Source organism: Prionailurus bengalensis, chromosome A1, assembly GCF_016509475.1.
Source record: "Prionailurus bengalensis isolate Pbe53 chromosome A1, Fcat_Pben_1.1_paternal_pri, whole genome shotgun sequence".
Taxonomy (NCBI): domain Eukaryota; kingdom Metazoa; phylum Chordata; class Mammalia; order Carnivora; family Felidae; genus Prionailurus; species Prionailurus bengalensis.
In genome coordinates this window covers 191,753,706-191,825,794 of record NC_057343.1, presented here as the reverse complement: position 1 = coordinate 191,825,794, position 72,089 = coordinate 191,753,706, and the positions used below count along the sequence as shown (strand labels likewise).

Below are 72,089 nucleotides of genomic sequence, written 5' to 3'. Positions count from 1 at the left end.
ACATAGAGAATTCCTTACAAGATGAAAGGTAGCCTTTATAAGCAATGGGACAATGTGGATTGTTCAATTAATGGTGATGGGACAACTGGTCAGAACATGAGAGAAAAAATACAGATGTCTCACTACTTACACCAAATCAGATCCCAGTGTATCAAAAGGTAAGAAAATAAAATTGTAAAAGTCACAAAAAGAACATTGCAATTCAAAAAATAGTAATATTGGAGTGGAGAAAGCTAAAGCAAGGTATGTAAACCAAAAGCCTCAAAACACAAGATTAATAACGATTACTACATTAAAATTTCAAAATCATAAAACAGCAAGAAGACAAATATGGTGGGAAAATGCAACATGATGCAATAGGTAAATGCCTCCATCCATAAAAAGTTCTGACAAATCAATAGTAAAGATACAAATTATCTCTTACTCCCCCCAAAGTACAAAATGTGGATAGACACGTGGCAGGAAGAAAAATGTAAATGGCTTTTAAACAAATGTGCAGGGGCGCCTGGGTGGCCCTGTCTGTTAAGCATCTGCCTTCACTCAGGTCATGATCTCACAGTTTGGTTCGTGAGTTGGAATCCCGCATCAGACTCTCTGCTGGCAGTGCAGAGCCCTCTTCAGATCCTCTGTCCCCCTCTCTCTCTCTGCTCCTCCCCCACTCACATTCTCTCTCTCTCTCTCTCTCCCTCCCCTCAAAAAAAAAAGTATTTGTGAATGCACATTCAAAATGAAATTAAATTTAAAACCATTAAATAACTTTGTATCATATATCATATTTAGTACCAAAATGTTTGAAAGCAAAGTGTTGGTGAGGGTGTAAGAAATAGCCCCTCCTATGTGATTTGGTAGAAGTGGAAACTGGTATGACCTTTTTAGTGGACAATTTGTCTACACCCCTGATGATTTAAAATACACATGCCCTTTAGCCATTATACTTCAAGAAATGTATCCTAATAAATGTTTCCATATGCATGTAAAAAGAAATATCTGAGGGTGCAGTACAATTTGTAACAGTAAAAATTTGGAAACAATCTAAACATCCACTGATGAGGAATGGGCTAAATAAAAGACAGCACAATCATGTTTTGTAATACTGTGCCACCATTAAAAAGATTGAGGCCGACTTACTTGGCTGATAAGAAAGGACTTTCAAGATGTAATGGTAAGTAATAAAAGCAGGACAAAGGTATTATAGATATTATATGTACATACCCGCACATATAAGAAAAATGTACTAGTAAGGACTCACCCTGGAAAATATCTATCATACCCAGTGTGGCCAGAGTTCATTGGCTTTATTAGCCCATGATCATACTGCTAGTGAATACCAACGCAAGAACTCAAACCCAGATCTGTCAGACTCCAAAGCTCATGCTGTTCATCATGATGCTATACACCATTTGATGATGCTTAAAGGACAAAAGTAGCAAGAAAACAAATGGCAAGATATTTCCTACTTTCTGCTTCCCAAACAACCAGGTGTAAAAATAAACAGACCCATAATGGAGGAAAATAATGGAATTTTACACAAGAAAGGCATATTCATCTTTAAGTCCTTCAAGGGAAAAGGCTGGTACGGTAGGAGAATATTTAGCTCTGTCTCCCCTTCCCATGGATAATCCAAAAAGACACCAGAATTCGTCAACATTGAGAACAATTTGTCACTTACGTGAGTTTTGGGTACAAAGCCCACTTGGCTAGAATTCTTACCTTCTGGCCATCCAGGAGACCTGGTGTTTTCCTTACTGGCTTCCACCAAATTCCACCCAGTTTAAACATTAAATAAATCCCCAGTTTGTTTGACAGCACTGAGTGTCAAATAAACCTACGTATCTACAGCCAGATATATAAACATCCTTTCAACATGCTGCCTACTCATTGGGAAGCAATGAAAAGTCCCAGATGAGTTCTGAAATCTGCAGTCTTAGAATCTGCAAAACTGCATCCCAGTCCTTGTGTTAATGTTTTCTATGCCAAGACCAATCATAATAGCTGCCTCACTCTCAAGAATTGCCTTTCCTTTGGGAACAAATTCTAATACACAGGGGTAGGCCAGAGCCCAAATGCTGTCCCTATGCCCCATGATCCTATCACCCACATGATGCACAGGGAGACAGGGAGACCAGAATCCTTAGCTGATCCAATCAAATGCTCTATCCCAAGTATCTGAAGTTTAGAACAAAGTCACCAGGAGCCTGTTTCACTACTGAGTCAGTTAAATGGCAGCACCCTGGAGAGCAAGTTCATGATTCCTTGCTGCTGAAGTTTCCAGAGCTCCCCTGGCATCTGCCTTCTTCAGGCTTCAACCGTATTCCTTCCATTCTCTGAGCAAGGTCAGTGTCCTTTTTCTCAGGTTGCCCAGAGTCAGTCTCCATTGTTTTCAAGAACAACAAAACAATATGAACCATATGCCTCCGCTTGATGCCTGCCCTATATCCATCTCCCATTTCCTTTACTGACATAATCCTGATTTTGTTTGGCATAACAGTACATCCAGTTTAATACTCTATTGCTCATCCTTCATTGCAGCAACAGGTAGTCATGTGACCCCGTGTTGGCCAGTGAAACAAGTGGAAGGCACTGGTGGAGATTCCTAAGCACTTCCTCAAAAGTGATGGAATGCTGGGGACTTTCATTCTTTGTCCTTTGCACTCTTTCTTTCTTGGCTAGAAAGCAGATGTGATGCCCAGAGATGGACCCACTGTCTTGTAACCCTGTGGTTGGGAGCCACACACTGAAGATGCCAGAACAGAAATAGAGAAGAAGCCTGTGTTCCTAAAGACACCCTTGAACAACTGTGCCAGCCTCACCTCATGACTACTTCCTTTTTTTTTTAAGTTTTATTTTTTTAGATAGAGCATGCAGGCTGGGTAGAGGGGCATGGGGGGGGGGGAGGGAGGGAGGGAGGGAGGGAGGGGGGGAGAGAGAGAGAGAGAGAGAGAGAGAGAGAGAGAGAGAGAATCCCAAACAAGCTCCACATTCAACACAGAGCCCGACATGGGGCTTGATCCCATGACCCTGGGATGATGACCTGAACTGAAATCAAGAGTAAGATGCTCAACCAACTGAGCCACCCGGGCACCTCTCATGACTTTTTATGTGAGAAAAATAAAACCTCATCCATTTAAGCAGTTTGGACAGGTCTCTGAAACAGACAAACACAATCCCAAGGGATACACCACCTGTCCTTTGGTGAAATCTCCTATATGTGTTCAATCCAATGCAAGTAGGATTGGAGAGGATCTACTATTAGGAGAGGATCTACTAGTACCAATTGAGGCAGGAAAGAAAATAATGACAAATAAGGACCGGTCAATCCTCTTGCAGGTAAAACACACAGAAACATGACTCACCCTAATTAAGGGTTAGGTTAAATAAGTGATGAACACAAGTATAAACAACAGCTGTGGAAACACAGAGGGGAAAACAAACAGCAAACAGAGAAGAAGGAAAGTTTAAGAGCAGACATGGTGACTCTTCTAAGCCTTGAAAAAATAAACAGAATCTTGACAGGCAAGGGTCTACAGGCCAGGGATAGGGTGTGAACAAGGGCTTGTAGGTGTGTTTAAAGAATTAAAGAATTCATCGGCTATGATCATCGAAACCCTTACTAACGATGATAGCTGTCAATTACTCAGTGCTCACCCTGTACCAGTTGTTCTACGTGAATTTTCTCCCCAAATCCTCATTATAAGCCACAAAAGAAATTCTTATACAAGCCCATTTTACAGATGAAGAAATTGAAGCATCAAAAAGTTAAGTAATGTCTTCAAGATAACAGAGCTAATAAGTCACAGAAAAAAGATACTGGTCTAAATCAGTCTGCCTCTAGAGCCCAGCCTCTAAAGTCTCTTTGCCTGAATGCTAGATAATAACAATCTTATAGAGGTTATTAAAAAGTCAAGAGTGGCTACTGGCACATAGAACTGAGTGGAATCCAGTAGCTAAGACTACTTAGTCTTCAAGAGCATTGCATTGTCAAGATCCTGGACTAAATAAAAGTAACTGGCTACTTAAAACTGAAAACCAGGGGCGCCTGGGTGGCGCAGTCGGTTAAGCGTCCGACTTCAGCCAGGTCATGATCTCGCGGTCCGGGAGTTCGAGCCCCGCATCAGGCTCTGGGCTGATGGCTCAGAGCCTGGAGCCTGTTTCCGATTCTGTGTCTCCCTCGCTCTCTGCCCCTCCCCCGTTCACGCTCTGTCTCTCTCTGTCCCCAAAATCAATAAACGTTGAAAAAAAAAATTAAAAAAAAAAAAAAAAACTGAAAACCATATGCAGGTCCCCAATGTCACTGGTCAAGAAAGCTGAGCCAGCGTCCATGTAAGGTATATATCACCTATGCCCACAACACTACTGGTCGAGGAGAATAAGGGAAACAGAAGAATACCAAAGAGCAGTGCCAGAAGCCAGGAAGGATAATTTACAATAGAAATACTCCCAGGGATGTGACACCTGAGTGGCTCAGTCAGTTAAGCGGCTGCCTTCATCTCAGGTCATGATCTCATGGTTTGTGGGTTCAAGCCCCACATTTGGCTTTCTGCTGTCCATGCAGAGCCCACTTCAGATCCTCTGTCCCTCTTTCTCTCTGCCCCTCCTCCACTTTTTCTCTCTCTCTCTCAAAAATAAATTTAAAAATTTATTTAAAAAAAATAAAAAGAAATATTCCCAGGGAGCAGAATGGAAACCTCAAGAAGGAATATCTACCAACAAGCTAATGTGAGGCCAGGGGAATTTGGAATTGCTTCCAACCAGCAATTGCTATTTAACTCCTAGTCTTTTCCAGTATAAATAGGAACAATTATTAAATTTATCCTGATACTGCTTCTTTCATCACTGTATGTGGCAGACTTAGATGTAGAGGAATTTTTTTTTTAATTCAGCAAAATAGAATCCAGAATTACAATCTTCAGTTTCCAGCAGTGTTATGGATAGGCTCAAACAGACCCTCAAAACAACTAGATTGAACATAAAGCCTATGTTTAATTCCACTGCTGGACTCACAGAAATAAGAGTAATTCACAAAGAGAATGCAACACACATGTGCACTCCACCTTAAAAAAACTGAGCTGGAACTAGAACCATGAGCAGGAAGCACATAGGAACAATATGGTTACAGTAAGGGTGAGGTGTTTTACACCTCAGCATTTCAATTGTAAGACCAGACCTTATGGTAATAGTAATTTGGGGTGGAAGATATTCTGAATTTCATAAAATAAGCTAAGGAGTCTGACATGAACTCAAGGGGTCCCCATAGTGGTAGTGCTCCATTTTGTAGCATTAGGGAAACAATTGCCAAGTCATTTCTGGATGCAATTATCTTTAATTGAAAATCAGCCTCATATGCTCTTTTAACCAAAGATTACCAGACATACAAGGAAATGAACCACCATTAGGGAGAGTCAGCACAAAAAGAACCAACAGATTTAGACTCTTCTTTCCCCAAGGACTTAAGATATTAGAATCAGATTGATAATTTAAAATTCCAGTTTATGAAATTATTTAAAAAATAAGAAATGGAAACAGAAGACTACCAAAACTGGTAATTTTCAAAATGAACCAAATAACTCTTAGAAATAAAAATATATAATACATATTTATTATGTAAATAGCATATGTTTATTACATATTATTATCAATGGGTGGGACAAATAGAGATTAAACATCCCTAATGAAAAAATTTGTTGGTTGAAAGGTAGATACAAAGAAATTACTCAGAATGCAGCCCAGAAAGACAGAAATGAAAATTCCCAAAATAGAGACTTGCAGGATTAAAAAAAAAAAAGGCCAAAATTCCTAAACAAAGTATTAACAAGTTGATTTTATCACATAATCAACCATGTCTATATGAATACAGGAATTATTTAATATACAGAAAAAAATATATACATATCAATATTTATAAAGCCAATCAGCAAAATAAGAATAGAAATTCCTTAATCTGGTAAAAGACACTCATCAAAAACTTCTAATAAATATTACACGTAGTAGTGAAAGGATAAGACACCTGCTTTAAAGTCAGGAGTAAAATTCATCACTGTTAATATTACAAAAAATAAAATCAAAGGTCTGCCCTGTCTGTTGAAATGATCAAAAAGTAAAGACTTCTCACTAGCAACAGGCATACCTAACACTCAGATATTGGTTTCTAACACCATTCTCCATTGAAAGAAACATGGGTTCCTAAGAGAAATGACCACCTGCATGATTCCAAAGTTTAGGCCAGTTTGGGACAAGATGAGCCTGGCATTTCCTGGAATATCCCAAAAAGTTAGGAGGTATTCAAAAAGCAACAAGGGCATTTACAAGGACACGGGAACCAGCTTTAGACACCAAAACAATTTAGGCAGTAATGAATTATAAACCACCAAGAGAAAATATAAGGATTCATGAGTTCATGCCTATAATAAGTAGACAGGTAAATAAAGTAGAATTATTATAGTAAAATGCTAAGGGAAGACTGGTGAATATGGACAGCAAGCTGAAGATAGAAAATTAGCATTTTGCAACTGTCCTAATAAAGATTGCATCAGGCAGGAAGTATCAATAAATGTTAAATCCGTAGGGAAATTCTGATGAGGAACAAGATATTTACATGGTCATTATTATTAGTTGCAAAGGAAAAACATACCTAATGGTAGAGTGGAGAAATCAGACAGCATCTTAATTGGGTGATCAAAATTAACATTACCAAAGAAGGACAGATGAGTATCAGGTGCTGCCAGATTTCATACCCTCAGAAATATATACCACTTATGCAGTGTTCTGGCCAAGAATGTGCACCCCAAATGCAATCACAGGGAACCATCAGGCAAACCCAAACTGGGAAACATTCTCTTAAGAATGTGTCGAGTGGGTAGAGGGTCGAGGGGAAGAGGGGTCAGGTGTCAGGGAGAAGAACTGAAATGCAATGTGGCATCCTGCATTGGATTTTGAAACAGGAAAAAGACATCAGTGAAAAAACTAGTGTGTCTGATTAAAGTCTGTAGTTAATAGTATCATATCAATGTTAATTTTTCAGTTTTGACAAATGTACCATAGTTATAGAAGATACTAACACTAGTGGAAGTTTGGTCAAGTATATATGGGAACTCTGTACTAACTTCACAACTGCTCTGTAAATGTAATATGATTTCAAAATAAAAAGTTTTAAGAAAAAACGGCGACAAAAAACATTTTCAAAATTGCTTATGTTTTAGAAGGCAAAGGAAAGCTATGGAAATGTTTAAAAAAAATATTTAAAGTTAAGGAGACAGGACACCTAAATGTAATATCTGACCCTAGACCACATTCTGTATTGGTAGATAAAATTGCTATAAAAGATATTGAGTCAACTGACAAAATTGGAATATGAAGTTTAGAGTATGGTATCAATGTTAAATTCACTGATGTTGAGAATTATATTGTGGTTGTGTAAGAGAATATAGTCTTCAGAAATATCACTGAAGTATTTAGGGGAAATGAGGAGGAGTACCCAAATAATAAAGCAAAGAGTAAGAGATTAACAATAGATAAACCTGGGTAATAGGCACTGAAATGCAATTCTCATACTAACTAGCCAGAATTAACAAGATTGCGTTCAGTTCAGATGCCATCCATAAGCTCTAGGGTCCCAGACCTCCTGAGCCAAGATGAGGTCAAGGAGCCTTTTTATATTTTCCTCTAGGAGTCTTATGGCTTCAGTCTTCTGTTTATGTTTTTAATCTGTTTTAAGTTAATTTTTGTGAGTGCTGTAACACAGGGGTTCAATTTTATTTTCTCATGTGAATATCGAGTTTCCCCAACACTATTTATTAAAGACACTATCCTTTCCCCATTGTAAATTCTTGCCTCCTTTGTGGAAAATTAGTTGGCCATATATATGTGTGAGTTTATTTCTGGGCTGTCAATTCTGTCCCATTGGTTTATTTGTTTTTATGCCAACACCATACTGTTTGGTCACTTATAGCTTTGTGGTACAGTTTGAAATCAGGAAGCATGATGCCTCCAGCTTTGTTGTTTCTCGTAAGGTTTCTTTGTTCTTTCACAAGGCTGCTTTGGCTTTTGGGGTTCTTTTGTGGTTTCATAAGAATTTTAGGATTGTTTTTCTAATTCTGTAAAAGTGCCATTGGAAATTTGACAGGAACTACGTTGACTCTATAGCTCATAGATCATAGGAGCATTTTAATGATATTTAACTCTTCTGATCCATGAACATGGGTATCTTTCCATTTATCTGTATCATCCATTTCTTTCACTGATGTCTTAGTCTGCAGACCTTTCACTTCCTTGGTTAAATTTATTCCTAAATGTGTTATTGTTTTTGATGCTACTGTAAATAGGGTTATTAAGTTTCTTTTTCAGATAGTTCACTGTTAGCATATAAAAATGCATCTGCTTTTTATATCCTGGAACTTCACTGAATGCACTTTTAGTTCTAACAGGGTTTTGGTGGAGTCTCTAGGATTTTTCCATATACCAGATCATGTCATCACCATGTCATCTTGTTCTGGCTAGGACTTCCAATATTATGTTCAATAAGAGTGGTAAGAGGCATCCTCACCTTGTTCCTGACCTTAGAGGAAGTGCTTTCAAGCTTTCATCATTGAGTATGATGCTAGCCATGGCTTTTTCATATGTAACCTTTATTAGATTGATGTATATTCCTTCTATACTCAATTTGTTATGAGTTTTTATCAGGAAACTATGTTGAATTTAGTCAAATGCTTTTTTGCATCTATTGAGACAATCCTAGGATTTTTATATTTCATTCTATTAATGGAGTATATCACATTTATTGATTGGCATATTTTGAACTATCCTTGCATCCCAGAAACAAATCACATTTCATCGTGGTGTATTATCCTTTTAATCGGCTGTTGAACTAGGTTTGCTAGTATTAAGATTTTTTTGTATCTATATTCATCAGGGATATTGAGCTGTACTTTTATTTTATTTTTTTTTATTTTTATTTTTGGTAATGTCCTTATCTGGCATTGGTATCAGGAGAATGCTGGCCTCCTAAAATGAATTTGGGAGTTCTCCCTTTGATTTTTTGGAAGAGTTTGAAATGAATTGGCATTCACTCTTCTTTAAATGTTTGGTAGAATTCACCCATGAATTCATGTGACCCTGGGCTTCTTTGTGTTGGGAGATTTTTGATTTCTCATTCAATCTCCTTACTAGTAATTGGTCAATCAAGATTCTCTATGTTTTCATGCCTCAGTCTTGGTAGATTATATTTTTCTAGGAATGTATCCATTTCTTATTGGTGGCCCAATCTGTTGTCACATAATTATTCACAGTGGTCTATTATGATTCTTTATATTTGTATTATCTGCTGTAATCTCTATTTCATTTATAATTTTTTTCTTGATAAGCCTAGGTAAAGGTTTATTGATTTTATCTTTAAAAACAAAAAAAAAAAAAACCTTGTAGTTTTGTTGATTTTTTAAAATTTTTCTTTAATGTTTATTTTTGAAAGAGACAGAGCACAAACAGGGTAGAGGAAGAGAGAGAGGGAGACACAGAATGTGAAGCAGGCTGCCGGCGCCGAGCTGTCAGCAAAGAGCCTGATGTGGGGCTCGAACCCACAAACCATGAGATCATGACCTGAGCTGAAGTTGGATGCTTAACTGAATGAGCCACCCGGGCTCCCCTTGTTGATCTTGTCTATTGTGTTTCCATTCTCTATTGCTTCTCTGATCTTTGTTATCTCCTTTCTGCTAACTTTGGTCTCAGTTGATACTTTGTGAGGTGTGAGGTTGCTTATTTTCGTTCTTTTTTTTTTTAACTTAGGCTTTTATCTCTATAAATTTCTTTCTTAGCAGTGCTTTTCACACATCTCACAAATTTTGATATGTTGTGTTTCCATCTTTGTTTCAAGAGATCTTTTTATTTTCCTTTTGATTTTATCTTTGACCTGTTAGTTTTTTAGGAGTGTGTTGTGTACTTCCCACATATTTGTGAATTTTCCAGGTTTTCTATTATTGATTTTTAGTTTCATACCATTGTGGTGGCAAAAGATACTTGGTATGGTTTCAATCTTTTTAAATTTGCTAAGACTTATTTGTGACCTAAAATATAATGTCTCCTGGAGAATGTTCTGCGTGCGCTTGAGAAGAATGTGTATTCTGCTGTTAGATGGAACATTCTGTAGGTCTCTCAGATCCATTTGGTCTAAAGTATGCTTCAAGTCCATGGTTTCCTGATTTTCTGTCGGATCTACCCATTGTCGAAAATAGGGTATGGAAGTCCCCTATTATTATGTTGCCACCTCTCCCTTCATATCAATTAGTATTTAATATATTTACGTGTTCTGATTTGGGTGCATATATATTTACAACTGTTATATTCTCTTGATAATTAAATTGGGCCTTTTTTTTAAATCCATTCAGCCACTCTATGCCTTCTGATTGGAGGATTTAATCCACTAATCTCTTAATTATTGATAGGTAAGGGACTCGATACTGTCATCTTATTTTCTAGCTGTTGTATTCCCTTTGTTCCTTTCTTCTTCTCATGCTGTCTTCCTTTGTGAGTTGATGATTTTCCGTAGCATATTTTGATTCTCTTCTCTTTATCTTGGGTGTATTTCTTATAGGTTCATGTTGTGTGATTACCCTGAGCTTACTTAAAATACCTCATAGCTATAACAATCTACTCTAAGTTGAAACTTGGCCACATACAAAAACTGTATTCTTTAACTCTTCTTCCATTTTTTAATGTCATAATTTCTATCTTTATATTGTGTATCCAGTAACAAGTCGTATCTATAGCTGTTTTTAATACATTTATCCTTTAACCTTTATACTAGAGTCACATAGTTAACACCACAATATTACACTATTGGAGTATTCTGATTCTGACTAAATGCTCATCTTTACCAGGGTGTTGCATATTTTCATATGTTTTCATGTTCCTTATTAGCAAATTTTTGTTTCAGCTTGAAAACTCCTTTCACTATTTCTTGCAAGACAAGTCTAGAGGTGATGGCTCCCTCAGTTTTTGAAGGACAACTTTGCCAGGTAAAGCATCTTGATTGGCAGTTTTTTTTTTCTTTTAGCACTTTGAATGTATCCTCACCTTCTCTCCAGGCCTTAAAGTTTTCACTAGGAATCCCCTGATAGTCTTATCAGCCAATTTCTCTATTATACAACTATATGTAAGCATACTTGTACTTTTTTAATTTTGGAACTTTTCTATAAATTTTCCAAAGAAAATGTTTCTATACTACATATGTATACCATATATCACACTATACTATATATAATATATAGTGTGTATATATATTTATGTTGTATATATATTATAAAGATGGTCTAGGAAGAACTAATAAAATTCACAGGAAATGTGTTGTTTATATATACATTTTCTGAAAACTCAAGCTATAAAACATTAAAGACTTCAATTTAATTTATATACATACATATATGCATACATTTATGTATATATAAATACTATAAACCTGATATATTTCATTATCAAGATACTATAAACATGATATATTATCACAGTATCAGTTCTCCTCCAAATTGTCCAGACAGGGATGTTGTTAATGTTCTAGTTGTTATTGTTGCTTTTTAAAAGTGTGTGTGTTTTTGTGTCTGTGTGTGTGCATGCACACGTGCATGTATAAATGGAAAAGCTAAATCTTAAATTTATATGAAGAAGCAATGAACCAAGTATAACCAAAAAGAATAAAAAGACTATCCCTACCAGGTATCAGGACTTACAGTTAAGCCATATTAATTAACACAATGTATAATTTAGTGCATGGATAGAGAAAATGTTAGTAATTATTGTAACAAATAGATGCTTTTGGCTGCAAATAATGTGACTCAAATGGTTTAACTGATTTAACAGAAAATTCAAAAGCAGAGTTACTTTTAGGGTTGATTAACTTTGTAGTTTGACAGCATCATCGAGAAAACAGGTTTGTTCTCTATTTGTTTTGCCATTCTGAGTGTGGTGGCTTTGCCCCTCAGGCTGATCCCCTTTACAGCCAACAAGATGGCTGCCACATCTCCAGGTATCACATCAAGATACAGTCATGACAGAAGCAGAAAGGGTAAATATCTTCTAAGTTAGGAAACCTTTCTAGAAATCCCCAAACAAGTTTTCATGCTTTCATGGCCACTGTTGCAGTATTCACTCAATTCTCAAACCAAATATACTCATCCCTAAATTAAACACTGGCAAGGGGATTGAGATCAGCATGACTGCCTCAGACACGTAATTTTATGTAGAATGCATGTTGAGATGTCAACCATCAAAACAATAATGTTAATTCTGGTTGATGAGAAAGACTTTTGATGTTATTCTTTAGACTTATTCCCCCAAAACAAAAAAAGCTAAATTAATCCATCATTAAATGGAACTCAGATGTCCTACTTAAAAATCATCGTATTCAATCATCTCTTTAAATAGATACAGACTGTTGAAAAACATTTGTTGAGTTTCTACCGAATACCAGACACTGCTCTAAGTACACCATCAAATTCAATCCTCATAACGCCCTTTGAGCCTCAGAATTCTCATTCTATGAATGAAGCAACTAAGCCCAGGGAAGAAAAAGGACTTTTGTGGAGTCTCCTGTTGACTAAGTGGTAGATCTAAAACTAGACACTGACCTTTGAACAAGTGCCCTGTTCTTCAACCTAGAACTTGTTCTTTACCCATATCGTATGGGGAGAAATTACAACTTGAGATAAAGATTTGTGTACCGAGAAGAGTTGTCAAAAATCTCCTGAGAATAAGGTTTTCTTCTCCAAAACTCTAAGATGAATAAGAATTCTTAGGACCTACTCTCAACCATCAGACATTGTGTTAGAGCAGGGTGGTGGATCGCTTCATAGGAAATAGCTCAATCTGTCAAATGAGCCTGAAAGAATTTAAGAAACACAGAAAGTCTGTGTGTGAGAAAAACACTCCTGTGTGTCTCCCTTACTCTCCCACTACCCTCCACACTCACAATAGTTCGAACACCAGATAGATGGATTTTCCACACATCAAACAATTCTCCGTGACACCAGCTGAGTGTCCTGTAACACAATTCTAATACTAACTGAAGTTAACACACACTCCAAGGTCAAGGGATCTGTCCCCAGAGACTGTCTCTCACTTCAGATGCCAATCTCAAATAATATGTCCCAGGTTACCCACAGCTTTGGTCTGACGTGTCTACAAATCAGAGGTTCCCGTGACCACTCCCCCACCTTGGATTCCATTATTTGTTAGAACATCTCACAGAACTCAGGGAAAACTTACCTGCACTTCCTGGTCTATTATATAATTAAGGATATGATAAAGATTACAGATGAACAGTGAGATGAAGAAATTGATATGGCAAGGTCCAGAAGGGTCCTGAGCACCGGAGCTTCTGTCCCTGTGGGGTTGAGGTGTGCCACCCTCCAGCATGTAGATGTGTTTACCAACCCAGAAGCTCCCTGAACCTGTACTATTGGGGTTTTTATGAAAGATTTCTCATGGAGGCATAATCAATGATCAACTCCATTTCAAACCCCTCTTTCTTCCCTGGAGAATGGCAGTTAGGGCTGAAAATTCCAAGCTTCTAATTCTGGCTTGATCCTTCCAGTAACCAGCCCCCTTTTGGGAGCACAGTCACTTCCTTAGAACAAAAGACTCTGCTACCAACCAGGAAGTTCCAAGGAATTAGGAGCCCTATGTCAGGAACCTGGATCAAAGACCAAATATTAGAACAAATGACACTCCTGGTCCTCTTCTCACTTACAAAATTCTAAGTGTTTTAGCAGGTCTGCATCAGGAACTGGGGTCAAAGACTAAATGTTAGCACAAAACATTCTCATGGCCCCTATTTATAAGGGTTTGGGGAGCTCTGCGTTAGGAACTGGCGGGAGAGACCTCTATACATATAGTCATTATTACTGTTATCTTATAGTTCGGCGTTCCCATCGTGCCCGTTCATGCAAATCAACTTTCAGAAACATTGGGACACTTTGGCTTCCTTAAAGGAAGGGATGTCAACAATCCCAGGGGATTAGGGATGTCAACAATCCAAGGTGACAGGGTCAGGTGACGAAGGGCAGAACAGCAGTGTGGCAGGGAAAAACTTTGAGAAGAAAAAAAGATCAACCTGGCGGGTCAGGCGGAAACTGAACAGCCCTGTGCCACAGAGAGTCGCCAGGCAGTGGTGCAGGTTGATGGATAGGCCCCTCTGAGGCTGCCTGTGATTGAAGCCAGATTGTCAAAAACAGACAGTAAACCAGGAGAGGAAAGCAAGAAGTTAGATGGTGCTGTCAACTTGCCAGGGGATAGGAGGCAAAGAGTATGGGCTTGCATGAAGAGCGAGGAGGAGACAAAGGGGCCGAGGTGGTGGATGGGATGTTTTAAACTCCAAGGACACCTGTGAGAAAATCTGCACCATCTGATGTCCTAACAACGATGAGTTTGCAAAAAAGGTAATCTCATCACCTCTCAGGAAAGGAGGTTCTCTGCCGATCTACAACCCAAGTGGAACCAGCTGAGGGCCTCCACCATCCAACATACCCAGGAGACTCTGAAGTAACACTGTGGAAGACAAGAGGGTCCCAGAGCGGCCTCATTAGGACCTGAACAGCAGTGGGCCAGCCACAATTGTTGGCCAGTCCACCCCCATTCCACCCGGGAAGGAAAGGATGCATTCAGAGCCATGAGGAAGTCTTGGCTCTGTTCTGGAGCCACGGCTATTGATTCCTGAGAATCGTGGGGCAGCAGCTTCATTAATTTCATCTTAAATTTTATCGTGGAAGGACAAGGCTATTAGTCTGCAGCAGACCAAGAAATCCAAAAACCCCCAGGGGAAAACCAGCAAGTCCGGGGTGCTCACAATGTGCTCTACAAAGTCCTAGGCATTCTGTGAAAATATCTCAGGAGAAGTAGTGGGCAGTGGGGAGAAACAGCAGGCAGGGCTCCACACGAAACAGCTTCCCTTCCATGGGTGTCAAGTCACAGTTACCATTTATCAAGGCTTTCCATATGCCAGGCACTGTGCTGAGCATTTCATATGTGCTCTCTCCTAACATACAGAAGAGGAAACGGAAAGCACAGAGAGGTGAAGTAACTGGCGCAGAGTCACCCAGCTAGCAATTGGCTGCGGTGGGATTTGAACCGAGCTCATCGCCACTGTGTTATACGGAGGTCCTCTGTAAGACTTCCTGGGATGGAAGGGTTTTCTTCCCCCCCACAGAGGACCATCTATTTCCCAGGCAGCCTCCTTAAGACGGACAGCCTGAGGTTTATCAAAAATCTTGGATGGCAGTTCTGAAGATGCAAGAATCACAGCTGCTCTGTAGTTTACTCAGCCATCTGTGAAAATGAGGAGGATGTTAAATATTGACCTCTTGGGGATCAGGCAGGCTTTGTGTGTTTTAAGTATGTAACGTCTGAAAAGCACCTCCTGCGGTGAAATCAGGCACCTTACAGCAACCCACCTCTTCCACAACATCAGACTTTTCCTCTTTCTCACACCCAGAGCTGAGAAAGGAGCCGAAGCAGATCCCAGGGCTTTAACCAGACAGTTGCCTCGAAGATGAGCGTCGAGGGAAAGGAGGCAGGAGGGAAACGGACAGACGGGGCTAGGGGTGGAGATGTTGGAGAAAACTCCGTAAACACGGGAGATGGACAAATAGATGTTGTCTTTTATGCTAAAAAAAAGAAACAGTTTGTCTTCTCAAGCGTGGGTGTGTTTTTATGAGACCTTTCAAAGATGGCCCGGCTTTTTCCAGCTTGCCTGTAAGAAGACTCAGTTAAGTTTTTTTCTTGATATTGATCTATTTCCTTAGCATAGGATTTTGGCAAGCAGCTTCGTGGACAATAAAATAAAAAAACTATCCAAAAGTAGGGAACTGTGCCTTGTGATGATCTGGCTTCGTATTCTTTTTGGGGAAGTGGGCAGAAGGTAATAAATTGTTATGCTAAAGATAGAAGAGAGTTCTCCCTGGCCCAGGGAACATGTGCTAAAAAAGATGCCATCCTCGCTCGCCCAGGATTTTCTCAGAAACCATTCCCACTGCAGGAAACAGTCTGAGAAAAATATAAGTTGCTTTTTAAAAATTTGCATTTAATTTTAAAGTGTTTAAAATTTTTAAATTAACTTAAAATGTTGATAACACAGAATGAATCTGAAATAAACATGGAAATATTAGCATCTGGGGGTAGGCACATGGCTCTTTTTCTGTGCCTTTGAAATATATCATACTCTTGAAAATAAAACCAAGTTGCTGAGAAAGGAGACCAGCTGGCAGGAGAATTAGAAGCTCTGGGCAGTCTGGTTTTTGTGATATAAACAGCTCATAATTTGAATCTGAAGTCGAGTGAGATTGAGGTAAGGAACAAAATCCTGAACAATCAGAAGACTGCAGATTAAATCATCCACAGACATTTATAGAACTCTACTGTATACCTGGGACTTTTCCAGGACTTGAGGACAAAATGTTGAACAGAATAGATATGGTCCCTAACTCTGAGCTTGCCGTCTAGTAGAAGACCAGACAAGAAGTAAGCAAATGAGTGAAGAATTACACACTGTGATAGGTGTTCTGAAAAAAAAGCAAGTAGTGTTGAGATAGACAGTGGTGAGGGGCTTTGCCCAATTTAGACAAGGTGATTACAGATGGCCTCTATGAACAAGTTCTATCTAGCTAAGAACCAAAGAAAAAAGAACAAGAGAAGAATAATCCATAGTGAAGTTCCTGGATATACACATGCCCTGAAGCAGGATTGTGTCATTTAAATCCCAGGGACAGAAGATGACCAAAGTGGCTGGTGCACATCCTTGAGGAGGGAGAGGGGCAGAGATAGTCAGGGGCCAGACCAGCATAGCTTTGGGCGCTTGGAAAACGTTGGCCTTTTATCCGAAACAAATATGACAGTCGGCGCACATCTTAGTTACAAAAGGAGTGATGGGTTCTGAATATACCTTGAAAAAGATGACTCTGGCTGCTCTTGTGAAGAATTGGCTTGGTGATTGGGAAGAGTGGAAGTAGAGAAGGGAGAACAAGGATTATCTAATTGCAGCCTGTAAACCGATTCTGGTGCACTGCATTGCCTTTTTTGTAAATACAATTTTATTGCAAAACTATACACTCATTTGTTTACATATCGCCTATGGGTGCTCTCACACTACAACAGCAGAGTTCAGTGGCTGAGACAGAGGCTGTATGGCCCGCAAACCCAAAAATATTTACTATCTGGTCCTTTACAGGAAAAATGTGCTGACCCCGGAGTTTGAAGGTTGTGGCACTCACCTCTGTACTAGGTAGCCAGTGATGGTAGCCAATCAGCTTTAACCCAACAAGAATTATTGAACATCTCCTGTGTGCTCAGGAGAAACATAGGAAACATATAAATACTGTGTAAGACCAGGTGTCCTCTTTGATAAATGTCCATCCCATTAGATCTGTCCCCTTATTTACCCTTATATAATCCTACTCTTTCAATGCCTTCACCTTCCCTTCTGAACCTTCCAATTTGGCTCAAGTCCTGCACCCTCCATAAAGCTTTCCCCAGCTTATACCTTACTCTGTATTTTTGAACTCCAGCCATATCTCCTATGTTACATACACAGCCCTTGATTATACTGTGTGTACTTAAGGCTTTGGATGACAAGAACATTTTCCCCATGGTTATGAAAACATGAACTATCCCCAACTCGTCCCCTAACCTCTGAGGTACCACTCAAGCCTCTCAGCCAGTGAGAGAAGAACCCTAGTTGCAAGGTGACAGCAGTTGGTTCAGGGATAGAACGTGACCCTAATGTAAACTTTCCTCCAGGGACATCTGCTGGAACCAGTGCAAAAGGTCATCTCTTGTCTTTTTGCTGTGATGGTACTAAAAGATTCTAAGTCTAGGATTACCAACATCCCTACCAAATGTGCACAGTTAGATACAAACAAATAGCCCACCTTTGGTAGGGGAGAGGCAGTGATGAGAGAAGCCGACAAGGTGGGGAGTGATGATGGATTTCCCCGAGCCCTGCATCTCCTAACACCTTTCATTCTTACTCATTACAAGCCAATACATCCTTATTATTTAAGCTGATTGAGTTTCTGCCACTTACAACAGAAATCCTGACCATTACAATAGCTTTCATCAACTCTGCCGAAAGAAGACCAAGTCAAGGTCGTTTGGTATTGCCTGGTCCCAGGGAAAAGCAAATTGCTAGTACACTAAATGCTGGCTGGTTGGTGGGCACACAGGTCCTTTACACTTTGATCTTTGCTGTTAAAATCTCGCCTACAATCAGACTTTGCTAAGAAGGAAGGAGTAGGGAACATCTAGTGAAAAACCAGGGTACCCGGCCTACCATTACCTCTGGGGCTGGTTTGGCCATGAACTTGCTGTGTGATCTCAGGTAAGTCCTTGATACCCTCAAGTTAAAATGAGGAAATTGGACTTTCTGCAAAACCACTCCTGTGCTGATTCCTGAGCTTTTATCTGCCCAATGCCTCCAGGAAAATGAGCATTTCTCTCCCATCATTTTGGGACCAAGGTAACTGTTTTCACATAGGATTATTTGATTTTGTTCCAGAAAACTTATTCTGAGCCACACATAGAAACAGGAGTCTGTATTCACATTGGACTTCGCATTCCACCCAGCTTGGGCAGCATCCACACACAAGGCAGTGACAGGCTAAGGAAAATGGGAACACTTTGTGTTTTACTGTGGTTACCTCATGTATCTCATGAAATACCTCAAGTGCTTCTTGAAAAATGTAACAAAAAATATGAAAAGAAGATTTACAAATGTCCTAGAGGACAGCATGATCTAGGAGGAATTCTTTTAAAATGTTTTTATTTGTTTTGAGAGAGAGAGAGAGAGAGAGAGAGAGCACAAGCAGGGGAGGGGCAGAGAGAGAGAGAGGGAGACACAGAATCAGAACCAGGCTCCAGGCTCTGAGCTGTAAGCACAGAGTCCAACTTGGGGTTCACACTCGTGAACCATGAGATCATGACCTGAGCTGAAGTCAGATGCTTAACCAACTGAGCCACCCAGGTGCCCATAGGAGGAATTCTAAAACTGGCTGGAAATGTTATTTTCTTTTTTCCTATAAAGGCAACTTATTTAAAACAAAAGAAAAGAAAAGAAAAAAACGAATCAAGAAGATCTCTGGCAATGCTTTGTTTCTGCCCTTAGCTGCATTTTCTCATGAACTCTGTTAGTCATGGACTAGCCTGGTTATAATACAGGTCAAGATCATCACAGTGTTTCTCAGCTGGAGCGCCATTAACATTTTAAATGAGATTTTTCTTTGTGCTTCAAGGTCCCCTGCATTTCAAGACATTTACCATCCCAGCAAAATGCCAGAAGTCCGATCCCTTATCATTGTGATGCACAGTCCACAAAGACCCGTTTTCATTTCCAGGAACCCAAGGAGGCAGGTATTACCTCCTAGCAAGCTTTCATTTTACAAAGGAGTTAACTGAGCCCAGAGATGTAATGTTTCCCAAGATCACTCATGTGAGAAAGGACTAAGGGATGAATTTAAAGCCACATATTTTGACATCCAATCCTAGTAATCTTTATCCTATCTTAACTCATCTCTGATAGTTGTGGGTTCTACTTCTACAACTGATACTATTATAAAACTCACAACCAAGCTATTAATATCAATACCAACCATTACCTTCCAATTGTGCTTTGATTGCATTTGATATACTCTTATACTATAGTTCAGCAAGTTTTTTCATATTCATGAGAGTCTTCATTACCATAAGTAGCTCATAATACTTGCACTTGTTAGCAGATAAAAAAGTAGCCTATCAGAACCCAAAAGCAGCCTTCTAATTCTTGCCCATTGGTCCTCAAGGAGCAGAGAGGAACCGTGGGCATACACCCAGAAGGCAGTGATCAAAAGATAGTCAGCAACTGAGGAAGCTACTCTGTCCATAAAATCCTAGCATTTCTGACATTTGGAGCACTGTTTGGTCAATGCTTATGTTTTCTCATGAGTTGCTCCTACTGAGTGATTCCACAAGTGTCCTAGGATATTCAGAGAGGGGTGGGTCTAGGTTTCTAGCAGTAATAAGGTATTAGGGCAAATTATGCTCATCCCCTGTCCATTACAGCTCCCCAAATCCCATCCCATTACTAAGTTCTAGAGGAGGAGATAAATAGATAGGAAAAGAAAGATGTTACATTATTATGGTTACTGGTATTTGCATTGCAATGTCCTGCTACAATAGGGTCACTGGCAACAAGGACGGAAAAGCCTGCCTGCATATCATCTGTCTCAGACGCCTCCTCATGCTCATGCACAGCAGATCCATCAATACTGCAGGAAGGTGAAAGAGGACAGAGCCTCAGGACTCTATGTTCTCGTGGTATTTTCAGTGCAATTCATGAGGCTCTTTTAATGCATTTGCCTCCTCAAGATGTGCTTCAGACAAGCCCACATGATCAATGATCGAGTGATGCCCAGTCACTTTTTCATAGTTTGGTAAACCAACAGGTCTGGAGTTGCATTTTAATAGCACCTCTCTCTTATAATCCAGGCTTTTTTTTCTGCCCAAGAAATTTGAAGACAGAAAATAGATTCAAAAGTTTAACACAAAAACAAAGCTACGGTCCTAGGTTTGTAAATTTTTTAGTCAAAAGTATTTAGAGCAGTAAATATAATGTCATCGGAATACCAATTTAAAGCTAACAACGATCAGGGGAAAATGATAATAAATGCACAAATCTCAAAGAAAGATGTGGTAGTGGCAAAGAGTTTTTCTTTTTGAGTCTTCAGCAATGTTATTAGAAACTCATTAGGAGTCAATTACCATTTAATTTCTCTACAACATCCAATTACGGTGTTGCTGTCCAAATGTTCCTGCATATCACATTGGCCATTTAAAATTAAAATTTTGGGGGTGCCTCGGTAGCTCAGTCAGTTAAGTGTCTGACTTCTGCCCAGGTCATGATCTCACAGTTCATGAGTTTGAGCCCCACGTTGGGTTCTATGCTGACAGCTCAGAGCTTGGAGTTCCCTTCAGATTCTGTGTCTCCCTCTCTCTCTCTCTCTCTACCCCTCTCTTGCTCATGCTCACTCGCGCTCTCTCTCTCAAAAATAAATAAATATTTTTTAAAAAATTAAATACCTTTAAAAAAACAACAACTTAATTTTGCCATTCCCCCCCACCCCTGCCACCAAAAGAGGGTTAATTTTGAAATAGAAGTTCCGAAATCCCTTTTTTGACAACTATGGTCCGGGGAAACCAGAGAAGCTAGGTGAGTCCTATAAAAATGCTGGCAGCTAAGAACAAGGATGCCCTCTTAATCTCCCCTCCCTTTGTAAAGCTGAGAGCTATCCAAAGTGTTTATCCAAATCTATTCTTCAACAAATACCTGTTGCAAACAAGTAAAATGTATACAGAAATACTGTCAGCAAGGCAAGTGGGGTGGGGGGTAGGGGGTGGGGAAAACACCGTATTTGTGACAGAAAAAAAAAGACCCTAAAAAATGCAATTATCTGGCATGCCTTAAAGCTACTCATAACTATTTTAAATTACTTTGTATGTAAATATCAGTTATCCCAATGGGAAAATACAAAACCCAAGAGGAAATGCCTAGAAATGATGGAGTTATAAATCTGGTATTATATTTAGTAAAGTTATACAGTACAGAAATGCCTAACTCCTTTTCCACACCCCCAACTCACCTTCAATTCTTTCCTGTGAAGCATATTTGCAAAGTAGAGCTTTCTGAAAGTGGGGGTGGGTGGACGGGGAATAGCTTGGAAGCAAATCAAAATAACAGCATCAGACAAAAACCACTAAGACCGATCTTCAAATCAATTATTTGCCCTCTGGGGATGAGGAGCTCTCAGGACAAGGTATTTGTAAATATTCTACTGTAAATATATATTGGAGAGAGAGAGAGAGAGAAATCACGCACAAGTGGGAAAGGGGCAGATAGAGAGAAAAAGAATCCCAAATAGGCTCCATGCTCAGCACAGAGCAGGACTCAGGACTCGAACTCATGAACAATGAGATCATGACTTGAGCTGAAATCAAGAGTCCAAATGCTTAACCGACTGAGCCACCCAGGTGCCCCGTTTATTGGTATATATTTGGTTTGCTTAAACATAGCATTGTATCTCAGTCTTTGCTGTCATTTCATTCTTCTCCCAAGACCTCACCTTCATCCTCAAGAGGTCCCAACCAGGAAATATTCAGGGAGAAGGTTGTTGTCTTGCCATAAACTGCAGATGGTAAAGAAGCAATAGATCTTATTTTGAAAATCTTGACTACAATATAGACAGGAGAATTTTCAAAGTAGAAGTGAATAAGCTTTGATTATTTTGGCACCAATATTCTTTGGCCAATAAAGGAGAATCTCAAGTCCTCTGATCCTAAACAGTCAAAATCCTCAAGCAATAGAAAACACACACACACACACACACACACACACACACACACAAGTGGGATGATTGTTTAAAAAATCTTAAGGGCAGAGACATTTTGGAAGAGAGGTCATCAGAAATGCTGCAGATGAAAACGACAAGAAGCTAACAGAGATTCTCTCCTTAACCAAACATTAGCCTTCTCAAAACAAGTTTTGATGAGGCTTCCTTGTTGGGCCTTGTTTTTGAATGCAAGAATCCCCTACTGTCAGAAGGGAATTGATAACCTGACAAAATTCCTCATCCTTCCCCATCCCCAGGATACCCCATCACTCTGGCCCACCTTCAGCAAGACTCCTGGGATGTTGGCTCCACTAGAAACTCCCCATTAGCAATTTCCCATCCACTGACCCCCAGCCTGTTCCTTGGTTCTAAATCCCTTCTTGTTCATGTTATATTTGGAATTGAGCCCAGTTCTGTATTGAGGTCTCTATTCCCCTATTGCAATACTTCCTGAGTAAATCTGTTTTTACCACTTTCACCGCTGTTCAGCTCTGGTTCACCTTGACAAAAATCACAGAAGCACAACAAATAATAAAAAGTGTCCATGGGAGGGCATTTCTGGGGGTGGATTGCATGTTTGTGAGCACCTCCTGTCTTTTGTGGGGTTTTGGTTTTGCAACAATTGACCTTTAGTGTTCAAGCATGAATGCAGTTGTGTCTTTTCTTTTTGTTTAAAGTATTAGCTCAGAAATTCTCTCCTAACTCTTCCACAAATGTGGGTGCTGGCTGTACACACTCAGGGACTCCTGTGCCTTGTAGGCACCAAGTCGTAAAAGTGACTCTTTTAATCAGAAAGGGAGCCAAACTGGGGGGGAAAAGTTACCATCCTGAGTAACTGATCTAAAAAGAAACTTTCAAGGTGGTCAGGTCACTTTGAACTTAATTGGCTCAACTTTTTTTCTTCAGCCTATAGTCTTCAGTGACTAGTGAATTTCAGAATGTTACCCTAATTACACTTTCTCTTCTTCATCTTAGCAATTACTAAGAGTAGAAACAAACATTTGGAAATAGTTTTAACAAAATCCAGAAGAGTTATTTGTGATTTCAGGGTGGGTCAAGGAAAAAAAAATTTTAATGATACAGGAAATGCAGTTACCCCAGAAAATGCCAATCCCCATGCTTTCTATTCTGTTTTCTTAGTGATGTGGAGCTTGTGTTTGAAATTGTCTTAAAGGGCAAAAAATAGTGATGTAAACTAGAAAGGCAGTGATGAGGATCTGGATTCCAGCCTCTATTTTGGCAAAACAGAGGGCACTCATGGGAAATGGCAGGAGCTACATGTGGAAAGGGAGGTAGGGGGCAAGGGGGAGGGGATGTACAGCCCACAGAACCCACTAAATGCCCAGCCAAGGAATGACAATGGAATCTTCTGGGCACAGTGACCTGAAGATTTTGAAGAAAGGGAAGGCCTTGATTGGAGTTGTGATTTAGAAAACTCCCTGGAAGCACTGGTCCTTGATGAACTGACAGCAGAAGAACACCATAGGCAGAGAAACCAGTTAGGAGGCTATTGTGACCGTGCAGACAGAGGATAATGAGGGCCTAAACTGGACAAGGCAGTAGGGATGGGAGATGATGGATACCAGGAAGCCCTGGAAAGAGAAGCAAGACAACAACAGGCTCGGTTTGGAACATGCTGGCTTCCATGAATGGCCTTTGGAACAGAGCTGTTTGGAACAGCGGGACACAAGGGCACAAATGGGCGGCAAGAACCAGAGAATCAGAACCAGCTAATATTCATTGAGTTCCTGCGAGGTGCCAGACCCCTTGACCTATATATGAGGTATTGAAACCGCAAATTCGTCTATACAGCTAAACATATCCAGCATACTGCAAAAACAAACTTAAAAGCACAAATGGAGCTTAGGAGCAGCTCTGCTCAGTCGGCTAGGACTGCAAATGGCTTCACATATGCCTCCCCAACTTGGTAAATTCTTTCTCCCGCATACTCAGGTTCCTTAGCCACAGGGTCTGGCCAGTTTCTGGGTTAATCCAGTAGCCCATGGCGTCTCTCCTGAGGTTGGAGTATTGTTAGCTCATAAATGCTGCCGCTGGAACAAGGCACCGGCTCACCCTGACTCCAAGAGACGTTCGTATTCTGCCGCTTCCTTTCCACGCATCTCAGAGAACTTGAACAAGAGTAAATTGTTCCTCTGCCTTGGTAATAGCCTTCTTAAATTATCCCCCATTGTCATGGCCCCCAATCTGGGAGAAGAGTCCTCCTCTCAAGAAAAAGACTAAAGTAGACCTTAACATTCAGGCCTGTTTCACTCACTCTTTGGGCTTCAGGAAAGCAGGAAATTTCTTCCCTCTGTTCCACTCCCTACATAGTAAAACTGCAAGTTAACAATAGTGGGAAACATCCTACGTGCCCGTCAATATGTGACTGGTCAATAAATTATGGATCCTTCATGCAGCTAAGCACCATTTGACACTTAAAAATTCAAAACTTGGGGCACCTAGGTGCGGCAGGGTGTAGCCTTTAATGCAATTTCTACTTCTTTGTCACCTATATATAGTGACACATAGAGTCTGATTGGACACAGTCCAAGTTACAGGGTCATGTCAGAGCTAGGCATTGGTGTATAGGAGTTGATGGGGCCACCCTGCCTTCCTTTGTTCTAAGGAGGCCTCCACCACATTCCTTAGGGAGGGGCTCTCCCTCTACCACTCGGGTCCAACACTGTTTTTAAGTTACAAGCAATCAATCTCAGAATATAGTACCCATAGGTTTGTCCCAGGAGTGGGTGAGTCAGGAGAAAACGAATTTACAATGAAAGGACTCTATTCGCCACTTGACTTCTTCTATCCTATGGAAATTGGTAAAAACAAGTTTTCTGTTAATGTCTTGTTACCAGGATACCATTTTTCCAATTACTCACAAAGAGCAGAGATGATTAACCCTGTGATTTTCTTCCAGCAGGACTGTTCAAAATTGCACTTCCTGCCATCCACGGAGGTTAAATAATGAATTATGAATGGCACAATGATAATGAAATTCTCAGAATGAACTTTTGTAAGCTTCAAATAGGTTTTCTTGGTAGGGTGGAAGGGGGCAAAGAGAGGAAAGGGAACTATTAATAGTGCGAAGTTCTGATGTACTCAATTTGATTTTATAAAGCAGTGAGAAAGTCCCCAGAGCCTCTTGAGAATTTACCCTAATTCCATTCAACAAACATCAAGCCACCGTTCTGGGAGATTTCAGAATCAAATGCTGTAGGAACCAATTGCAATGGTGCCTGCTGCCGTATTACCTTTGGAAGAGTCTCTGGAATTTCCACCAAAACAGGATTCGTTACCAAACTCTGGCCTCAGCAGCTTTCCCTACACAGAATGGGAATCAGTCTGGAAACGCCTACCCTGCGCCATTTTCCCTTATATTGAGTTCACAGGAGATCTGTGAGGCCCTTAGGTGAGCCCGCCAGGTGCAGATCATTGAGAGGCAAAAGGGGGTGCAGCCAGTCCTAGGAGTGTCTGAAGGCTGAGGCTGGGCTCTGCTTGCAGCCCCACCATGTCAGCAAGCCAAGGAAAAGCCATAGCAGCCCTTGAGAGCTTGTTAAAAAATGCTGAATCATGGGCCCTACCCCAGAGCTTCAGAATCTGCAATTTAACCAGATCCCCAGGTTATTCATATGCACAATTGAGTAGCACTAGTGTTAAGTAGGTAATGAGAAATACTGGCTGCATTGAATACAAAGCAGCAGAGGAAAAAAAAAAATCCCTCCCTTTTCAGCCTAGACTTGCAAAATATTCAAAACTTATTATTTTCTCAAATTTTGGCATGACACTGATGACCTTGGGAAGATACTCCTGCAGGGAAGCATGGCCTCCCTAGTTTACTCTGTGCCAAGGAGTAGAAGGTATAATAAGACTTCAGTGAAGGTTCTGTTCTAGGTTGAAATGCTAATTTTGTTTTGATCTCATGCAAGTTCACTGCCCTTTCTGCCTCTCCTTTTCGCCACCTGGGACATGAAGACTTTAGAAGCAGACCATCTTCTCAGCCCCCTCCTAGGCAGTGACAGTCTATAGTTCTATCCATGACAAGAAGTGTCTGCTGTGAAGTCTTCAGATCACAGAAAGAAAGAAATGTCCTCCAATTTCTCCCCTTCATTGACCCCTAGATTAGACAAGGCCCTCTTGCCAGAGCCTGTTGTGATCTTTCAGGCTTTCTTGGTTGTGCTTAGCAGCCTATCAGTCTGCCAGAACTCAGATTCACCTTGAGGCCAGCCTGGTCTGCATTTCCAAGACTCTTTTCTAGGGGGTTCCTCTTAGTCACTCAAAGACACAGATATGTAGAAGTCTAAGCTTCTCTCAGGACAAGGATAACGTATATACAGGGAGAGAGAGAGAGAGAGAGAGAGAGACAGAGTTTATGAAGATGAATAGTTTAGCTTCTTTGGTATTTGCTATGTAGGGATAACTAAGATCAATTTAGCACAACCCACATAAGCACAGCTGATTATCCTTACACAGAATCCCAGGGTAAAAGGTCTCCTTAAAGATCAAGCACCCCAAATTATATTTAAATATCCCCTTTACAACACAATGACAAACACATCTTTCAGTCTCTGTTTTAATATCCCTATTTTAAGGAAAACTAATGACCTCTAAGGCAGCCCATACCATTCCACCTGCTTTCTTCTAGAAGTTTCCCTCAGCTTATGCGTCATAGATCTGACATCTTGTCACTCTGTCTACTCGGACTATTTTTCCTCATAATGTTCCATAACCCCTCTTCTTCAGGGTAGCCTTCCAGCTACTGTTCTCTAATTAAGAATTCCCAGTTCCTCCCAAGACATTGCTCCAAATCTCTTTAGTAGGTTCATGTAGCTTTTCAAGAGCAGCAGCTGGACTTGAAATCTGTATTTTGGGCGTGGAAGAGCAAGACTCATTGTGGCTGTGTTGCTGGTTCTCTTTTTCAAGAAGGAAGTGAAAAGGCACATGCCGTGGCAGGATGATTTATTGAGATAGGGTTTATGTTTTGTTCTTCCTATTTGTCTCACCAGGCTACCCAGACCAGGTAGTGGGACCTTTGTGCTCCTGTACTTCTGGGGAGGTTTTTATTACAAAGTTCAGAACAGCAGTTGCTCTCAGAACACTCTTGGCTTTTGTTTTCCAGGATCATTTTTTTTTAAGTTTATTTATTGTGAGAGAGACAGAGTGAGTGAGCCAGGGAGGGACATAGAGAGAGGGAAACAGAGGATCTGAAGCGGGTTCCATGCTGACAGCAGACATGCAGGGCTCGAACTCATGAACTGCAAGATCATGATCTGAGCCCAAGTGGGATGCTTAACTGACTGAACCACTCAGGTGCCCCTGTTTTCAGGATCTTATACTCCTGGACAAACTCGGAGAACAGAGAGAGGGGAGTGCCCTTGCAGCAGGAAGGTTGAAGCAAAAGATAAAAAAGAGGGGATGCTCCAAGAATGAAAGGGGATGGAGATAAACCATAAAGTAGCGAAGTCCTTTGCCATGTGGTGCTGAAAAGATGTAGCATCCCATGCAGATAGTGATATTAAATTTTCAGTAGCCATGCAATATATTGCTTAGGATATGGTTTAAAAGCTTAAGCTCCAGGGTCAGAACATCTGGGTTAACACTCTGACTCTGTCTAACTCTGGGCGAGCTTGTGACCTGCCAACATTTCAATTTCTTTATCTATAAAATGGAGATGATAATAGCAGCTAGTTTGTAAGGTTTTGTGAAAATTAAATAATATAATCCATGTAATGCTCCTAGCAATGTGCGTGGTGTGTTCTAAGTTCTAATTAACTATAATACATTGACGAAGTTGAGGTGAAAACATTTGACAAAATTCAACACATCATAAAAACGTAAGTCATCATCATTAAGAACTTGGTGTTTCAGTTGGCTTGAAAAGAAATTTCCCCATTTCTTAAAATAAATTAAACATCTGGATCTAAACACATAGAATTATAACAACAAAAGGAGAGAAAACATTTACATCCACAGATGGGGAGTATTAGTTATTTGGGCCTAAAAATAACCCAACACTGTCATATAACTCAGATCCTGTTCCATAAATAATCCTGGGAAGATTAAGTGATGGAGCATTAAAGTACAGTGATCAAAACTTCTTTTCTGCATATACATCTGAATACGAACATCTTTAAAATTAAATAGTTTTCCTTCATCTGCCAGGCAGATGATACAAAGGTCTAATCAATAATTCATCCTGGCAAAGAAACTCATTACTCAGTCAAGGTTATGACGAAAATCCTGTCAGGAAGTCTTGTTTTGGCTAAATAAGACAACTTAATTTAGTGCAAAGTGAATAATCCAACTCTAAATCATTCATTCTGGGATTCAACATCATGGATTTGTCCATTAAATATGCATCCCAGGCCTGGACATGTATTAACTTCTGTATTGCTTGGCCCTGAGGGATGGCCAACACAGTGTTTTTGGATTCTCTTTGAACTTACCAGGTCTCCTGGGCAGAACAAACTCCAAGTAAAGGAGACTTTTGGAGAAACCAAGAACTTCAAGTTGGAAGTCCTCAAAGCCAACTTTCCAGATATTCTGGTGTCCCCTCCAAAACTACTCCAAAGGCTGGTCATCCTCTTCTGCACAAACACTACTGTTAATGAGGAGTTTACTACCCATTTGAGTTAAAACTCTTAACATTTCAAGAGCAGAAAGCCCAAATCAAGCTAGCTTAAGCAAAATGGCAATTTATTTCCTCTCATCACACAGCATGAACAGTCTTTTAAGTTCATGCTAAACTTTTAGCTTTTACTTTTAGCTTTATACTTTTAGTCTTGGCATGATCAGGACTCAACCAATATCACCAGGGTTTATTTTTTATTCCCCTATCTGGGTTCCACTTCCTCTTGAATAGTCTCCCTTTGTGGTGGCACAACAGTGGCCACCTATTCTCTCATAGCAGGAAAAGATCAACATCCTGCATAACGGAAACAAAAGTCTTAGAATCGGGTCTTTTTGGCTCCAGTTGGCATCACTTGGGCCTTATGTACATCCCTGACCGACTTGTTATTGTGGGGAGTAGGGTGATGTAGTGCTCTGATTCTCCAGGCTCAGTTCACATGCCATGGTTGGATAGGGGATGAGTCAGGTGCAAAGGAACTACAAATAATTAAAGGGCAGAAGACAAGTATCAAAGAAATCAGTCCAAAATGAAAGGCAGAACAAATGAATGCTAGGTAACCAAAATCCTACTCACCGCAATATTCTAAATTATTCTGGCAAAGCGTTCCTTTGCTTAGAAACTGATTTTTAGAATTTAAAATTCCCAGTCCTAAATTTGCCTTATGGAGTAACATAGAACAAGACTACTTCCTCTTTCCAGTGGCAGTTCCTCAACCATTTGTTCACGGACATCAAATCTCCCTTGGTCTGTTCTCCTCCAGGTTAAATGTACATACCAGGAAGTATACTTTTGGGATTGGAAACAATTCAATGCAGGCTATTAAGTAGACACTAATCTTATTGACACTTACAAGACACTAATTGTATCATGGAACTAAATATTTTTTTGTTGTATCCATCTTTGTTTCAAAGAAAATGGTTTTATTAATAATTTGATAATGATTAGCATTGGCAAGGCTATTGGGAAAATAGACATTTTCGAGAACAATTGGTACTGACCATGTTGATTAGGTAATTTAGACTAACCATTGAAGACACAGAAGCCTCAACAAAATATTTTTCAGTGTTCTTTAATATGTCAAAAAGCTAACAGAATAATGACAAATCACTAGGATTCAACCCAAAGAAAATGCTAAATCAGAAAGGTAAGTCTAGAACTCAAAGTTGCCTTTGTTTTGAAAGTGTTTTCTAATCTGGAAGGAATATCTGCAAAGTTGAATGGTGGTTTTGGCTACCTCATGAAGTTAGATGAAAAGTGTCAAGGTTTAGGGGCATCTGGGTGGCTCAGTCGGTTAAGTAACTGACTCTTGATTTCAGCTCAGGTCATGACCTCCCAGTTTCATGAGTTCAAGCCCCACATCAGGCTCTGTGCTGGCAGCACAAAGCCTGCTTGTGATCCTCTCCTTCCCTCTCTCTATGCCCCTCCCCCATTTACACTGTCTCTGTGTCTCTCAAAATAAATAAATAAACTTAAAAAAATCTTTTTTAAAGTGTCAAAGTTTGGAACTCACAAAGTTAGGGACTTTGATGAACCACTACTTAGCATTAGCTAGGTCAAAAAGGGCTGTCCCCTCAGGTTAAAGGTGAACCAGTAGTAACTCTGGTCTCTCATGAACTTGCAACCTGGCTTCAAGTCATCTAAGTAAACCATGGAACAGTGAGCAGTAAACTAGAGTTTTGGTGGTCTGAGACTGATGACACACAAAAGCACCTGGCAGAAGCAAATGCAAGTTCTTTCTGGAGTAAATCACATTATGCTGGGACTCAAATTATTCCTGCAAATAATTTTCAAATGCAATAACCTTTATACAATCAAGGTAGCCAGGCACACAAGAAATTAAGACACCATGAGCAAGAACATGCAGAGACAAAGGACAACAGAAACACAGCCCAAAAGACCCAAAAGAGTGGAATTTTCAGACAAACATGCTTCGTATTTTCAAAGAAATAAAGTTAAGCTTGAGTTTCAGGTCCATTCAATGGAGAAAAGGAGCATCTCTTCAATAAATGGTGCCAGCAAAACTGGATTTTCACATTCAAAAAGAATAAAGTTGGACTCCCTACCTCACATCATAAACAAGTCAAAATGAACCAATGACTTGGGGTGCCTGGGTGGCTCAGTCGGTTAAGCATCCGACACTTGATTTCAGTTCAGGTAATGGTATCGTGGTTCCTGAGATCGAGCCCCACATCAAGATCTGTGCTGACAGTGTGGAGCCTGCTTGGGATGCTCTCTCTCCCTCTCTCTTTGCCCTTCCTTCACCCTGCTCATGCTCTCTTTCTCTCTTTCCTCTGTCTCAAAATAAATAAATAAACATGAAAAAAATGAATCAATGACCTATAAGACTAAACCAAAACACTCTTAGAAAAAAACATAGAGGTGGGGCGCCTGGGTGGCTCAGTCGGTTAAGCATCTGACTTCAGCTCAGGTCATGATCTCACTGTGTTTGTGAGCTGGAGCCCTGCGTCAGGCTCTGTGCTAACAGCTCAGAGCCTGGAGCCTCCTTCAGATTCTGTGTCTCCTCCTCTCTCTGCCCCTCCCATGCTCATGCTCTGTCTCTCTCTGTCTCTCAATAATAAAAAAAATAAACGTTAAAAAAAAAGAAGAAGAAAACATAGAGGTATATTTTCACGACTTTGTATTTAGAAATAGATTCTTAGATAGGACACTAAGGTAATAAGCAACAAAAGGAAAAATACATAAAATGGACTTCATTAAAATTAAAAACTTTTGTGCAAAGGACATTATCAAGAAATCAAAAGACAACCTATAGAATGGGAGATATTTTCCTATCATATACCTGATAAGAAATCGATATCCAGAATATATAAAGAACTCCCACAACTCACAACAAAAAGACAAACAACCCAATTTAAAAATGAGCAAAGGGCTTGAATAGACATATGTTCACAGAATATATACAAATGACCAAATAAGCACATGAAAAGATGTTCTACGCTATTAGTCATTAGTGAAGTATAAATCAAAACCAGGAGATTCCACTTCATACCTACTAGGATGGCTATAAGGTTTTTTAAACAGGTGAATAACAAGTGTTGGTGAGGATACAGAAAAATTGTAACCCTCATACACTGCTAGTGGGAATTTTAAAAGGTAGCCACTGTGGAAAACAGCGTGGTGGCTCTTCAAAAAACTAAATATGTAGCATTACCATATGACCCAGTAATTCCACTCTTGGGCATATATGCCACAAAATTCAAAAGCAGAGACTTGAACAAATACTTGTATGCCAATGTTTGCTGCAGCATTATTCACAACAACCAAAACATGGAAACAACCCAGTTGTCCATCAACGGATAAATGGATAAACAAAATGTGGTATATGCATACAATGGGGATGTTATTCATCCTTAAAAAAGGAATGGGGTTCTGATACATGCTACAATGCAGACAAACCTTGGAAACATTATGCCATGTGAAATAAGCCATATGTAAATGGACAAATAGGATTTAATTCCACTTACATGAAATATCTAGAAGAGGCAAATTCATAGAGACAGAAAGTAGAATGGTAGTTACCAGGGGCTGAGGGAAGGGCGAATAGAGAGTTATTGCTTAATAATTACGGAGTTTTTGTTTGGGATGATGAAAAAATTTTGGAAATAGATCATGGTGATGGTTACACAACATTGTAAATGTAATTAATACCACTGAGTTGTACACTGAGAGTGGTTAAAATGGTGAATTTCATGTTTTTTCTTATATATCCATAGTTTTAAAAATTATCTATTTATCTATCTAATATAGCCACAATTCAGAAAGGAGAAGAAATCCAGATAGAAACCAGAGCATTTTTCTTTTTTTTTTTTTTTCAGATCATACTTCTTATATTCTTCATCATTTCACAGGGGTGGAAAACCCCCACATGAACCAAGATATATGAGATGGATTTAAAATTGAAATAAAAAATAGCCCAGCATATATTTTGAGGGCAATAAAAATTCAGTACATGGTCCACTCTCCACATTCCCAGTGTTTTAAAATCATAATTCAAATTCAAAATGGTGCCCTTGCCATCTTCCTAGATTCTTCATCACATTGGAAGTCCAAAGGGGTGTCTGGTACCAAAGGCATGAATGAAAGGCAAGGAAGGATGGCGAATGATAACCGTAACTGGCGCACAGAAGCTGTAGGAGTGAGTGATGGCATCACTTGGGAACAATTTAGCATGTAATGCAGGATTCAGCCAGAGCCAGACCTCGGGCAGGTGGGGGAAGCTGAGGCTAAGAACCAGAGGGTAAGAATGCCCTGTGGTTGACCACGGTGAACCAAGAAAGAACAAAATCAGAGCAAAACTGGAGCTGAGACCAGGGTCCAAAGACAAAGGTAAAGCAGGATCAGAATCGAGGAAAGTGGCAGGACAGAGTGATTAGCAATCAGGCTAGCTGCCATGAGCACTGTTTGAATGTGAGCCTCTGAACCACACTCTCAGAGGGTCCACTGCTCCCTGCTTCAGAACTGCTTCAGAACTCTACCACAGTCATAAAAAATTCAGGTAGTAGGGCCCAATTCCAAGTCACTGAATCTGCATCTCTGAGGGTTGAACCCAGGTATATGCATTTTAACATGTTCTCAGATGGGTCTTAGGGTGTCTAAAGTATGAGAACCCCAGATCAGGGGACATATGTGCAGCTTCTGCGATAGACCAGAAGCCCACAGGTTCGACATGCCTGTTCTCCAAGTGCGCTGTAGGTACCTTCCTGGGGGACTCTGCAGGTCCTGCCAGCAACTCTCAACTAACATACGTAACTCTAAACTTGCCGGGGCTGCAGAGTGCACTAACAACAGGGCATGCTAGTCTTAGAGCACCTACCCTGTGCCAAGCACTGTGCCAACTGCTTTACTGGCATTGCTACATTGAATGCTTACTTATGAGGGTCCTGTTACTATTCCATGTTTATAAATGATAAAGCTGAGACTAAGAGAAGCCAAAGCAACTTGTCCTGGGCCACCCAGGTGGGCAAGAACAGCTTCAGGTTCTAGGCCAATTTGACCCAGAGAGCTGGGTTCTTTCCATACACCAACATGTTACAAAATTTTCAACAATAGTTTAAATTAAAAAAAAAAAAAAGCAGGGGACTGGTCGTGGAGGTTGTAGCATTAATTGATGGTGAGACTTTGGTTAATTAAAAAACTTTTCTCAGCACAACATACCAAAGGCATGGTAGTAAAGTAAGAAAGATTCTGCTGTCTTTTCTAATCATCTTGATCCCCGAGCCAGAAGGTTTTGTCAGGTAATGTAATCTCGTTCTGGCCTTTTTTTTCATCTAAGTGAAGAAGGGTCTGAGATTAAGTTTGGGAGGAGATTGAAAACCAAAGCTTGGAGGAACAGATTAAAATGATTCCAGGCATCCTGAAGCAGGAGGAAAAAATGATAGGACTTTGTTGATGGAACTGCTGAAGGGAGATAAGACGCATCTCAGAGGGACCAGGGAAGAGAAGGAAAGAAGCTGAGGAGGGAACAGAGATAAACAAGGTAGAGAGAGGAGATAAGAGGCATCATGAGGACTGAGGGCCAGGCAGAGAAGAGGAAGGCAGGACCAGAGGCTCTGCAGGAGAGTAGGACCCAGGCCCTTTGCTTTCTCTTTTATCCAGGTATGTTTTTAAAGGGGAAGGAAGCCAGATTCATAGAATATTTTAAGTGCCAGATTCTGATTAGTCAATCTTTGAGCCTGAACAGATAGCCCCATTGAAAGTAAAGCTAAACTTGAGTCCCTTCAAGAATGGGAGACTCTTTGAGCTTCATGCCCTCCACACTGTTCCATCCATTTCCAGGTTGGTCTAGTCAGACAAACTTAGAGAGGGAAGACATTGAACCTCACTAAAGTGATCAGGGGAAACCCTAAGACCCCCAGTCCAACCCCATCCACCTTACACAGGATTACCATCATGAAGAGATCACTAAGGCACTTTATATACCTGGAAGGGCCAGAGCACAGGGGTTGAGGACATGAGCTCTGAAGCTGCTTCTCAAGCTCAACTGCAGATTAGCTACTTTATGAATCTGAACTTTCATTTCCTCACCTGTCCAACAGGGTAAAACTGGCAACCTCCCTCATAGAGATATTAAATAATGCATGTAAAGTGCTTAGGGTAGTGCCTGACATACAGAAAGTGCTCAAATAATATTAGTGATGACTGCCAGCCCTGTTATTAGGTTCAAGCACAAAGCTAGGTGCACACATGAAAATACTTATCCATTGGATTGAGGAGGAATCAGGACATTTGATTCCCACTATTGTGGGAACGCAGGCAGTGACTTTGTCTCTCTGTTCTTGCATTTTTCTCCCCTATCAAATGGAGATATCCTCCTCTTCTGACACAGAGTACCATAGGTTTGGAGCTGCTTAGAAACAAAAATGGGAAACGGCACAGAAATACACAAGAGGTTATTTCCCTTACTGCACCATTGCTCTTATACCAAACTACCTACTCTCTGCCATGTTTATGAAGCTTCACTGCAGCTAAGAATTTTTGCTATAATTTTCTTTCACCTACTAGGGCTGAAATGTTTCTGCCTCGTTCCTCTACTGACTTCCGATACTCACATGAAAGGCACAGTTCCCCAGCTTCAAGAAGGTGTGTCTGCAGAATTTCTAAACTTTTATCCTTTTTAAACTCTTCAATCTTTTTGCCTCTCGGATACATTAAAGACGATCCAAATATTTGGAATCATGAAATGCGTAACACAGATGAAATGGTTCTGGAGACTATAAGCTATCTGGGAAGAGGGACTAGGTCTGTCCAATTCATTACTATACCCCAGCACCCAAAATGGCTCTTTGGCACATAGGAGACACATTAGAGCAATGACAGCCATCTTGCAACCATGAAGAATGAGCCAAAAGAAGTCACAGAGACTCTACTATCTCAACATAAATCTGGATTTCTAGGTATGTGAAATAATTCAAAGTCTTTAAGTCACTACTTTTAAGTATTCTCTTACTTGCAGCTGAATACATTCTTACTAAGATAATGAGTAACTGTGCCCTGAGGAGGGTCTCCCATTATTTTTAGGTACAAGAGGGCAGATAGTTCCCTTTTTACCAAGTTCCTTACTCTGCAACAAAGGTTTCCATTTAACCAATCTTCCGTGTTTCTTTTATAATCTTAGCATCATCTCCTCATTATCCCCCTGATGTCTCTGAAAGATTAATAGCACCACCTTGACCCCTAGACATTCTTTCTCCGTTTATCTTTTTCTGTTTTCTCATTATCACTTTCCACAGACCAAATATTATATCTTGATTTTTAATTACTTTAATGGGCCTCATCCATAGTAATTGGGACATTTAGGTCATTATCTTGTCTCCTCAGATCCTCTTGGACAATTTTATTGATCATTTCTTTGAGCAAAATCATGTGGGGGTACTAGACCCACATAAACTTGTAACTTAGGCCAAAAGCTGTCCTGATTAATTAGCAACATTACCTTCTGGCACAAAGCTGCCCTGTCTTTAGAATCGTGGCTCATAGTCATTGCTGAGTATTAGCGTTATCCGAGGTGGCATAAAAACTCTTGATAGCCAGGTCTCTTCCCCCTCCCCATGCCCATTAAAATCAAGATTTCAGAGGGGAGTTGAACATCAGTAGTTTTTAATACTGAAATCCCCATATGATTTCAATGTGCTGTCAACTTTGAAAATCAATGCTTTAGGCCAGTACTTCTCAACCTAATGTTCCTATGAATAACATGGAGACCTTGTTAAAATGCAGATTCTGATTCTCTGGCTCCAGGTGGGGGAATGACATTCCGCATTTCTAACAAGCTCCCATGTGATGACAACAGCATGGTCTGAGCCCCACATTCTGAATAACAAAGGTCTAGAATCTAGAGTTAGTAGTCCATTTTAAGAGGGGATCTAAACAAATTAAACTCCACTTGAGTCACACTGTGGTGAAAACATCATCGCTGCAAGAAAGCCAAGAGCAAGTGATTGAAAGAACTCCAAGGGTGGTTGTTTTCAGCTCTAGTTTAGTTATGGACTCAGGTGGACCAATCATCCCAGTTTTTCCAGGACTGAGGGGGTTCCCAGCATGCAGGACAAGGACAAGTCACCCTAGTTATGGTAGTGTTCTTCAAAGAGCAACAGAACAGCCAAGTTTTACACTTCTACATTCTGATTCCTCTTTCTGGGAGTGTCAGTCACCCTAGGGTCAAGGGTTTGCTGGGAAAGATGGGTCAAGGGAAAGAAATGCATGCACCAAGAATGTAATGTTACTTCAGAAGGGTAAATAATCAGGCAGATCCAGGTGGACCTAGAAAAATCCAATGACAGGTTTGTGACATGGCCACAGAGGTAAGTCCAGGAGAGATGGTTTAGGTCTGTGCTCTAACACTGGTTTACTGTGTAGCCTGGGGTAACAAAGGCCCCCTGTCAGGGCCTCTGTTTCATCAGCTAAAAATGGGAGTTGAATTGTTGGATACGTGGGTGTCTTTCCTGCACCCACCCTCCACTCCACGTGCAGCACCTCATAAAGCATACAACTGCAGAACAGCACCTTTCCAGCTCAGTTGGAAAGTAAACCCACCTTCCATTTTGTGAGCAGCCACCTCCAGCACATTCCAAGACCCTCATAAAAACATCAGCATTAATCATACTCCATCTAGTACATTTCTCTTCGCTGTCCTTTGATGTTCAGAGAGCCGAGAACTCACAGAGCCTTTTTTTTTTTTAACGACTATAACATGTTTACAAACCCAATGAAATTCTATTTTGAGACCCAGGATTTTGGTTACAAGTGGCTTCCTCCTTCTGATCCTGCCTCCACCCAGGGAACTCACTTCTCAACTTTTTGTTTTCTTTAGAGAGACAAAGAGTCTCCCCAGCCACCCATTGCTGGATTCCTGTTAACCTTTCATTAAGCCTGCTGACAGCTTGGCTTCAACTCTTCATGAGTTAGTTCAACACATTCCCATTTAAATGTGTCCCACCTGGCTTCATTAAGGTTCCTGCCAGGTTCTCCACTTGCAGCTTCCTCTGCAAATGCAAATAAGATTCTGAGTAAATAATATGGGTACCAGGGAAGATTGAGCTATAAAGGATTGGGGATTGGAGAACCATCAAAACACCCAGGTCGCCATGGATTTGAGCAAACTAAAATCCATCTGGGACCAACACAGGCCAATATCGCAATTCTGTATGCACAAAGTGTTAAATTAAGGCCCTCGCTGTGAAGCACAGGGTAGTGGTTAAGAGTGTAGAGTCCTTCCAGCCTGGTTCAAAGCCCTGCTCTGTCATAGGGATGTTGGTCCATGTGACCTTGGACAAGTTTCTTCACCTCTCCCTGCTTCTGTTTTCTCAGCTCCAAAAGCAGGAGTAATTTACCTGTTTCACTGGGCTGCTGTGAGAACCCAATGAGAAATTGCCTTGAAACACTTGGTAGAGTACCTAGACCATAGCGAATGCTTTTTAAGAACTGGATGTTATCTCATTTAGCCTAGAAAGACCAAGGTCCAGGTTGCAGAATTAGGTTGTTCTAAATCCTCAAGGTTTGATTGTGGACCCACTATGTAAACATCAGCTGGAAGAACGATGTCTCCATCAAAGCCCTTCCTTGTGCAAATGGAAAATCAACACTGATTCCATTCTGTTGCATTTCCCATATGTGTTTTGTCTCATTTAGATTTTTAAGCTCTGTAAGGGACGTGATTCTCTCTCCTGGGCCCAGATACTAGGAAGTTATTTGTAGGTGGCTACCAATTCATCCTGATTGCACAGAGAGGGAGAGAGACGAAAAACTAGACCAACGATCTCTTCTGATCAGGAAGTCTCAGCATAAGAATTGTATATTTATTAAGTCATCATTTGGCAAAACCCTACCCTACCCCCTGGACTTTGGAGTCTCAGACCAGTTGCCTTCTTCTAGCCGATGGCCATGTGTTGCTTGGCCAGGTCATTATTCTAAGTTGGAGTGTTAATGCCTTCAAGTGGACACAGACACATTCCACTTTGTAACGGCCCAGCACTTCCCCTTGCCTCACTCATCTATGTCGGCTGCCTAGCCTCTGAAGTCCCGGCCACCCAGCCACCCAGCCTCAGGCAGAGCCCACATGCTTTCTCTATGCCGAAAGTAGAAGTCAGGAGACAAGAATCTACGATCTGTATTTAGAAAAGGATATCTCTGCCACAGCATGAAGAACCAATTGAGAAGGGAAGGGGTATAGATTGGGAGGCGGCTTGGAAGCTACTGTACGAGTCCAGGGAAATTCCAGCTTAAATGAGGTCTCTGACAACCACCTCCACCTGGACCTTTGACTCCTGTTGCAGGAAACTCCGGACTCTGTGTGACCACACACCCACCACTGCAGAGCACTCCTTAAGGGAGAATCTTCTCTTTAAAAAACAAAACAAAACAAAACAAAACAAAACAGGGGGTGAGCCAAAATTATGGTGTGGTTCCACATTACTTCCTGAATTATTGATGAGACCCAGGGCTGCTCATACCATACCTGGAGTGGGGCACTGAACTCTGTAAGCTGGGCATAAAGAGAGAGATACAAATGCATACAAGGCAGAGGCAACTAGAGTAGAGAAGGGACCAGAAATCATGTCCCAGGAGCAAGGTACTTTGGAGAGACATGAAGCTCTCCTTCCAATATCTGGAGCGCTGCCAGAGAGGAGAGAGATTATACATGTTCTGGGTAAACACAGTAAATTCAACTAGGACCACCAGGCAGGTGCTTTCTGGAGACAGCTTTGTTTTAAATATTTCTGTCTCAGAACTGCCCTGAGATTGAATGATCTCCTTTAGGTGTGGTAGTGAGCTCACCATCACTGAAATTATTCAAGCGTAGTCTGGAAGATCCCTTAGCCTGATGCTACAGAGGAGATTAAAGCACCTGGCAGGGAAGTTTCGGTCTCTAAAATACCTTGCACTTGTGAAATTAATGCAAGACTACATGGATGACACCAATGGAATAGATGGGGCTTTAAAAATAAAACATTCTAGGACTTATTTTGACAATTCCCACATGATGCCCCCATCCTCAATCCTAAGAAAAGGTGGCCCGTTAGAGTGTGAAAAGACCATCTTCAACTTCCCCTCCATGCTGCATATCTTCAGAGGTGTTTTTACACTCTCCAACATTGTCAAGCCTGTAAAGAGAAAAGAGAGGCTGAAAATGGGAAACACCAGGACCAGGAATAAACGGATGCTGCTAAATCACAAGGCCACTAACCATGGCTGTTAGAGTTAAAAGAGCTCCAACTCCATCCAGTCCAAGCCTCTCCATTCACATATGGGAGAACTGAGGCTGCAGGAGATAAAGGGCTTTTGCAAATCTATTCTAATAAGGGAATTAAAAGTTTCTATATTGGCAAAATATAAAATTGTGATCTAAATGTGTTTATGACCTTGGAAAGTCACCTTGCTAAGCCCCAGTTTCCCCACTTGTTAATATTTATTTGTTAATTGATATTTTGGTATTGACGTAATTGTTAATGAAAGCACAGTCTTCATCAGGTGACACCAAATCTTTTCATTTCTTTCCCAAAAAGCTATAAAACAGGACAGATATTCAAAATCTCTTTCCAGAGACTCTTCAGACTATTAAAAAAAAAAAACTGTTACAATGATCTAATTGGGCAGAGGCACCAAATCCCAGGAATGATATTCTACATGTTTTCATTTTCCCCACTGCCAGCTCTCTTCTCTGGAAACTCCTGTTTAACAACATCCTTTTAAAATGAATTGCTCAGAGTTGAACAAAAAATTCTGAACACAGAGGATAGTGACATATCACCTTCTCTCTTTTGCATGCCATGCTTCTATTAATGCAACCTGCCTTTGTATTTATATTTCGGACAAACATAACACAGTGTTAACCAGGACAGAGGTTAATGTGAGCTAAATCCCACATCTTTTTCACCTCTAATGCCACATTTCTCCAACCCTGTATTTCATCAGAACACAAGAACAAGTCATTAAACCACTGAGTAGTATCTAATCATTTGTAACAGCTTGTACAATCATTACAACAATCAGTCATGCAAGATGAATTACCTTGTGTGTTTCTGGAAACAATTGGTTTTCATGACTTTCCCTGAAAAGACAAGGCCATGGTATAAGCAGAGTAGCTGTGTTAGGACATGTGAAATGCTGGGTTAAGCCAGGAGCTGCCTTCCCAAGAGCAGAGGTGGACCAAAGGTGAGAATTTAGGGACTGGTTTAGGCAGGGAAATGCATTCCTTTTCCCAGATCTAGTGACTGCTTCTATGGGTCCTGAGGCAGTGCCCATCACTTACACATTTGTTCCCATGTGTGGGCAATAGTGTTAAGCCGCTTCATTTTTAAGTCATTGCCCACTCATAATTCAAGCACTCACTCAAGTTTTAAAACACTTCCTTATGAGACATACTCAGAATTTCCAAAACTGTATGAGGACCAATGGCCTCTGCCTTTAAGAGGGCTTTGCATGAAGGCTAAAGACAGGCTTCCACTGAGTTTCAAATTCCCTTTGGCGGTGTTCACTAGGGACAGGTGCTGAAATGTGCAAGTTTCGCTACTGCTGCTCAAAGCAGTTGAGATGGTTACCAGTCTTATCTCGTTATCTACCACCTCGAAACAGTTTCTGTTGATGACTACAGAACAGTTTTCCCCCATTTTACAACAGGACCAGATGCCACATGCCTATACTTTGCATGACAACTTAAAACCCTGTTTCATGACTCCTTTTTGCTGTGTTTCAAAACTATTGTTTTGAAAGTGAGGAGTGGTGGTGGGAAGGAGGGGTGCAAGGTCACAGACCGGCTGGAGAATCTAATAACAATTATGGACTCTGCCCCTTGAAAAATGCAGATATCAACATGCAAGTACCTTTACACATGATTTCAAGGGATTCACTTTCCCCCGAGATCTCTCTGTGGAACCCAGGTAAGGAAAGCTTGCTTTAAGGAGATAATAAGGCCAAGATCCTTCATGGCTTTCTTCCTGGGGCAGTCCTAGTCAGAGGAGGAGGCCAGGCCACAACTTCCTCCACCCCAGACAATGATAATAATGGTACTTTCCACTTAAGGCAGTAATGAGGGAGAAAAGAGGCACATCAAGAGCATAGCATCAGAACTGTCACAGGTTATGCATCCAGTAAATGAAAGTACTCTCTTTTTTTTCTTTTCCAAAATATAAACTCCATCAGGAAGATGATACATGAAGGCTTGAGCATCTTAGGGAGAATGAGTTTCCCTTGACCAGGATAGGGACCGGATGGAAAGAGGAATCTGGGGGATGGAGACAGGGGCAGAAAGCAGAATCTGCTCACTCCCAGGCCCTCCTGGAGCCTCCACAGCTCTGAGGGCTCCATCCCACCTGGGCCTGCCCTCCTTACCTCGAAGGAAAAACGCCACAAGCAACACCAACAGCACAAATCCCACGGAGGGAGCAATGATCATTAGCAGGTCAGGGTTGATGACCATTTTTACCTGGTGAGACACAGGGAAGGTGATGGGGCCACTCGTTTCTGAACTTCATACTCACACAGCTTCCGGTCCCAATCATATCTTCCCTCCACCAGCAGCTTCACTGCTTCTCACCCCATTTTGCCCAACATGTCTCAAGATCAAGACAAGGCAGCCTTACAAATCAGAAGTTTTTAAAAATAATCTCCGAAAATCTGGAACATTTTCCCAGACCCCCAAATCTTCCTGTCTCCGACATCAGGCATATGAGCTGTGGGGCTCAGGGGTCTGAAGATAGGAAAGAGCTGTGCTGTGAGCCCTGTGTTCTCCATGGTCAAGTCTCTTCATTGGCTACCACCTAAATCCTTTGAGTTCTGCCCAGTTCTATGCAACTCAGGACCTCAGCTGACTTAGACCTCCAGAGGCAACAAGATAGAAGAGGAAAATGGAATTCAATTTCAACTTTTTGACAGCAGTGGTTCTCAAAGTGTATCCAGGGGACCCATGAGATCAAAACGATTTTCATGAGACATTATTTGCCCTTTTCACTGTCATTCTCTCACAAGATGGAAGGTAGGGTTTCCCAGAGGTTACATGACAAGTAATGGACTACTGTCACCATTCCGATGATAGAATATGCAAGCAGATAAGAGTATCTTTCTGTCTCCTAGCAAGCCAGACATTAATGAGATTTGCAGAAATGTCAAACAATGCCACTAGTGCCACTTCTCTTGCTAATATTTTTTCGTTCGGGGAAAATAGAGTTATTTTTCATAAAACGTTATTTAGGTCAACAAGTAATAGATTTGCTTTCTTTGCTTTTAAATGAATTAACATCACTTTAAATTTGTTTTAATTTTTATGAGTGTACAGGACTTCTGACACCAAATCATTTGAGGAGTTTTGCTCTGCAGGCAGCACCTAGTTCTGGTAGGGGCTCAATGCCACCTCTGCTGCCCAGGTCATGCTCCATTTCCTCACCTTCCTGTCCCTTTCTCCAACACAGCAGCAAGGAGGGACAACAATCTCTCTCTGCAGAAGGAGAAGGGAAGGAAGAAAGAAGGGATGGGGACCATTTTCCCTTTTCCCTTATAGGTGTCTATACTGCTGACAGTTTTTACGTGATGCAGCTTGAACCACTTTCGTGATGATAAAAATTAATGAAAGGCACGGTCAGCAAATAAGAAATATGCTGGTGGCAAGGGTTGATTCTGTAGGACGTCACTAACCCTGGGCCATGCAGAAGGAACACATATTGATCTTTCCATGTTTTTGTATGTTTTTTTTTTCTTATTGGTTTCCAAAGCATCTGCACATATAGAAGTAACAATATGAATGTTAGTTCTGCCAAGAGCACAAGTCTACAGAGTCCTCAGCTAACTCACAACCGTTGCTGCTTAGATAGATCTGTCCTCCCCAGGTCATTTCTGCAAACCTCTATTGTGGATTTTAAAAATGGAAGTCACATGCTTCAAATACTTCACAAAAATTTTACCTCTTCTGATTGAGCTTCATTCTGCACAACCATTGCTGTCTCAGATTCTGGGGAGGAAAAGTGGGGGGAAATGTTTATATTTTCTGTGGAGGAATAAAATACCACATCCTGAAATAGGCATTTCAAACCTCATCTGGAATTTTAGTTGATGTGTTTAATCTTTCAATCCCATCTTTTCTTTTTGTATAATTTATTTACAACACATTTGTTTTGAGATGGTTTTATCTGATACTCAGCTGCTATCCAACATTATGCCACAGGAATATCTCCATTTTATAGATGGGTAGAGTGGGGCATTAGGTCAGCAGGCAATTGGGTCTACATTTTCTGTAGGTCCCAGCAACACATTCAGGATTTTTATCCAGCCAAAAAATGTGCCAATCCATTAGTTAACAAATATCTATTATGCATTTATTATAGGCCATGTACTGTGCTAGCCTGACCATCAACCTGGCTGATGAAATTTACAACTTAAGGCAGAAAACCAAATTTTTTTAAACAATTTTTTTTCTAATTTTTTGTTTTATTGTTGAGAGAGACAGAGCTTGAGGTGGGGTGGGGGGAGAAAGAGAGGCAGATGCAGAATCTGAAGCAGGCTCCAAGCTCTGAACTGTCAGCACTGAGTCTGATGCGGGGCTCGAACTCACAAACTGTGAGATCATGCCCTGAGCCGAATTTAAATGCTTAGCCGACTGAGCCACCCAGGCGCCCTCAGGAAATCAAATTGAAACAAAAAAAAAAAGTGAGTGGTTGAAAAAATAATGTCCTAATTATGCAAAATTCTGGGAATAAATAATGCAAGATGTAGGGGCATATCACAAGGATGGCTGACCTGTTCTGGAGGACCAAGGGTAAGTGTTCTCCAGAAGGTGAAGGTCTCATGAGTCATGGATGTTTTTATGTACAAACAATAATTGAGTTCATCAAGGAAAACATACTGAGAATCTACCAAACGCTAAGTACTATTCCAGGCACTAAGAATGCTAAGATAAACACGGCATGGCCCCACCATCATGAAATTTATAGTACATTACAGAAGGAAGACCAGTGGCCCCACAGGCCGAGGTAATGATGGACCATGGAAGGTTGCTGATGAGGGCAGGCACAGGGAGAGGCATGTAGCCTACCATCATAGTTCAGTGAGAACTTCTAGAATTAAGCTCCATGAGGACAGTGTCCCTCTGCCTGCTCAACAATGGGACCCCAACACTGCCTGGCACACACTTGTTGCTCAGTAAGTGTTTGTTGAATGAGTAACACCTGAACTGAGTTAAGGTTGGGTAAGAATTAGCAATGAAAGATAGTAAGGGCCTTTTAGGTAGAGCAGCATCAGAAAAGCCATGAAGCATGGAACGGTGTGGTTCCAAGTGGGATGGCAAGAGGCTGTGAAGGTAGAAAATGAGGAATGTGGAGTGGCAGAGGATGACACAGAGATGGGCGGGAACCAGTCATGCTGGTAAGTCTCCGTTTAATGCTATAGGCAGTGGGAAACCATGGAAACATCTTAAGCTTGTTATGGTCTAGTTAAGAGGATAAGGAAATAACCAGATGAGATGATCAGTTATCATCTGGTCCCAGGTCCGAAATTCAGAGCCAGTAGAAACAAAGGGAGAGAGACAGATTCCAGAAATGCTTAGCAGGGAGATCAAGAGGAAGTGGACGTTGAACGGGAGGGTGAGAAAGAAACAAGTCTTAGATAATTTGCAGATTCCTTCTTGAGACTCTGGGCCATTGCCCAGCTGTCTGCTAAGACTGGGCACAGAAGAAGCAGAGCAGAAGTGTCCATCTCAGTGAAAAGGATGAGGAGTTCAAATTTATAGTCGGCGAGGAAGGCACCTGAGGGACACACACACACAACACTGGCCTAACGTGCAGTTGGCAGATTTAAATCTGAATCAAACTCAGGAAAAGTTGGAGTTGCAGATACTGATTTGGGAGTCATCGGTCTCCAAGGAGAGTTAAAATCCTCAGAGCATATAAGAAATCCAAGGGCTGCGGGTCCAAAGAGAGAAGAGCAGGAATCCTAAGAAACCCCAGCACTTAAAAGGTGGGCAGAGAAGGTGATGGAGAAGGAAGCAGAAGAAACAAATGGCAGAGAGTAGAAAGTGAGAACTGTGTCAAGGAATCCAGGCCAGGAGAAAATGCCAAGGAAGAATGCAAAATCACATGTGCAACAAAACCTGCTGATAGAAACAGAACATAAAGCCACACATAGACGAGGCCTGAATATAATAAAAATCTAGGCCGATAATTACTGAAATTGATCATTGTTTCTCCCAGCCTTCCTTGCACTCAAGGCATAAGAAAAAACATGATGGGTTTTCTAAGGCTCATAATTTAGTACAAGAGTTTATTTCTTCGACAGGAAAAGTGACCTGTTGAATGCCTAGGAGCATAAACTCTGAGGAGAAAATTCAGCATGTTTTCATATCCTACAACTCAGTTATTGTTGTTTTTCTCTCTGCTATTATCCCCTAGAGCTGGAAATTGCAGGTAAGAATTCAAATCTCCTACCCCTGTTTTGTCAAAATCCTATAGTATTACAATCATTTGTGACGGATAAGCTGGAAATTGAAACCAACAAAGAGAAAAGCCATCCCAGGTCAGTTTTGTCACAGCTAATCTGTATTTTAAATTGGAATTGTCTAATGGGAGAGACGTTTTGTAAACACAAACACTGCTGAGTGATACCAAACAATACTCCTCCTTCTCTTCCTTCTCCTCCTCCTCCTTCCCCTCCTTCTCCTCATCTTCCTTCTCTTCTTCAGAAAATGCCAAAAGGCCCAATGGAGGCACTCCAAACCCAGTGTTAGAGTTAGACACCGAATAAATGGCTGGCGACATTTGTTCCCCATGAAACGCAGTGACGCTAACAGCTAGGGGATGGGGTAGGCAAGTGAAGACTACTCACTTCTGTGTTTTCTGTGCTACCTTGGTCCTTCCACTCTCAAGACCCTGACCTCTTACACAAGCACATTCAGGCAAAGGCAGGAGCCCCCCAGAACTTGCAAGAAAAGCAATTCTGTGAGAGGGGAACTGTGGTAGATTAAGTATGGTCTTCCTCAAAATTATGTGTACTCAGAACCTCAGACTGTGACCTTTTAGAGATAGGGCATCTTTGCAGATGTAATTAGTTTAAAGATATTGAGATGAAACCATCCTAGATTTAGGATAGGTCTGAAATCCAATGGCAGGTGTCCTTGTAAGGAGAGAAGAAGACACAGAGAAACACACAGGGAAGGCCACGTAAAGATGGGCAGAGATTGAAGGCATGTGGCTTCAAGCCAAGGAATCTCCGAGGCGCCAGAAGCTGGAAGAGACGAGAAGGGATCTTCCCTTAGAGCCTTCAGAGAGAACATGGCCCTGCTGACACCTCAATTTTAGGACTTCTGACCTCCTGCACAATAAGATGATAAATTTGTGTTGGTCTATGCCACTACATTTCTGGTAAATTTTTACAGCATCCTTGGGAATTCAAAAGAGACACAGTGATCACTAAGGTCTTCCATAGGAACAGCGGCTCTGGGGACGGGCACAAGGGATGACAGGAAGACTGACCCTCATTTAAAATGTTTTTGTACACTTTGTACTTTCACCATATGTGTATGGTTATCTACCTAAAAGAAATTCATCACCAGGTAATAACAATGATAAAAGAATCTTCAACTTAACCACACTTTTCCCAGGTCTATGGACTCACCGATACTTCTGATTAATATTAGACTTCCCTACAGGGTGAGAATGCATTTATATTTTTAAAAAATACGAAGATATGGACAGTCTTGGCAGAGTTGTCATTGTAAATCAGTAAATTGCCCTATGGGTACTCTGGCAAAGTGGAATTCCTGTGGGATTCCATCCCAGACTTTGGAGCACTGTGAGAACACACCTGGGTCTCCCCAACGCTGCACTGCCGTCTCTGAATATGTATCTACCCGAGGTTTCCTGGCTGTGTGACCTTGGGCAGCATATTTGCTCTCTCTGAGCCACAGTTTACTCATCCTAAAATGCTGATATTGCCCCAACCAATCTCCTATGTCCTTTTCAACCTTTAAATTTCTGGGCGCCTTTGTAAAAAAGAATTTGAATGACCTGAGAAAATGATTATTTTTCATGGTAATTTTTTAAAAAGGATGTAAAGCGGGGCGCCTGGGTGGCGCAGTCGGTTAAGCGTCCGACTTCAGCCAGGTCACGATCTCGCGGTCCGTGAGTTCGAGCCCCGCGTCGGGCTCTGGGCTGATGGCTCAGAGCCTGGAGCCTGTTTCCGATTCTGTGTCTCCCTCTCTTTCTGCCCCTCCCCCGTTCATGCTCTGTCTCTCTCTGTCCCAAAAATAAATAAACGTTGAAAAAAAAAATTTTTTTTTTAAATAAAAAAAATAAAAAGGATGTAAAGCTATGCTTAGTATAGAAAATCAGTATGTAAATACTTAAGAACATACAACAAACACATGCATACCTCTTGCTTCACAAGGAAAACTGAAAAGAAATACTCAAAGACTAGATACATCTGACATTGAGTGGAAATATTATAGGCAATTAAAAATTTTTTAATTAGTACTTTTTTATAATTTCTAGATTTTCTCAAATGAGAAAATTTTAACTGTAAAATATATATCATATGTTAATTACTGAAAACTCTCCAAGATGCCTGAGTCAAGAGCAAACTCTCAAGGTTTTGCTGAAGCACTGCCACAGTGACCTTCTAAGTGACACTTTGAAGATCACTGTTAGAAACACATCAACTCACAGCTGAAAAAGAACTCGGTGATGCTATTAGTAAAAGACAGCCCCCTAGATACGAGTACTGGTGTACAAAGATGTTCAGGAGATATACATATATATATATATATATATATATATATACACACACATATATATATATAACATATTATATATCACATATGTGTATATTACATATTATATATCATGTGTGTATATTACATATTATATATGTATGGAATATGTATGTGTGTAATACGCATGTATATTACATGTTATATATGTATATTACATATATGTGTGTTTGTAATATGTGTGTAATATACATATATATGTAATACATATAAGTCTCTAGAGCGAGAATATAGACTTATATATAGGCAGAGAGACTTTTCTGTATATCAAAAATGGTTTGTTTGTTTGCTTTTAGATAATGAATGCATGTAAAAAATTGGTGAAATACAAGTAGAGTTTGTAGACTTGTTAATTGCATCATGCCAATGTCCATTTCCTACTTTGACCACATGCTACAGTTATGTAAGATGTTTGGGGGGGGAGGGGGAAACTGGAGGAACATATAGCTTTCTCTGTACTATTTTTGCAAGTTTGTATTGAGTCTAAAACTGTTTCAAAATAAAAAGCTTTTAAAAAGTGGTTTAAATATCAGCATTTCATATGGTTCAAACTAACATATGCATGATACATAGTGGCTTTGTAATAAAGATTTATTGAAAAAAATGTTGAATACATTTTAAAGTACGTTTAAAAATTATTTTGTAAAATGTTTTGTGTGAAAAAAAATGATCTGAAAAGATATAGCCCAAACTGTTGTGGTAATTATTTCTTCATCTTGGTCATTTGGGGTGAGGGCTTGGGAAGAATGTTTAGAATACAAGGACATTTCACTTTACAGAGTTTTGCTGTTTTCTTTTACAAGAGCATGTATTTATTTTATAACATAAAAATATAAAGTGTAAATGTTAAAACCACAACATAAAAACATTGCCTTGACTTTTATCATCTAGTAGGATAGGAAGCAGTATTCAGTGCATATGTTGGAAGAGCTCTGTTGAAGGAGACTCACATCTGCCCTTTCTAAAGAATGTGTCCTGTATCTGGATGATATAGATTAAGGGTTTCCAAACTATAGCCCAAGGGTTGAATCCAACCTGCTGCCTGTTTTTGTACAGCCTGAGAGCTAGGAATCATTTTAATATTTTTTTATTGGGGAAAAATCAAAAGAAGAATAACTCATCACACATGCAAACTACAGGCAATTCATATTGAATGCCCATCAGTAAAGTTTTATTGAAGTGCCCATTTGTTCATGTGTTATCTGGGGCTGCTTTTGTACTACAAGGGCAGAGCGGAGTAGTTGAGACCACCAGCATGGAGAGAGTTTGCTGACTTCCGGTATAGTTAGTCCCCGGATGCAAAAACAACACCCATGGAGTCAGGGAATTAAATGTGTTATATCAGAGCACAATTTTAATGCTAAAACCTTCAGACCTTCAGACCCTAGAGTGATGAGACTTTCCCTCAAGAGGGTTATGCCTAAGGTAGTGGATTTGGACTTACTCACTGAAATAAAACTGCATGCTATGTGCAGATCTGGAATGGCATTGAATTTTGAGTTAAGAAAATCTTTTAAAATCCATTTTGAACATCATCCCGTTTGCCATCCCACTGGTGGAAATTTGCTTCAAAATTACATGGAACTCCCTGTAAAAGTCAACTTATTGAGCACTACAGTATGCCTGGCAGAGCGATAAGCACTTCATATAAATTATCTCACTTAATGCTTATACCATCCATTCTACAGACAAACTGAGGCTGAATAAGTTTAAATCACTCTTTCAAGTAGCACAGATAATAAAAGGAAATTTGAACTCAACTCTGAATGACTCAAAAAATCATGATTATAACCACTCTGAGAGGAAAGAAAAAGAGCATATTAGCATCCTATTTGAAAATACAAACTCTAGCCAGTGGGCTACGTGCCAGAAATCAACTGGAAATAAAAGCACTCTATATTCTCAGTGGGTCTGTTTAAAAACTGATAACTAAGTAATTTGACTCATTAAATTCATAGACACAGGACTCATCTGTATGTACTTTTAAAGCAAATTTAGTTCTGATATAAGTCAACTCAATGATACAATCTTAGCACAATCCTAGGACTTTAAAAGTGACAACTTCAAGCCTTCAGGTGTTCTTCCATAGGTAGCATCTGGCTTATGCTGCCCCCTTCTGGACCACTGGTGGTATGGCCTTAAAAATTCAAAGGCAAGATAAAAAAGATCCTTCTGAGAGTATTTTAGATTTGAAAAGAATTCGAAATTATCTCCTCTGATCCCCCCCTTTTTAAGGAAAAACTAAAATCTAGAGACAGTTTCACTCATTCAGGGTTTCACAGTAATGAGTAACGAAGGAAGTGACTAGAACCCATATTTTTTGTACTTGCCTGGCAGCACTAATGCAGATCTGGAATTTCAAAACGGCTTTTGAAAACAGAAACACAACTTTCTTCAATTCACATACTTGCTTTAAAATTTTGGAGACCTCTGAATGTTTTTAATATGTGCAATGATCAAAAGAGCACCATACGCTGAAATAAATCAATCATTCCATATGTGAGTCAGGTGTTCCTTAGCACCAAGGGCAAAATTGGGTAAGGACCTTTTTTTTTTTTTTTTTTTTTTTTTTTAATTTTGAAAGGGAACAGACAGCAAATTGGGTTGGCACCCAATGTGGTTCATAAAGAAGAAGGAATGGTAAGATGACTTCACATTTCATGCAGATGAGTTAACAGAAAGAAACTCTAGAACAACATTATTTAAGAGTCACTGAGTTCCGGGGCACCTGGGTGGCTCAGTTGGTTGAACATCTGATTTCAGCTCAGGTCATGACCTTACAATTTTTGAGTTCCAACCCCACATTGGGCTCATTGCTGTCAGCATGGAGCCAGCTTCAGATCCTCTATTGCCCCCACCCTCTCTGTCTCTGCCCCTCCCCTGCTCACTCTCTCTCTCTCAAAAAAGTATATATGTATTATATATATGATATAAATTTTATATCACATATATATCTATATATTTGTATATATTAATATCACATATTTATATATTTATATATATGTGATATGAATTTTATATCATATATATATATTTTTTTAAGTCACTGAGTTCCAAACTTTGCGTCAAACTTCCACTGCCTCCAAGGATGCCCCACCAACAAAAATGTCGTCATCATTATGAGAGCCCAGAGTTGTCACCTCAAGTCACTACTCTCACGTGCCAATATGAAGTGAAGCAGAGCTAAGACCTCATCCCTAATCCACCATCCCCGCCCCCCAACCCCGGACTACTCTCTGCAGGGCAATGCTCTTCCTACACCAGCTGATTGATTTTGGTTGAGGGAGGTGGCAAAGTCCTCACTTTACCAAGGAACCTCAGAAATGCTAACAACAACAATAATAAGTGGATACCATATACCAAGCACTTAACTATACTACATGCCAGACACAATGCAAAGTACTTCCATGTCAAAGCACTTCCATGTTTGAGCTCAGAAAATGCTCTGCAGTCAGGCACCTGGTGGCTCAGTCAGTTAAGCACCCAACTGTTGATTTCAGCTCAGGTCATGATCTCATGGCTTGTGAGTTCGAGCCCTGCACTGGACTCTGCACTGACTGTGTGGAGCCTGCTTCAGAGTCTCTGTCTCCCTTTCTCTCTTTCTCTCTCAAAAATAAGTAAACCTTAAAAATTTTTTTTTTAAAGAAAATGCTTTGCAATAGACACCGTTGGTTTTCTCACTGCCCAGTGAGAATCCTGTGGCCTAGAGATGTCAGGTGACTTGCCCAAGTCACTTAGCTAGGAAAGGAAAGAGCAAATCTCAGAGCCAGGATTATCTACCTGCAGAGGCCAAGCTCTTATCCTCTGAGCTCTACAGTCTTTGGAAAATATGGCAAATGCTCACATACAGTTGCCATAGAAAGTTCAGTGGTGGAGAGTGAATGATCTTGCTATTTTGCGGCAAAATAGGAAGAAATCCATTTGGAATGGAACCCTAACCTTTTTGCTGCTTTGATGGGTGCAGTTTTTGGAAAGGAGATCTTTCTAACTATTACTTTAATATTTTAATATTAATAATATAATTTTTATAATTGATTATAATAATATATAAATAACTATATATTTCTAACTATTATTATTGATGATGATGATAACGAGCACAATGTAAGCAGCTGAAAGTGCACAAAACACTTTCACATTATCACTCTTGAACTTCAAAATAAATCTACCGAAGGAAGTAAACTTCAGCAGAGTGCTTGAAAGAGGAGGCAACTGAAACTTAGGGAGGTCCCATCTCTTGCCCAGGACTGCACAGCTAGTAATGGTCACTAGTCAAGCAGTGGCAGTATCAGAGCCAGTGAGATTTATCTGAGGCACGATTCTTATTGATTGAAAACTCTTCACAATGTTAGAGCAATGTTATCTGATTCCACCTGCCATGTCTGCCCCCCTCTGCTGGGCTGCTGAGCACCCCAGAGTTCAACAGGCGGCCATGCCAAAGGGCTTCAGTCAATGACTTGTTCACAGTGGGAGAACCGATACCTTGCCTCATCACAGAACCTGCTGAGGTATGTCATTACCCTTCCCCCTGTGACACCAAAGATCTCTCCAGAGCCTAGATCAGTGTCGGAGGAACATTTCGGTGTGCAGAGTGGTCACCCAGCTCACTGGGTTATCCGTCAGTGAGGCCCCATCTTAGAACTGGCTCCATGGTCTATTTCAGTGGCTGAAATAGACACCTTACTTCTTTTTCCCTTTGTTTGCTTTACCACAAACATACTTCTCTTAAAGCTTGGCAACTCCCTTTGTTTTTATTTGGTTGACCTTTCTGAAGGTGAGCTGTTAGATGCTAGAATTACACAGATTCAATCCCAGCTTTATTAATGAAAAAATATCATTTGTACGGTTGGTAGAATATAATGCTATTGTGAGAAGAATCATGAAAATCCATTTTTTGTCCTTTGCCTTTATCCCCAGACTGCCAGCCTACAACTGATTCGAGCCTGTGAACAGCGTGGGCATGAGAGATAAAACAAATCGGCTAATGCCTCACGAAAGATGTTGACTTTGAAATCAACTGCATCCAATTTCTTTCCTCCTAACAACGGCATTTGTGAGTGAAAATGAGCTTTGCTTCATTCCCCTGCCTTCCTCTGTTCCTTCTGCTGAACTTGTACTGAAAACAGCAATTCCCCCTACAACTTCTTTATGTCCTTGATCAACTGAGGACCCAGAAAAAATGTTAAGTTCTAACATGGCTCAGCTTTGTCTTTAATAAAATAGTGCAATGTAGGGGAAAGAGCTCTGATTTGAGAGCCAGAAGAGAGTCCTATCTGGGGCCTCGTTCCCACTTCTCTTTGAACTTTTTTATGCCTGTGTGCCTCAGTTTCTTTCTACGTAGAACGAAGAGTGCACACTACACCAGCAACTCCTAAATGTCTTCTTGGGGCCAGGGATGGGATGGCTTCAAAAGAATCTCCTGAGGAAGTTTGCTAAGCATACAATTTCTTAGACCCACCCCCAGGGTAGGTTCTAATTCTTCAAGCCTTGGGTAGAGTAAAGCAATCTATATTTTTACTAAGCACCCTGTGTTTTCAACCCATGGCCAGGTCTGGTATATGCATGAACTGGATGACCTTGAAGTTCAAGGTCTTGGTTCCATCCCCTGGGAGGTCAACATGAGATCAGATTGCTCCACACTTTCATTTATTCTATCCTCACTCCCTTTTCTCTTACCTCCATTTCTAGACCAAACCCTACCTCTCTCATTTTTGACTGATCCCCTTCTGCTACACCAGGACCAACCTTGCTCCATTCACTATCTCCTCTAAATATCCATCCTCAAACTTCTTGGAAGAACACCGAATATTCACTCTCTAACAATTGCTTGTCTTGGACTTCAGAGCATCCACCCAGAGAGCTAACACTGTTCACCTAATGGTTCACAGCCACCTAAGGGCCTCATCCTTCTTGACCAGCATTCTGAATTTCCCAGTATTTGACTATACCCTCCATAACTTTTGTCAGCTCATCCCTCTCTGCACTCATGCTCTGCTGGATCCCTTCCTACTTTTTCTGTCTTCATCCCTGCCTCCTCTTCCAATGTAGTTGTCCCTTTATGGGGTTGTACCTTTTCATTTCTCCCTCCATCTCACACAATATCTTTAGGTGATTTCACAGGAGCTTTCCATTATCCCTCTCCTAATGAGAAAATATAATAAAGTGCTTAAGAGCTGAGTTTCAAGAGCCAAGAGACCCAGGGTTCAAACTCTGGCAAATTTAACTTCTCCAAACCTCAGTTTCTTTTCCTTTATAATGGAAGTAATGACAGCATCTTTCTCACAGATGCAGACAATGCCTCACAATGAGACACTGTGCCCAAGCCTGGTATATAAAAAGCATTTGGTAAGTGTCATTTATTATCAGTGATTCCCCAAATCGTATCTAGAGTCCTGAACTGTCCCTTTTGAGATAATATGTATTAAATTATTGGTGTATTTTTAAGTCCCTGTTCAGCGATTGTAACCTGAATCATGGTAATTATTATTTGATCAGAGGTAGGTGCCAATCATCAAAGACACCCATTCTCACCCAGGCATCCGTAAGTCAACCCAGCCCCATATTCCCAACTGCCCATTAGACATTCCTCAGGGGCCCTTCAAACTCCAGCTCTCCCAAACAAATTCACCCTTTTTCCTGGGGTTCCTTACTAGTTAACCTGTCACATCAATCTAACCTCCCAAGTACAGAGAATGAGTCATCCTTCATTCTTACTCTGGTCACTGTCCTCCCAATCCTAACTCCTAAGTGGCTTTGACTCTGTCCCCTCTCTGTAGTTACTGCTGCCATTATTCTATTCTAGACATTCATCTCTGGTATGAATTAGTACAAAAGGCTCCTGGGTAGCCTCTCTGTCCCCAGGCTTGCTCCTTCTCATACATCTCCCACACTCTTACCAGAGCAATGTTTCCTAAAACAGAACTGGAAATATCATTCCCTACCCAGAAAACATGAATGGTTTCTCATGACCCTGGAATAAAATCTAAATTCTTCAGCCTATCAATCAAGTCCCTTAAGAACCTAGACCATTCCCAGCTTCTTGTCTCTATTAGATTAAACTAGACTATTAGACAAGCTCCAAAGATTTCATACTCTTATCAAGTTCCCTTCTTTTTGTTAATGCTCTTCTTCCTGCCTATTCACCCTTCCCTGCACAATGAAATGTTCTCATCCTTGAAGAACCAATTCAAAGATTATTAAGTTAAATTATGCTGGTCATCCTTTCCAGGATAGAATCCATCTTTCCCTTCTTTGGGCCCCCAGGAAAACTTTCCATACTTCTATCCCAAAACTAAGCCCACTGGATGATTGTTTGCTATACATAGCCTGTCTATCTTACTAAAGTGTGACCCCTTTTAGGACAGATGTCATGACTTATTTATTCCCATGCCATGTATAGAAAATCAATTCAATAAACCATGTTTAAGTAATGACGGATTTGAAACGCCTTTACCAAAAAATCATGTTACCTATTTCCAAGTACCCAAAACAAATTCCAAGATAAAGAGAAAAGTCTCATCTCCAACCACTTTGTCCTCTGAGAATCCTTTGGCTCCTTGGAAAGGCCAGCTTGCTCTGGACAATGAAGCTTTGGATGACTTTGTCAAACAGAAAGACATGGTAATAGAGCAGCTGTTTCTAAAAGCATTCCCTCCCATTTTCTGGGCCCCAGTTTCTAATCTTCTCAGTTTCCCAGATTTCCATAGACAACACTCCTCCCTGGGAGTTAATGAACACAAGTTTAAACCCCCTGAAACCTGGGTGTGAGTCTCAGATCTCTCTCTGTCTAGCTGTGCGATCTCGGGCAAGTCACTTCACATCTCTGAGCTCCATTTCTAGGCAGCCTTAGAGTGGAGGCAAGGATTTGCCACCCTAGGTAGGCCTTTTCACATGATGTCTACAGCAAATGCCTTAAAAGTAGAGGGAGCACTGAAGCAGGAGATAACCTACTTGGAGTTGTCCTATGAAATGAATAACATGAATCTGGAAGTTCTTGCTTGGCACACTCAACCACAGCTCTTTTTCAGGCATGACTTGAATTCCACGCCTACATTGTAGAGTGGAGCCTCTACAGACTGAGCAGTATGAGAAGGACAAAACAATTCAGAGGCAGCAGGAGATGAAATGGGTCCATAAGCAGGAATAAAACCAATGATTAAGAATTCTGTAGAGCCACCTAAAAGGGAGTCAGTGAAGAGCTTTCAGAATCTCAGATTTACTCCAGTAACAAGTAGAGAATTACTACCGTGAGATTTTAAAAGCTCTTGTAACTTTCCCAGGTTTGTAATTTTGTCACTCATTGGCTGTTTCCCTGGTGCAATTAACAGATTTTAAAAAATCATAAAACCAAAAGTGTCTGTGTGTTTATAAGGAGCAGCAAGTCAGTTGGGAGCTGGTGAAAGTGGCCTCTTGTTACCCTGTCAGAGAGACCTAAAAATGAAGGTGTGTGAGTAGGAATAATAGATGTGTGAAGAAGAAAGGAAATGGGGATTGGGCATAAGGACTATCGTTTACTAGCCAGTAATTAGGTACCAGGTATTTTTCTTATGCATTTCCTCACTTAACAGTCCTATGAAATAAGTACTAATATCATCATCACTGTACGTTTTGGGGAAACTGAGATTTAGAGAAGAACAGAACAAATAACTCACCTGAGGATCTAAAAGAAAACAGAAATACAAAAATGGCAGAGCTGGGATGTAAGTCTGAGCCTTCAGACTCCCCAGTGAGCTTTTTCAACCCCCACCCAGAGCTACCCTGGAGGCTGTGAGGATAAAAGACTAGAAAGAAAGGATCTGAGATGTTACTGAGGCAGTAAAAGAACGGAAGGCATAATCAATGGCAGACTTAATCCCAGGCCATCGGATTATGACTTCAGAGTCCCTCCCCAGTAGAGGGAACAAATTGGAACAAATTTGAGGGAGGGAACAAATTTGTCTTGAGGGAACAAATTGGAACCATTTCACAAATTCCTGCTGCCATGCAAGAAATGAAATGAACCCTCAGGCTGGATGGAATGCTTTGAGTTCCTAGGTACCTGGAGGGGTCAGAGTTTGCATTCTTCAAACAGACTCTTTAGCTCCGGGGTGGGGGGAGGGGAGAAACCTATGCAAGTTTTTATTGTTGGTTGTTTGTGTTTGAATGATGGTTCCAAACCACTTGGAGCTTTGCAGAATTCTTGGAGAATCTAAAGATATGTCCTAGACTTTTCCCTCAGAAAAATGCATGTGCACATATGCACACATAATTATATATGTAATTTCAGGGAGTTCATACCACCCCCAGCCCGTCCACAGACAACTCCACCCAGGAGACCACAGACATTTAAAATTTAAAATCTCCGAGGCCTGGTGTGAGTCCCAGCTCTCCCTCTGCCCAGCTCTATGATCTTGGGTAAGTCACTCCACGTCTCTGAACTCCATTCTAGGGAGCCATGGAGTGGGGGCGAAGAACTATCACTCTGGGTAATGCTGACTTTAGGGAATAATAATTTTGACCAGATCTTCTTGAAGAATTGAAACCAGCTCTCATCCACGGAAGGCTTGCCATCCAAAATTACATGAAGAAATGAGGAAGGAAGCAGGGATATTTGGCCAGGGAAAGAAACCCCACAGAGTCACGTGAGCTCTCCGAAAGGAGTTGAAAGCCCTTTCATGTGAATGAAGAAGTAGCACTTATCCTGACTTATTCTGTAAATGGCTCCAGACTGGGGAGTGAGGGGTGGGGAGAAGCAACACAGTATGACGTCAGAATGGCAGCAGAGTTGAACAGACATGGGTTAAACCCGTGTCATCATTTACCAGATAAGTTATATAACCTTCATGAACTCTAAAATGGAGGTGATAATGGTATCTATCTCATAGGATTTTGTGAGAAGCCAGATGAAATAATGCGCTTAACGTGAGCACTATTGAAACAAAGAGAGACTTCAGTAGATGTCAGCTACTCTAATAAACTCTCTGAGCCTCCATTTCTTTATCTCTAAAATAGGTATAATATCTGTACCCGATCAGAAGGTCACTATGAGATTTAAATAAGAAAATACACATTAAATACCCTTAATACAGCACCTAACACATAATTAAGTCTTCGGCAATAGAAAGTGCAATTATTGTTACAAATGTTTCATTACAACCAGTGGGATGAGAGGACAGTAAATGGAAAGAACACCACCATTTATTTCAGACAGGAAGACAAGACAAAATAAAATAAAATAATATCTAAGAGCTTGGACTCAGAGCTAGACTTCCTGCATCAGGAACCTGAGAGCAGTGTGGCCTTGGAAAAGTTGCACAAAATAGGGGTATGAGCATCTGCTAAAAAGGAATTGAATGAAGTGGCCCATGAGAACAGCTTCGCACTGCACCACATATAATATGCATTCAATAAGTCCTGCTTTCTTCCATAATGAGTAAAGGTTACACAGAGATAGACCTTCTCACAGCAAGCTCCTTCTCAGCAATGCAGCCTCTAGATGTTGCTGCAAATATTCTCTCTCCTCCAGGATTTATCAAGGAGGAGTGAAATAACAATTATCTGGGGTATTACAGAAGAGGGTGAAACATCAAGATGACCTCTTGTTTCCTTGCAGTTGAATGTAAAATAGCCTGAGATTTAAATGGAATGAATGATAACATTTTGAGAACTCCTTGCCCATTCTCCATCATTTTTCTCGTTGCTACCTTCTCTTCTGCCAGGAAACAGCCCCCGCTTTTACCCCACGCCACAGACAAAGAAGGTTTGGATCTTTGGCATCTAACTTCACCTAAGTTAACAACAACTAGTCCAAATTTCCCGTCTTCCCGCTGAATGAGGTAGCGCCAAAAAAAAAAACAAAAAAAAAGCCAAAACTTTTCAACATTAGGTCACCCTTGCATTTCACCTTGATTTATAGTCTTCCTTCAAAATGTATCCTCTTTCCACTTACTCTTGCCCATCCTCTCCAATTCTATTTGCTGAGCCTTTGTGAGTGATGTTACACTGCCTCCTTCACAGAGTTATGGGACCATTGTTTGGCTAATAAACATATGGAAAGACACTCAAATGCCTTGTTAATCAACAAAAAATGAGACAACAAAAAATCAACAACAAAAAAATGGGACAGAATTTTCTTCTCAGGAGATTGAAAAAAAATTAAATAAATGGTCATATCAAGTATAGGGGAGATGTAGGAAAGCAGACACTGTGGATGGGAAAATAAATTGGCAAAGCCTTTCCAGAAGACAATTTTGTAATGGTTAGTAAACTTAAAGTGTACATTTCTTTCAGCCTAGGATTTCTCCTTCTTAGTCACCACCCTAGACCATTAGACATAGACACTTAAGGAAGCTCTCACATACAAGGATGCCCCTGCAAACTACTTATGGTAATGAAATATTAGGACACCTCAATGTCCCTTCGTGGGCATTGGATATTGTAAGTATCCACAGTATAAAATTCTATACAGCAATTTAACATAATGATATATATCTACATGGACTGGAAAGGAAAGTAGTCCAGTATATAATGCTAGGTAAATAAACAAAATACAGAAGGCTGAATACAGTATAATAGAATTTTTTTTAATTCACACAACAGAACAAAACTGCATATTTCTATACACACACATAAGGAAATAGAAAAAGATCTAGGAATGGTCCTCTTTAACTAATAGCAGTGATTATATCACAGGAAGGGCTGGGATTAAAGACAGGGAGTCAAAGAGATTTTTTTCCTACTTTTTATGTATCCCTAACAAAAATACATTAGTGTAATATTTGTGTAATTTACAATAAATTACTAATTTTTTTTAAATGAATGGATGATTTTCTGGCAATTCTAGCTTCAAGACAGAAACAACTAAGGAAGAAGGGGAATCCCAACACAGGGGTTTCAGAAAAGAGGCAGAAGAGGGAAGAAGCAAACATGGCTGCTATTAGCTGGTTTCACTTTCCCAGCTTGTGGGAAGATGTAGGATGTGACCACAGTGGAACCAAAATAGCCAAATCCCAAGACAAACAGGCAGATGGCAGATGACAGATTGTTCCCACGGTCAAAGACAAAATCACCCTCACGAGCACAGCCCCTTACCTCTTGGCTGAGGAAAAGTCACTGACTCACTCATTTCCCACATTGATGTCTGGGATGTTGACTGGAGACCCCAACCTTCAGATTCTGAAAAAAACAAAACAAAACAAAACAAAACAAAAACAAAACAAAACAAAAACAAAACAAAACAAAGGAAAAGAGAAAACAAACTTAGGTAAAAACTTGTCTTTTTTATTTTTGGTGCCCCACTGTCCCCTAATCTAACTTCTGTCACAAAAAAAATAAAAGTAGAATGGGGTGCCTGGGTGGCTCAGTTGGTTGAGCATCTGACACCTCAGAGCTTGGAGCCTGCTTCAGATTCTGTGTCTCCCTCTCTCTCTGCCCCTCCCCCACTCATGCTCTGTCTCTCTCTCTGTCAAAAATAAATAAACGTTAAAAAAAATATCTTTTTTAAATAAAAAATAATAATAAAAGAAGAAGAAGAGCTAATGTTTACAGAGCATTCAGTTCATGCTGTTCTAAGTGATCTACAAGTATCCTCTCATTTAATCTTCAGAAAGAGACACAGGATAGGTGTTATTATTATTCCCATTTTATCAATGAGGAAGCCAAGACCCAAAGAGGTTAAATAACTTTCCCAGAGTCATACAACAGTTAAGAAGTGGGTCTTGTACCCAGGCAGTGTAACACCAGAGCACACACCCTGTGCCATACTGCCTCCCTATATTGTACTAACACAAGAACAGATTCATTTATTTACCCCATAGATATCTGTTTTCTTCTACTTGACTATAAGCCCCATTAAGTAAAATCTGCCATTTGAGCACTTACTAATATGCCAGGCACTCACCTAAGGCCATTATATCCATGAAGTTATTCAACTCTCCAACTCACCTGGGAAATCAGCCGAGGCCAGAAACCCCTGGCAAAAAGGAATAAAACAGAGAGCCCAGCCTGGGCACTTCTCTCTAGCACCCCCCATGGATGTAAATCATGCCTTATTTTAGGGTATTCCCTGCCCTTGGACCCCTATTAAATACCTAAAGAAGTCTTGATTGATGAAAGGTCACATGAATGAATTTCTCTCTCTACTACAGAAAGCCAATGATCAAGTGAGGACTTCCCTCAAGGAAGTCAACAAAGATCATTGTACTGGGAATTAGGATGAGATGGCTAAGCACTGCCTCACCTGGAATGGAAAGGCAAATATTCCAGAAATGTGCTACCATGAGGAATTGCTTAAACAAATCAAGGTCAGTCTCTCTCCCCACCCCCCCTTTCTCTCTCAAAGCCACAAGAATGAATGAACCACAAATGTGGTCCAATTTGTCCTAGATAGGGTTCATGGCACACAGGACCCAAAATTCATCTTCAATTATCTCATTCAATAGCATTTTACTCTCCTCAACCTAAGAAATGAGGAAAAGAAAGAGAAAGAAAGTGTCCTCATACCTCTGGATGTAAGCAAGGCAATGTTTCCAGAGGTCACCTCGGTGCTTCTCTCAGAGTCACTGGAGAGAAAGAAACTTTCTGATTCTGGAATATAAAAAAAGTTTGATGAAAGAGAGCTGCAAAAATAAGTGTTTGTGCCAAATGGTGGGATCCAGGGCTATTTTTATACTTGTCTTTGCGCCTTTTTATATATTTCAGGTTTTCTTCAAGGATTGCGAGTAATTTTTTAGGATCAAGAAAACTACAAATGTCATAGTTTAAGGTGATTATTTTAAACACCAAAAACAATTAAAAATACATACAAAAATTGGCTGGTTTATGGTTCATGAACTTTAGGTGACAACCCAGAGTATAACAGAATTAGCTGATTCAATATTATAAAGCTATTTAAATTATCCAGGCCTTACTGAGGCAGCTGAGACAGCTAAGAAAGCCTTCACACTATCTCTTAATGAGTTTCCAATAGCATTACCTTGGTATCAGAGGTTGAAACATGGTGGGCACTTTGATAAGCCCTATAAGTAATGAAGCTAGTAAGTCAGTGAGGGTCCAAGATGGAGGATCAAAAACGACTTGGGGGGGAGGGGCAGGAAGGAAAGAAAAAGAAAAGAATGGAAGGGAGGGAGGAAGGGATTGAGAGAAGAAGGGAAGGAAAGAGGAAGGAAGAAACAAAGGTAGAACTAGTTCATCATCAAGGGATATTTTAAGGCATCTGGAGGCCTTTCCTCAACCAATCTCTAATGCCAAGGCAGAGACTTAACCCCTAGAAGAATAAAACTGGGGTCTGACCCCAGGTGACATATCCTAGCTGTTGCATAAATATCTCTAAGATTCCTGGAAGGTCAACTGGAGAACCAAAAAATCTGACTTTCAAAAAACAGAAAAAATAGGGGGCAAAAAAGGAAACCATAAAACAAAGAAAGGAACAGATTGATGAAACCACATCCTCACTCACACACACGCACATACATACAGTTATAAACTGAACTATATTCCCCAAAATTCATATGTTGAAATTCTAACCCCCAATACAGGAAATTGTGCCCTTATTTGGAGAAAGAAATAATTAAGTAAAATGAAGTTATATGGATGGACCCTAATTCAATATGACTGGTGTCCTTATGAGAAGATAAGATTAGGACAGAGACACAGAGGGAAGACCATGTGAAGACACAGAAAGAAGGTAGCCATTTATAAGCCAAGAAATCAGTCGTACTGACACCTTTGTCTCATACTTCTAGCCTCCAGAATTATGAGAAAATAAATTTCTGTTGTTTAAGCACCCTGCTCTGTGGCATTTGTTATGACAACCCTAGCAAACCAGAATGCACACACACAAGGGCAAGTCTCTGAACTGCCCCATTCAGTAAAAGAACCCTGTTGCAAGGGACCCAAGATACATCTGACCAGCAGAAGGGAAAGAATGGCCAAATGTACCATGTACCTGTAGTGAAGGTGGGTGCTCCCATTGAAGGCTCAGTGGTCTCAAGAACTGGGGTTGCTTCAGGAAGAAAGGTTGATATTGTTGGGGGGCATGTGGTTGCCACAGCTGTGAGGGTAGTCTGAAGTGGTGTTCTGGTTGTGAGTTCAGGTGTAGTCACAGCTGTTGTTGGAAGCACAGCTATGGTTGTTGTCATGGCAGTAGTGGTTATTGGGCGCTTGGTTGTTGGAGCTGTAACCGATATAAGATACATTGTACAAATATATGTGGGATCTGTCCATTTCTCTGTTTCTGCTGCCCTCACCTGGTCCACTGGCCTGGACCACTGGAATGCCCATGAAAGTTGGGTTTCTTGCCCCTACTCTTGACCTTTCCGATATGCTTTTTACACATTGGCTAGAACAATCTTTTAAAATGACAAATAATTATGTTGGTCCCCTGCTTAAAAGATTTTACTGGGTCCTCCTTGCCCTTGAGATAAAGGACCCAACCCCAAAGTTGGCCCACAAAAATTCCACTTGATTTGGCTCTTTCTTTACAATCTCAGGTCTCCACTTTACTCCTCTCACTTGTCTCCAGCCCACTGACTTTTCTTCACCTCTCTAAACAGTGACCTCACACTGGAGGGACTTTGTACCTGTTGCTTCTGAGCCTCTCTCTTCATTAGGCTGACTCCTACTGAACCCTCATGTCTCAGCTAAAAGGACACTGTTGTAAGGAGGTCACACATATTCTGCAATCAATTAGGTTTCTGGGTTTTGCACTCTATACTTTACCTTCACTTTTATTTTATGATTATGGTTTAACACCTGCTTCTCCCACCAGACTGTAAGCTCCATAAGGGAAAATCTGCTATTTATTTTGTTCTCTGCTACAAATCTAATACCTACCACAATGTTCGGCACATGGTAGATATTCCAAAAAGATTGCATAAGTGAGCAAATGAACAATTGCATCAAAAGTGAGCCCAAACATGAAATTTTAGTCAAGCAAGATGAAGAAGCTCAAGTTCTGTTGTACAACTCATACCTAAAGTTAACAATAATAAGTTGTATACTTGAAAATTTGTTAAGTAAGCAGAACTCAATGTAGGTGCTCTTTCCACAATGAAATAAAATTAAAATCTGTAATAAAAATGAATCCAAGGTGTTCAACATGGGATGAAAATGTAGTCTCTTTCATATATTAATGACAAGTTCATGCCGACACCACTCACCCCCTAACATTTGAGTTTGGGTTCATCAGCCACAGTTATTCTACATATGCTACCATCTCTTAAATATGTCAAATTTTGATTAACTCTAACAGATTTCAGTGAGCTTAGAAATGACCCATAGATATTGAGTTCAACAAGTATTTTATAAAATAATAGCTGGTTATATCAGGCTTGAAAATAGAAGACTTGGATTAGCCTCATTTAACTTTAATAAAACTTCAGTAAATCAGAAAAATACCTTTTCTATCACAAAGTCGCTTTTAAAGAAAAATATACTAAAGTATATGAAAGTTCTGAAATAAGAAGCATCCACATAAGTCTTTCCCAAATTTTAGAGTGCATTGGTGTCACCTGAGAATTCTGTTAAACATGTGGCTATAAGCATATGATCCTGCCTTCCAAGATGCCTACCCAGTCAGGAACAAAGCACAAGAATCCCCCATCTTTTTTTTTTTAAGTTTGTTTATTTATTTTGAGAGAGACGGAGAGAGCGTGAGTGGGGGAGGGGCAGAGAGAGAGAGAGAGAGAGAGAGAGAGAGAGAGAATCCCAAGTAGGCTCCATCCTGGAAGTGCAGAGCTGATGTAGGGTTTGAACTCACAAAACCATGAGATCATGACCTGAGCCAAAACCAAGAGTTGGACGCTCAGCTGACTGAGCCACTGAGGTGCCCCGATAACCCTCCATCTTTGATGCAGTTTGAACATAGAGCTTACTCTGAGAGACACCATTCCCAACAAGCAGGAAAGGTGATTACTGTTAGCATAATTCAACCAGAGGCTGCCTTCTATGCAGCTCAAATCTTTAAGAATCCCACCATATTCCAGTTTCATCAAAAGCAACTGACAGTAACAGACGGAAAGGCCACCTGAAAACTGCTGTGATTGTCTCCAAGTCTCATGCCCTTTCCCCTTTGCTGGAAGTTGCAAACTTTGGCTTATGGGCTGAAGCTGACCCATGGACACATTTTATTTAATTTATATGGTATTTTTTAAAAAATCTTTGCCAACATATAAAAATCAATGTCATACACGTAAAAATTGCGAAATCTGAAAACACTGTGCACAAAGCAACAATCTCGTAATAAGAAGCAGATGTCTTTTGCAGACTGACCCTCCAATTCACTGGTTCCCTTCCCATGCACCCCCCACCCATTCATTGCTGTGGTCTTCTTGGCCCCCATGGGTATTTGCTCCATACTGTGCCTCCTCTAGTCATAGCAACACATCTTAAAATTAATCTGCCCCCTCGTGCTTAAGCACCTACAGCCTCCCCAACACCACCCAGTACATCCATTCCCCATTAACTGTTGAATCTATCCTTCCACAGACACAAGCCCCTTCATGTACACACCTCTCCTCAGCTGCAGGCGAATGTTCTTTTTCACGTCATTGAACCAGCCAGGGACCTCTATGCGGCAGCAGTATACACTGTTGTCACCTTCGTTGGTGTTCAAGATGGTCAAGGAGACATCGCCTTGTCGGATATTGCCCTGAAGTTCATATTTTGATGACTTCCTGGACAACACCGTCATCCCATCAGTGTGGAGAAGCTCATTGTTGCACTTGGATTTGGGACACGGGCCCTTGCCCCAGCACATGCTGTTGCTGTTTTCAGACCAGGATGAGTACTTACAAGGCAAGGTCACCGACTGACCCAAAAACCCTCTCACAGTCTCTGGTGCAGCTGGAACTGTGAGGAAAGATGAGAAAAATTAAGGCTGTGCAGTACTAAAATCTCTCAAATATACTGCATGATGTTTGTGCAGCTAGATGCTTCCAGAAAGATGAGAAGAGTCATTATATATATTTTTTAGCCTAAATTCTGATGTGCCCTTAGCCACTGCTGAGTCCCTAACTCCACACCCTTTTGTCTCCCAGTTACAGATAGCTGACCCACCTCATGGTCTGAACTCATCTCCAAAACAAGCCCTTTTTGCTGATTTAAAAACTCTGTTCTTGAGTACCATTTCAATAAGCCAAAAACTTTTCCAATGAAAAATCCAACTCTTTAATTCCACTAACTCATGTAAACACATCCAGAACTAGCACTCGACCCAGTGTATCCTCAATAAACAGTGGCCATGTACTGCTGACCTGACTGCTTGGGACTCCCTCCATTTTCAAACCCAGAGAATGCTGTGGCAGTAAGATAGGCTGTTGAACTACGTTCCATTGTCCTTCTCTCCTTTCAGTACTGGATCTAGAAATTGATTGCTCTGGACCATTTATTTGTTGCTAGAGAACATGAAGTTAGGTAGAGTTTGAACACTTTTTTAATGTTAAAACTGGAAAGAACCACAAGAATTAGAAAGAATGGCACCTATGCATAGAAAAATGCCAAGGGTTAGTTTTACTATATTAGTTGTGTGAGATGGAAGGTATCGCTATTTCTGAAATGAAGCAGTCCTATTTCCCAGCTTTGCCTGCTCATCAGCATGACCTGGGGAAGGTGTTGAAAGTGCAAATTTTATTGCCCAACCCTGAATCAAAATGTTTGAAGCCAAGGCCCATGGAAATTCTCCAGGTCATTCTGATATCACTTGCTAGTCACCCAGGATTTGAGGACCAGTGGACAAGCTCTTCTAAGATTACTTCCATCGCTAAGAATCTGCGAAACATTTTCACTACTGCAAATGTTAAGCCCACTGGGTTAATTGAGCATCAACAATTGTTCTAACGATTGCTGGTTCTAACCCTCCACTCCCAAAAAATGCTACTGAAGACAGGCTGAAGCTCCAGATCATCAGGACTCCACCTGCTTTCTCTAGGGTACGTAGGTCCTGCTTTGTTTTCTCCAAGGTACCTTCCTGTGAGATTCTACATTCACTGACTTTGTTGGCCCATTGGGCTAAGTTGTATAGCACATGCCCAAAAGTACCAGGTTCTTCTCTGACCCAGGTATCAGGAATGTCCCCATAACCCTCTCTAAAATAAGGTAAGCACAAACCAAATTCAGACACACCCTGAAATTTCAGACCCTGAAATCACAGTTTATTCATTTCATTGTAGTAGGAATGTTTCAGTGACCATAAATGCTCTAGAAGCATTGAAACCATGAAACAAGGAAAAATAAATACATAAGAAATTCATTGTCATCACCTTCAGCTCTATTACCAACAGAACATATGCACCTAAAACTAGCAACTTTCTCAATATGAGCTTATTCCTATGAATGTTTGGAAAATTAATTAAAAATATATGCAGGAATTATTTCTGCTGGAGATTAAACAGTTTGTTTTTCCAGTATCATACTATAGAAAGAGGCATCCTACTACTCAGTAAGAAAACACCCAATATAAACATTGACAGAAGACATAACAGGCATAGATAAAGAAATACAAGAAGCCAGTAAATTTTATCTGTAATACTGGCAAAAATTTAGAATTCCAATAATATCAAAGTTGGCCAGACAGGGACTCAGGAAATGACATAGACTATTGGAGTACACTGGAATGAAATGGGAGTTTAATTGGTATAGCCACACTGTGAGGCAATTTAGCAGTTTCCATTAATATTGAGTATGCGTGTATCCTAGCTAAGCCTTAGCAATTCCGTGCTTTGTTATCTACCCTACAAAAAGACATGTGCACAGGGAAATCTGTTTGCAAAAGTTTGCTGCAGCTTTCATATATATGTGAATGAAGTGAACAATGTATGTGGGGAACAGCAAAACTATGGCATATGCATTCCCTGGAAACATAATGAATTATTCATTCCATGCAATCATTCCAAGGTTATTAGAAGTAAATCTTTATCAGTTGACATGAAAACTCCAAGCCTTATTAATGTATGAAAAGGACAAATTCAAAACAACACATAAAATACAAAACCATCTTATAAAACAAATAAAACAGTTTGCATTTTTTTTTTTGTCTGTGGGCACAGACATATGAAGGTATATGCATAGAAAAGTGTCTGGTGGGATATACACCCAACTCACTGTTCCAGTCACCTTTGCCATCAGAGGAAAGGAACTGGAGAAGGAGGGAGTAGTCAAAGGGATTTTAGCTTTATGATGCTGTTATTTTTTTCACCTGGGGTGTTTCTGTATTACTGACTGGATTAAAAATTAATATTTAAAAAAAATGAAGCAGGCACTTTGGTGTGGCAGAAAAACACCCATTAGACTACAGCGTAAACTTCATTCTGCTAGTTACTGCTTTTGTGTTCTTGGGGGAAAGCCACAATAATCCTGACCTCATTATCATTGAAAGCAAGGGGGATATATAATACTTGTTTCAGAAGTATTTTGGAGGTTTATATGCAATGAAGTATCAAATGCCACATGAAATTAATAAAGTATTAGTACAAGTAACCAAGCATTTCAGAATTTAGAAATAGGACAAGAAGCTCTTCCCTGCTGGTACAAAAGTATCTTGGAACAGAAGAATCACTGATAATCAAATTCCCTTTTTGGGAATTACCTAGGACGGTAGGTACAACCTAGGTTCTGTTGCCAGCTTTGTTCCTTCTCCAGGTGGTGACCTCAGGAAAGGCCCCTTCCCCAGTCAGGGTCCCATTTTCACTATTTACTGAGGAAAGGGTTTCATTCTGCATCTTTTAAGAGCATATCCAGTCCTGATTGATCCTTGCTGATTCTGAGCAATCACTCTCTTCTAAATTGGTCATTTTAGAAAAAGTACAAATGAAAAATGAACAAAAGACAGTTCTCTAGGTGCTGCTTCCTTCACATAGGATTGGAGAAGCCTACCCCATCAGTGTCCAGCCAGGAGCCGGAACATAGACTCCAGCAACTTTCAACACAAGGTAAACCTCCACACCTCAACTACTCAGAACAAGATAAAGACCACTGAAAACACTTATAAAGAAAGTGACAGGGATTGCCTTCATTCCATTAATTCCTACAGAGTATCTAGGAAGAGAGGCAGTTAAATGATCAATTACTACAGGGTGACAAGTTCTCTGATGGATGACTTCATGGAAGATAGGAATTCATAGCAGAAACACCTCACCCCGTCCAGAGGCTCAGAGTGCTCAGGAAAAGCCTGACTTGGGTGGAGACCTGATAATGCATGTAGTTACTGAGAAAAGAAAGGCAGGATGAAAAACAGCATGGCAAAGGTTTGAAGGGTAGAGAGAACACATTTGTTTTCCTTGGAATGGAAGTGCTTTTGCGGGCAGCACACTTGAGAGATCATTTGCAAATAGCTACTAACTTTGAAAACTGCTAGGGATATTAGATACTGTCTAGTTCTAGAATCATGGATTGTTCAAACTGGTCTTATCTGGCTCCCTCATTTCATACATAGAAGAGCCAGAGCAATTTAGACATGTTTCCATTGTTAATGACTAGTGACTGAGACCACTGCAGCTCAGTGAGGAGCATTTTGCCCAAGGCTGCCAGGACACAGAAGTCTAAACTGGCCCAGAATGAGTGTGTACACTTGCATCACCCAAAACTTGGACACAACAAACCTCACCTTCTGGTGAGGGATGAAGCGTCATACCCAGCAAAAGAAGACAAACAAAAAGCAAACCAAAACCACTGAAAATAAAGAGAAAAATACAAATTATAATAAGAGCTCTGCAGAAGAATTCCCGTGGCTCCAACTATGCTAATAACACCTGCAGAGGAAATTTCTTTTCCCCATTTCATCTGACCCTTTATTTTGTGTTTCTTCTTAAGTTGTCATTTCTGATTTGAATACAAATTAGCCCACTGTAAAACTCTAAAACCAGTCTCAGGATAAAACCCTATATAACTAGAAAGGCAGAGACCCTCCAAAGAAGAAAATCTGGAAGGAATCAAGAATGAAGCAGGCTTCTGCTCTACTGAGGCCTGATCGGCTGTGAAAATCTATCACAGGATGCCAAGCTCTCCAGGGACTCCTGCATGGAAGGATTCAGAACACTTACTCAGAGAAAGCCGCCCAAGTTCAATCAGCAGCCAGAGAATAAGAGGCCCTTTGGACATTTTGACTGTTGGCAGGCCCCAGGAGTCAGTCTGTCTGTCCAAAGTCCATTTCTTATACTCTGGTTAGTGCTGACAGGGCAGGACCTTTTAGTTTCATTTCTCTTTCTGCCTCATAACCTTCCCTTTCCTCCCTCCTGAATAGTCTCCCTCAAGAGATGTATGATAAAATGTGCTGAGCTCTTTCTCCTGACCACCAGTGTATGTGGAAATGTGTGGACTGATAGTGAGGTTGCACCTGTATTCCTTTGTCCATACGTATCAAAGGATTTCCTACCCTGTGTGTTAGCATCCATGCATGTGCTTGTGTGTATGTGCATGTGTAAGCTGTGAATGAGCTACAGTCCTTCGCACTCCTGTGCAGCTTGTAGTAAAATGCAATGAACTCACCTCATTGGCTGCTATTTAAACATGGACTCCTCATAGGGGCCAAAGGAAAGTTAGACTGGAAATGGGCTCTGCTCCCTTTACCTGGTTCACCTGGTTCTCCATCACCTGGAACTTTGGCCCCTTTACTCTGATAACTGACAAACAAAAGCAATCAACCATCACATAAGACAAAATCACCATTAGAATTTACTAGACAAGGAAAGAAGAGTTCAATAGAGGAAGCATACTGTGGCCATTACAGGACATGCTCAGGTAACAAACAAGCCCAAGGTCAAGACCCAATTCTACCAGTTTTTAGTGAAGTCTTCATCACCTAATGATGAAGAGCATAAAAAATAGCTCATGAACCAGACTATAAGGCTTGGGTGAGATGATAGCCCTCTGGATTCTATAGCTTCAGTGATCTATCCAAGACCACAGAACCAGTTAGAGGAGGAATCAAATCAAACAGATATGTTTTCTAACATAGATTTAGGTCATCGTCATTGGTTACTGAATGTTTAGTTATATTCCAGGCACTCTACTACATGATACAGATGTATTATTTAATTCTCACAACACTAAGAAATAGGTATTTTTTCCCATTTAACAGACGAGGGAATGGAGGCTTAAGGGGGCTACATAAATGACATTGACAGTCAAGAAGGTGAAAACATGACTCAAGCCCAAGTGTCCCTGATCCCAAAATCCATGCTCTTGATCATGACACCCTCCTTCAACCTGTGGTCCTTAGGGAACCACAGCTATGAGACACACCATACCAGTGGCCGGCCAAATTATACCCAGCTCCAGAGAGGGAATTTAAGGATGCACAAATGCTCTAGATTTAAGAAAAAAATCCTCATTT

The 72,089-nt window shown here is 40.6% G+C and overlaps 1 protein-coding gene across 2 annotated transcripts; it reads right to left on the bottom strand.

Annotated features, from left to right (window-relative positions):
• Positions 1–38,806: 38,806 nt before the first annotated feature.
• On the bottom strand, positions 38,807–70,893 carry TIMD4 (T cell immunoglobulin and mucin domain containing 4). 2 transcript variants are annotated; one of them, XM_043597452.1, is made up of 9 exons: positions 70,798–70,893; positions 66,272–66,610; positions 63,708–63,935; positions 62,264–62,347; positions 60,854–60,937; positions 43,932–43,978; positions 42,367–42,460; positions 41,047–41,086; positions 38,807–40,139 (listed from the first exon to the last, which is right to left on the bottom strand). In XM_043597452.1, exons 1-9 carry the CDS (start codon positions 70,853–70,855, stop codon positions 40,055–40,057), a joined length of 1,059 nt encoding a protein of 352 aa, XP_043453387.1. In that variant the 5' UTR covers positions 70,856–70,893; the 3' UTR covers positions 38,807–40,054. The 2 variants fall into 2 exon arrangements, with proteins under 2 accessions (XP_043453387.1, XP_043453396.1); XM_043597461.1 differs by lacking the exons at positions 38,807–40,139; positions 41,047–41,086; positions 42,367–42,460; positions 43,932–43,978 and adding an exon at positions 50,763–50,921.
• Positions 70,894–72,089: the final 1,196 nt, after the last annotated feature.

What these genes read in the sequence shown, in the direction of transcription:
- TIMD4 (XM_043597452.1), bottom strand. Translation starts at nt 70,855, where the DNA reads ATGTCCAAAGGGCCTCTTATTCTCTGGCTGCTGATTGAACTTGGGCGG. An exon ending in TGCCTTGCTTACATCCAGAG is followed by an intron (nt 60,938 to 62,263) that starts GTATGAGGACAC and finishes TGTTTTTTTCAG; the next exon opens with AATCTGAAGGTTGGGGTCTC. An exon ending in ATGAAGCTCAATCAGAAGAG is followed by an intron (nt 42,461 to 43,931) that starts GTAAAATTTTTG and finishes GTGTCTCACCAG; the next exon opens with GTAAAAATGGTCATCAACCC.